This window comes from Cervus canadensis, chromosome 27 (assembly GCF_019320065.1).
Source record: "Cervus canadensis isolate Bull #8, Minnesota chromosome 27, ASM1932006v1, whole genome shotgun sequence".
Taxonomy (NCBI): Eukaryota; Metazoa; Chordata; class Mammalia; order Artiodactyla; family Cervidae; genus Cervus; species Cervus canadensis.
The window spans coordinates 21,798,315-21,870,403 of record NC_057412.1 but is presented as its reverse complement, the minus strand read 5'-3'; the positions used below and the strand labels follow the sequence as shown (position 1 = coordinate 21,870,403).

The 72,089-nt window shown below is 35.8% G+C and overlaps 1 protein-coding gene across 1 annotated transcript; it reads right to left on the bottom strand.

Annotated features, from left to right (window-relative positions):
• Positions 1-18,796: 18,796 nt before the first annotated feature.
• On the bottom strand, positions 18,797-54,463 carry LOC122428657 (lanC-like protein 2). Its single transcript, XM_043448681.1, has 2 exons — positions 54,457-54,463; positions 18,797-19,836 (listed from the first exon to the last, which is right to left on the bottom strand). The coding sequence occupies exons 1-2, from the start codon at positions 54,461-54,463 to the stop codon at positions 18,797-18,799; spliced, it is 1,047 nt and encodes a 348-aa protein (XP_043304616.1).
• Positions 54,464-72,089: the final 17,626 nt, after the last annotated feature.

The following is a 72,089-nucleotide window of genomic DNA, read 5'->3' as shown; positions in this document are numbered from 1 at the left end:
TAGTAACTGGGGTCAATATCTATTGGCAAATATCCAAGTGCATTGTAGTGAGTGCTAAGAAGAAGAATGACTATAAGATAATGTAAATAATTTCTAATTAGGGTATATGAGGATATGATTTTGGCCTGTGGTTTTGAAATATGAGTAGAATAAATAGATGGAAAAAGGAAACAATATGAGGAAAGTCATGAAGGAGAGAAAATTCTTGAACTGCCTGGAAGAATTGGAATATGGCAAAGTTCAGATTGTGGAAAATGCTAAAAATATTTCATTTTCTCATATAAGCAGTATGTAGCAAACAGATGTTTATTGACTCAGGGACAATATTAGATTTTTTTCTAGAGAGGATATCCTGTTGGAGTTGTGAAAGCTGGATTAGAAAAGAAATAAATAACTAGAAAAGGGAGAATCTTCCACAAAGTAATTAAAAGAATATCAGCAAAAAAAAAAGAGTCCAGGGAACATGTGTGATAGATATTTCTGAGGTAAGACTGATAAAACTGATAAAAGCTAGTCAGTTTTCCCTCATCTGGTAAAAATGAATGTTAGTGACCAAGGTTCACAAATATGCAGATATTTCTTTGAGTAATCAAGAAAGTGAATATAGTAGGCCCTCTGTTTATCCCCTGGTTCTGCATCTTTTGATTCAACCAACTGCTGATTGACAATATTTTAAAATTTCAGAAAGCTTCAAAAAGGAAAACTTGAAGTTATCATGTATCAACAACTATTTGCCTAGCATTTATATTGTATTTATATTGACCTGCATAGCATTTACATTGTATTAGGCATTATAAGTTATCTGTGCATGCTCAGTTGCTAAGTCATGCCCAACTCTTTGCAAACCCATGGACTGTAGCCCGCCAAGTTCTTCTGTCCATGGAACTCTCCAGGCAAGAATACTGGAGTGGGTTGCCATCTCTTTCTCCAGGGGATCTTCCTGATCCAGGGATCGAACCCATATCTCCTGCATTGGCAGCAGATTCTTTACCCCTGAGCCATGTGGGAAGCCTCACTATTAACCTAGACATGACTTAAAGTATACAGGAAGATATGTGTAGGTTATATGCAAATACTATTTTATTTTACAAAAGAGACTTGAGCATCTGTGAATTTTGGTATCCATGGGGGTCTCAGAACCAATAGTCCATGGATGCCCAGGGAAGGCTGTACTGAAAAAACACCACTTGTAAGAAAACAGATTGTGTTGTAGAAAACTGGAAACTATGTTCTGGAAACCACTGAAAATTCTAGGCTGAGACATCAGGAAAGAGGGGTCAGGAATGGAGAAATAATATTTATAATGGTCCTCATTATAACAGAAAACAAAAATGACTGAGGATGGTTCCTTAGAAAACACAGTATCTAAGGGCTGGTGAACTGAAACATAACAAATATGAGAGGGAACCAAGATAGGAGGAGATAACCAAGATAAGAGGAGAAAGAGGAAAAAATGTGGTTTAGCCACTAAGTCGTGTCCAACTCTTGCAACCCCATGGACTGTAGCCTGCCAGGCTCCTTTGTCCATGGGATTCTCCAGGCAAGAATACTTGAGTGGGTTGCCATTTCCTTCTCCAGAGGATCTTCCTGACCCAGGAATTGAACCCAGATCTCCTGCATTGCAGATTGATTCTTTACCGACTGAGCTATGAGGGAAAAAGTTTAGGGAGAGTCATGTGAAGGAGAACTTTGAAGACAGAAGGGAGAGGTGCCATCAAACGCTGCAGGAAGAGCAACCAAGATAAAGTCTGAAAAGACACGACTGAGTTTAACAATCAGTAGCATTTTTGAGAGGAAAATTTTGAGCACTGTTCTGAGAGAAAATGAGAACTCATTGCCTATTAAAGGTGAAGAAGAAGAAACTGTGAACATAGACTATATGAGTTTTGTAGGATAGAGGAAGAAAACAAAAAGGTGGGTAATTTTTAGAGATGGTAGAAGTAGGACAGGGTCTTGACTGGAATGGAGAGGAATCAGGTTGTTTTTCAGTCTAAGAGGAAACAGTGAGGCTGCTGAAGTATGAAATGATTTTAGGGAAACAAAAATAAGATTGAATATAGACAAGAGAAAAACAAAAGAAAGTGGCTAAAGGATACTGGATTGTGAAGAGGAAAGATGATTTTTTTTTTTCTCTGTGAGAGGTGGTAAAAAACTTCCTGTTACTTTTGACAGGGATGGCAATGTGAGCTTTACTGGGAAAGCTGTCAGACTACAAAAAGATCACGAGTTACACAAAGAATAAGAGATGATAAGAATATCATGGTGATCAATGTCAGTTATAGGGAAACAGATATCCCTATAATGTGGATTTTTATTGTGAAAGTGAAAATTTTATATTTAAAACAGCCTAGACAATTATTACCTAATAATGGGAGAGTGCTTCTAAGAATCTAATTTATGAATGAATTTTCAAACAAGTCATGCTTTTCACTAATACACATCTTATGTTCTACCCATTTTTGCTGGTTCAGTTCAGTTCAGTCACTCAGTTACGTCTGACTCCTTGTGATCTCATGGACTGTAGCATGCCAGGCTTCCCTGTCTATCACCAACTTCCGGAGCTTGTTCAAACTCATGTGCATCGAGTTGGTGATGCCATCCAATCATCTCACCCTCTGTCATCCCCTTCTCTTCCTGCCCTCAATCTTTCCTAGCATCAGCATCTTTTCCAATGAGTCAGTTCTTCCCATCAGGTGGCCAAATTATTGGAGCTTCAGCTTCAGCAATAGTCCTTCCAATGAATATTCAGGACTGATTTCCTTTACGATTGACTGCTTTGATCTCCTTGCAGTCCAAGGGACTCTCAAGAGTCTTCTCCAGCACCAAAGTTCAAAAGCATCAATTCTTTGGCGCTCAGCTTTCTTTATGGTCCAAATCTTACATCCATACATGACTGCTAGAAAAACCATAGCTTTGACTAGTCAGAACTTTGTCGGCAAAGTAATGTCTCTGCTTTTTAATATGCTGCCTAGGCTGCTCATAGCTTTTCTTCCAAGGAGCAAGCATCTTTTCATTTCATGACTGAAGCTACCATCTGCAGTGATTTTAGAGACCAAGAAAATCAAGTCTCTCGCTGTTTCCCAAGTGTTTTCCCAACTACTTGCCATGAAGTGATGGGACCGGATGCCATGATCTTTGTTTTTTGAATGTTGAGTTTTAAGCCAGCTTTTTCACTTTACTCTTTCACTTGCATCAAGAGGCTTTTTACTTCCTCTTTCCTTTCTGCCATATCTGAGGTTATTGATATTTCTCCCAGTAATCTTGATTCCAGCTTGTGCTTCATCCAGCCCAGCATTTCGGATCAGGTACTCTGCATATAAGTTAAATAAGCAGTGTGACAACATACAGCCTTGATGTACTCCTTTTCCTATTTTGAACCAGTCCATGGTTCCATGTCCGGTTCTAACTGTTGCTTCTTGACCTACGTACAGGTTTTTCAGGAAGCAGGTAGGATGGTCTGCTTTCCCGTCTCTAAGAATTTTCCACAGTTTGTTGTGATCCACACAGCCAAACGCTGTGTATTTTTTCACTAATACATTCCTTATGCTCTACTCACTTTTGCTCATTAATAAGTTTTCTTAAAAGTTTGTTCTCTTCCCATATGAGTATTAAGTTTGGGTTAAGTGCAAATAAAAAAGAATTTTATGTACATATATATTTATAATTATATATATAATTTAATATAGACAGTGTCTAGGTGGGAGAATAATACAAATTAAATATTATTAGATTAGTTAAATGGTACATTAAATTAATACTTATATATTTCATGTTATAATTATATAATATAAACAATACATAAATAAAATAAAAACAGAAATCTTTTTGACTACCTACCAGTGCAAGCCTTGTTCTAGATAGGGACTTTCACATTATTTTATTTCATCTTCACAGCTACACAGTGAAGTGAGAGGCTCACCAGTTTATCAAAGGACACAAAGGAAGGCCAAGACACATGAACTCAGGTCTCTCAATGTTGCCTGCAGTTTGTTTCCTTAACTAGAGTCCTTGACCGTGTCTACCGACGTAATTTTATTTCTAGATCTGTGGTAGGCATAAAGAACTATTGGTTCTTATCTTCTGTTTACAGCTCTTGATGTTAAGACCTTCTACTCACCACTTGCTATTATTTTCTCCAATAAACAAGCCTAATTTCTTAATGGTCCTCAATCTTTTACTTCTTTTCTGCTTGTCTGGTATTGTCACTTTGTTATTTTTCACTAACCTGTGAGGTCCTCAAATCATGGCAGTTTTAATTACAGAATGCTAACCATAGCAACTTTTCCCTTAAAGCTTCCACATCGCGAGGTAAGCAATGAGTTTTTGGGTGAGACAAACAGGAAAATAATCTACAATATTATACAACAGTGCAATAATGAATCTAGAGGATACTCTTCAGAGTATGCACCCTAGCCAGAAAGAACTAATTGTGAAAATGTATTTGTGATAAAACTACTGGACCGTGAGTCTGAACACCAAGACGTTTTTTATGACTGTGCCAGTAAATGTGACCTTGTCAAGTTCCTTAAATGTTTGATGTTGCTGTTTCCTCAAATATGGAAGAAAGAATTCATTAAACAAGCTTTCCGATCCCACATAGTCAATAAAGCTGTTGGACTGAGCTCTGTTTAAGAATATCTTGGACTAGGGCTTTCCTTAAAGGAACAGGTTATGGAAGGAAAACAAACAAATCACTTTCTTTTGGCCTTTTACATATAGACTAACTTCTCAAATGGCAAGCCATCAGAAGCCAGAAGGGAAAAGCAAAGACTCGATGTATCTGTTCACTCCTGACATACTATAAAAATCCCAAATACCCACCTGAACTCAGTTAAGTCAAAAAAGACTTTTGCTTTTCCTAAGAGGAGTTAAAATTAAAATCACACCAAATGTCCCAGGAGTTAATGCTGCTGTTCAGATATCTTAGCTCAAATCTCTTGTGATTTACTGTTGCAAAACTTTCAGAATGATACCAAAGCAACTCCACCTAACAAACAAAAGAGAAGCCATAACCGTATATTGTCGTGTGTGACAAGGTAATGTGGAGCATTTTCTAGCGCTGCCCTCTCCAAAGGTTCCAACACACAAACAACAGGCTGAGTGTATTTAAACAAGCGGTGTTTGAATTCATTCCAGCCTCTCCATTTACAGCAATTTAGGACTATTTGTATTCAGGAAACAAAATAACAAGGGACAGCTGTTTCTCCACTTTGCTCTTACTTCTACGCTATTTGGAAACACTTTGACAAGCTAAAGACGTTAAAGAGCATCATCTTTATAATTTAGGGTATAAGTAAGTCAGGTAAAATTATGGAGACTAGCATAAAATCAATAGTTTCCTTTTTAAACCAATTTTACTAACAGAGAACTAGCTTATATTCGGGACTCCAGGCAATATGCGAGGTGCTTAACGTGTCATATCTTCAATCTTAAGAGACTCAAGAATGAAACTATACAGGAGCAGAACCTTATTCATGGTCTTATGAAGCACGCCCATATTATTTTGGGTCACACCACTCAAGCTGAAGACCACTCAGCTGATATGCATGGGAATTACCTCCACATTCGCCATGAACATTTCGTAGTATAAAAATGTTATGATGTGATAATAAATTACCCCATTCTCTGATTACTGGGTGGAAATCCAGTATGGCTACTGAAATCCTGTCACTGAAGCAGTGGACAGCATTTCACTCACACCTTAAACTGTCTTCATTGTTATTCAACCAAATAACAAAAGGATGATGTTTAAGGGCCTAGAGTATGCCTTACACTATTCTATCTTCGTGGTAGATGTTAGTATCATGCTCAAATAACTCAAATTTCCAGCGTTGGCTGGGCTACACACAGCCTGAAATTTTCGAAGATGATCATAGCCTATTGGAAATCTACCTTTCAGTACTCTGCATAGGAAGAAATTAGTTTGGAATCAAACTCTAAATTGCTACTTCAAAATATGACACTATTACAGCTACTTAAAAGAAAAGACACAAACTCGCTGATTGAATGTGCCTAAGAGAACACTTTTGATTTAAAAAAAAAAAATCTCATCAACAGATTTTTTCCTGCTTCCCAGGATGTGTGAGAACTGCTTCTTTTCCTCAGATACCACATATGAATATTAACAAAAGAACAGGATAAATGGGAGAAATGCTTTTTTTTTTTTTGTAAACCTAACGGAACGAATATTAACAGTTTTAGGAATACATTATGGTAAGGGAGGGGGCAGGCCATATGCATGTGATTATTTTTAGGTAGTAAATTACCTTCCAAAGGAGCCAGATGGCTCTAGAAACACATCTGCAGCTTTGGTTTTCGTTTTCTCACTACTCACACTGATAATGACAGGGTCACTGAGGAGATGGTCACAAGTAATCCTATGAAACAGACACTGCCTTGTGTGAAAAAAGGAAAACATGAACCCTAAGTTTTTTTTTGTTTTTTTTTTAGCTAAGACTATACAAAGTTGGACTTCCATCATTATTCAGCCAATTGAGGAAATTTTCCTTCATGGTTCCTGTACATGATGGTGAGGAATTTGTTACGGGTCATTACCACTCAGGGAGAAATAGGAGGGGAAGTTTGAAGATGGAATATTATCCATGAATTAAAAACAACCTTCATTTTTTGGAGAGTTTTTGTTGTTTATATTGCCTCTGCACAGCAAGGAAAACCATTCTCACAATAAAAAGGCAACTTACTAAATGGTAGAAAAGGTTTGAAAATCATATATCCAGTTTGGTTATTATCCAAAATGCATGAAGAACTCCTATAACTCAACAACAACAAAAACAAGCAATCTGATTTAAAAAATGGGCAAAGATCCGAACAGACACTTTTCCAAAGAGGACATCCAGGTGGCCAATAGTTACATGAAAAGATGCCCAACATCACTAATTGTTAGGAAATGAAAATCACAACCACAATGAGAAATCACCTCACACATGTTAGAATGGCTATTAATAGAAAAGACAAGAAATACCAAATGTTGGAGATGATGTGGAGAAAGGGGAACCCTGGTATGCTGTTGATGGACTATGACATTTTCCATCTCATTCAGTTCTTAAATGGGAACTGTATTGTGATAAAACAGTAAGGAAATAATACAACAATTTTATGTCATGGCCTCTGGGCCAGTCATCAGTTAATTGTTTCCCAGCTTCAAATTCTCCTTTCTTTGCCCTCTTTCATGATAGTGGGGGATGCCCTGGTGGCTCAGATGGTAAAGAATCTGCCTGCAATGCGGGAGACACAGGTTCAAGCCCTGGGTTGGGGAGATCCCCTGGAGAAAGGAATGACTACCCAGACCAGTATTCTTGCCTGGAAAACCCCATGACAGAGGAGCCTGGCAGGCTACAGTCCTGGGGTAGCAAAGAGTCAAAAACCACTGAGCGAATAACACTTTCACATTTTCATAATAGTGGAGCTGGATCCTGCAAACACAGTCCCTTTGCCAGCTGGGAGAATGGTCAGCATTTATGGCAGTAGGTGTTGAGAGGACCTTTACATAGGGAGAGGCAGGAGGGGAGGGGGGGTCTTTTGCTTCAGGTGCAACGCCCACCATTGCGGTGGGGTACATCTAATGGTACTCATGTTCCAGCAAGCTTCACCAGCATTCCCAAAGGAAGCTGCCTGGTGAGTTTTGCAGGTTCTTGATTTGGTATTTCCCCAGACAGTCTTAGTAGGAGCTGAGCAGATGGCTTCATGCTAGCCATCTCTGGTCTGCATCACCTTGACAAACTCTAACATCCAGGGATTATTGTCACACCCGCTCCAGCAATGTCTAAATCTCAGCTTTGAGGGACAGGGTAGGGAGTGGGGACACTTTCTTGTCTGTCTCTATCTTGGATTTTTTTCTGCCCACCCTAGGGATAGTAGCTGACTATATTTTCTAATTCTTTATTCATTGGAGTTATCTTTAGCTCTTAGTGGTTAATATCCTGTGAGTAGTTAATAATAATATTAAAATTTCCATGTTGAAACTACTGGTATATATTCTGTCTCCTGATTGGACCCCAAGTGACACAGTTAAAGTATTTAGGAAAGAAGATGAAGAGACATATTAATTAAAGAAATACAAAAAGCAACTGAAAGTTATTACTTTATTATTTGGAAAATTATGAAAACACAAATTATGGAGGTGTCGTAAAGAAAAGATGAGTATGGCAGAAACTGTTAGCTTTTTGCTAAAATCTGCCGTCCACCTCTTTGATATTTACAGAATTATAGCCAGACAGCATGACTTCCCAGTCTATTGTCGTTTACCTGTCCATCTCACCAAATTCTCACTGGTAGAGTATGAGTGGAAATAACCCATGCCACATTCTTCTTGGGGACTTGAGAGATCGTGAATGTCCCTACTATATTCTGTCCTTTCTTTCTGGTTGAAACCTAGACGACCATGCAGATGGCAACATTGCTCTAAAGGATGGTGCACTGGGGGTGTGTGTCCGACTCATTGAAACCCCATGGACTGGAGCTGTACAGGCTTCTCTGTCCATGGGATTTCTCAGGCAAGAATTCTGGAGTGGATTGCCATTTCCTCCTCCAGGATCTTCCTGGATCTTCCTGACCCAGGGATCGAATCCGTGTCTCCTGTGTCTTCTGCATGGCAGGCAGATTCGTTACCCATTGAGCCATGGGGGCTCCCAAAGGAGGATAGAACAACAGTTTAGAAGGAATCTGGTTCTTGGTTGACTGTGAAAAGCAGAGATGCCCCACAATACTGGACCACTCATTTCAAATCTGTTTCACAAAATGAAATCGTTTGAGCCACTGTAATTTAGGGTCTCTTTGTTATAACAGTTTTAAGCCATTGTAATTTAGGGTCTCTTTGTCATGGAGCCTTAGTTTTACCCTAACAGAACTGCCCATGAGGAAATTCACCATTGTTCCTGTGTCTTACGCCTCTATCCAACATAGATGTTTTCTAATTTTACTTGTTCATAAATATTCAACTATCATTCATGTATTTCCATAGTCAAATGTCTTTTCAATTCAAAAAAATTCTTTCCACTCTCTACAACATCATCTTGTTCTTCTGTCATTCTACAAGCCTGGGATATTTTCACTCTTTCTATTGCTTCAATTTCTAATATGCCCCACCCTCCAAAAAGCATCTTGTCTCACAACACTTTTTCAACCAGATTAATTTGAAGTAAACTCTACTTTTGTAGCAATGAACACAATTATTTTCTGAGAAAGTCACAAGACTCAGCATCAGTTCTGAAATGAAATCCTTGATGTCTAGAATGCTAAAGAGCTTAAGATATGCATTTATTTCTATCATAGGATCTTTTTTGTATTTAATTTTAATCTCATCAGAATATAAATTCCCAAAATTGAGCATCTTTGCAACTTTCAGGTCTAAACCAATGCTCTAAGCAAAAAATAATAAAAAGCTAACTGTTTTAACTTTTATTCTGAACTATCAATAAAAGGGAACAGCATCCTATGATTAATGAATTCATTGTGTAGGTCAAGAAATATACAAGATGAGCCTGGAACTTGCTGACATCCAGAAAGCAACAATGCCATCAACTATTACTAGTGATTTGTCAAAAGAAACTAATTTGAAAAGGCTTCCACTTATCAAAAAAGGGACAATTTAAGCCTCAATATATTAAAAAATTTGCAATGGCTAGATGCATACAAATGTTTATTTTTCTTCCTGGTTTATAGATTAAGATATTTAAGATAGGCACAGAAAAAGCAGGTAACTTGTCCAGGTTCTTGCAGGTTGTAAGTTCTTATTTAACCACTGTTCTCCGATGGCTCAACAGGTAAAAGAATCTGCTACAATGCAATGTAGGAGACACAGGTTTGATCCCTGGATCAGGAAGATCCCCTGGAGGAAGAAATACTCCAGCATTCTTACCTAAAAAATTCCATGGACAGAGGAGTCTGGCAGGATACAGTCCATAGGGTCATAAAGAGACACAATTGAGTGACTGAGCACTTATAACTTAATAGGATCAGTGCAGAGCTAAAAAAGAAATACTTCTCTTTCTGCCTTTATTTAGTCTAAGAAGGAATACAACTGCTGCCCTGAAGGTGGATGAGAAATAAAGAAATGACAAAGAAATACAGAAATGAAAGGAGTAAGGAAGAATTGAAGTTAAGAAGATAGGAAATCTACATTGTATCCTTAATCTTTAGGGGCCCATGAATATTTGGAGAGGTTCCTTCTTTTGACTTTCCAATCCACACTCATTTCTCTTTTCTTTAACCCATATTCTACCACACTTTTTACCTTTGTATAACACATTATTCTATTCTTATACTATTTATTATGCTTTATCAATGAAAATGATTATTTATAAAAAGGATTTATTTTCTGTAAATTGGGGATAATAGGTGTGAAGACAAAGAAAGTTTAGACATATAAAGTGCATGGAATACAGCCTAGACATAGTAAGTGAAGTGAAGTGAGGTCGCTCAGTCATGTCTGACTCTTTGTGACTCCATCGACTAAAGCTTACCAGGCTTCTACGTCCATGGGATTTTCCAGACAAGAGTACCGGAGTGGGTTGCCATTTCCTTCTCCAGAAATAGTAAGTGCTCAATAAATGTTAGTTATTGTTCTTGTTACTAATTCTTATTTTGCATTCCACACGTCAATAACGCATGAACTAAAAAAAATGGAACTCAGAAGTTCTGTCAGTGTCACATTCAGAGAATGAAAGTTTACAACTTACAACTAGAGTTTTATCCCTTAAGAAATAAAAAATATTTGCCCTTTCATTATCAGTTTCTGCAGCTGCATACCAAACAGAATAGGGCTGTGGGAGTGGTTGACCCTGGCAGAGGGGAATATTTTTTCACTGACATTGTTTAGAATTGCCTCCGCAGAGTTACAGTTAAAAGGCTGACCAACTTTTAGTCAGTTTTATTACAGCTTTAAATCTATATCCTATCCCATCTTTAGGCTTCCTCAGTGGCTCAGTGGTAAAGAATCCTCCTGCCAATGCAGGAGACACAGTTTTGATCCATTGGTTAGGAAGATCCCCTGGAGAAGGAAATGGCAACCTACTCCAATATTCTGGCCTAGAGAATCCCATGGACAGAGGATCCTGGTGGTCTGTGGTCCATCAGGTAGCAGAGAGTTTGACATGACTGAGCGGCTAAACAACAACAACATCCCATCTGCAGAGTTCCCAATGTTGAAGGCAGCTGGGACAGAACACTTCTATTGTCCTTATTCCTTGTTATGCCACTGATTTCCTGCAATAATTTTGGAATCGTATAAGCAGTAATACTATAGACCAAGTGTTCCAAACCTCCAGGATCTAATGCCTGATGATCTGAATTGGAGCTGATGTAACAATAATAGAAGTAGGGTGCACAATAAATATAATATAATCATCCTGAAACCATCCCCCTTACCCCATTTCTTCCATGAAACTGATCCCTGGCACCAGAAAGGTTGAGGACCACTACTAGACAATAATGATTCATTTGAATTTGGGTATTTTTTGATCTATTCTTATATTTATAGAGCATTTATTATACATCAGGCATAATCCAAAATACTTCACATATATTAACTCAAAGATCCCTCATAATAACATTTTAAGAAAGACAAAAATGTTTTAAAAATAATTTAAAGATTTCAGTTCAAAAACTACACTTCAAAAGAATCAGAACTGCTTTTCAATGAGCAAGGATACTGGTAAGATTTAAAAATTGTTTTGTACTATAGAATTGAGTTTTACTTTGTAGACTAAAATAGCAGCTAGTGTCTCTGATAGGGAATTAATTTGACCTCTTTGAAATGCTAATTGAATTCTTATCTACAAACCCAATATTTGCATTGTTGAGCCACGTAAAGGAAATATAAAATCCATAAACCTGATGAAATGATAAAAGACATTTATTTAATGAAATCATTAAAAAGAAACAGTCACTTTTATTCTAGCTCTATGTTCTGCCTCACGTGTAAGAGCAAAACAAAATAATACTAAATTACTTAACTATATAGTAGTGTTTGTTGCTTAGGTTGTTTGACAATACACTGAGGAATATTTCCTGAGTTTTAAAAATTAGAACAAAAACTTTCAAATAACTTTCAAATAACTGAGTGATTTCCATGATTTCTGTGACCTTAAGAAAAAATTTTTTATCAACTTCTAGGTGTTCATTTCTGTAAGTTAAACATCATTTACGCTTTCCATATCAATATATTCTGCTATAATTTTAATTATAATTTTTTAAATAAAAACATTGTTAGCAGGAAATTTTATGATATTATTGCCAATGGAGGTAACTGGCGGTAATGATTTTTAATGGAACAGATACACAATAATCCATACTACACCACATTTTGTAACAATAGCTGCCTATTTTCAGACTTCCATACCTCAGTCCCCTTCCCCTCAGGAAACCCTACTTTTAAAGTACATTGCGTGCATGTTTGTGCTCAGTTGTATCTGATTCTTTGTGACCCCATGAACTGTATAGCCCAACCAGGCTCCTCTGTCTATAGGAAATCTCCAGGCAAGAATACTGGAGTGGGTTGCCACGCCCTCCTCCATGGGATCTTCCAGACCCAGGGATCGAACTAGCACCACCTGGGAAGTACATTAACATACATTAGTGGAGGGAATTTTATCTACTTCCCATTGGAGTTTTCTGGTATAAACTAGCTTGGACCAAGCAATTATTATCATTTTGTGTAATCCATTTGACCATAACTAAAGCTTTCTGTATTTAGATTTTTAAAGGAAAACTCAATATGTAACAATATTATCCTTCCTCTTTATTATGGTCCTACCATGATGGCCATAAATTTCATGTGATCATAGAATACAAGATTATGTGTCATATCTTAATTATTTAATTCCAATTGAAAGAGGAAAAGAGTATGTTTTCAATACTGAATCTGTAATGGATTTTTGTGTACATAAGGACATTTTTCATACTGAAACTAGTATCATGCCAGAAAAAGTTTTATAAGTAAATTCCTGTCTTATGATAAGAAATATACATGCTAATGTGTGTGAAAATGAAAGAAAGAGTGAGTGATTGAAAATGCTAGAGGTGGTGATTTAGACAGAATATAATTGTACTTGAAATTCTGATGCTTAAAATCACTGTGAATCAAAATAATGTGTACAAGGAAAAAACTGATCAACAGGGCTTCTCCAATAACTGACAAGTTAGCAGGGTGATATTGAACCAGGACTGAACTCAAGTCAGGCTGTCAGTTTTGATTTACCTGGTGGAGCATTTTGTTTGAGTGAAAGTGAGTTATGTCTTTGACTAGGACATACAGAAAAACAGTCATCAGACAGATAGGATAGAGACTGACTTGCTTAAAAACTTCTACTGAATGAAAGCCAAGTTTTATCCTCATTCTCCTGATGTAGGCTCACATCACACAGGTCCTAGTTGAAGTTGCAGGCCAATAATATCAGCAGAATGTTGATTATTGCTCTGAATATACTTTAAACTACAAAAGCAAAACAATTTGGATCATTTTTTAATATATGAGAGCTTATTCATAAAAATGATCGGATAAGATATATTAATATTGTCTCTACTACAGACCTTGATCTACTAGCCTGGAGGTTTAAACAAACTCCCTTAAATCCCAGCATAAAAGGCTCTCAACAAAAGCCTGCTTTGTTTCTCCATGGTTAGTGTTTTAGAGATCTTGATAATGCTTTCCATTCCCTTCCCGAGGCTGCACATTTTTAGTGATGTTTCAGTGGCTGGGGATGAAGAAATAGGTTTCCAGAGGGTGTGACACCTTGCAGGACATCACTGAAATCAATAAGTACAACTTCAGAGAAAGCCTAGTAGTGTTAAGGAAGATTCAGTACAGCAAGGGATCAGGGAGACAGTATTTGTCTAGAAGAATGCATTAAAAGGAATAGCAGAATTCTTCATGGCCTATTGTACCTAATCTCTGCTTCCTTCTTTGCTCTGCTAACTCTTGGGTTTCAGATCTTAAGTTAAATATTATTTGGACAAAGATGCCCTCCCTGACCCTCTGACTAGGTTAAGTACTGTATTATACACTCGCAATACTCTCCACTTCTCTTCTGTGAATTCACCGTGACTTATTTATCTGTGTGACTGTGTTTAGCTAATTTTGATCTAACTCTCTAGTGCCTTGCCTATAGTAGTGTTACTCAGTCATTTCCAACTCTTTGTGACTCCATGGACTGTACCCTGCCAGGCTTCTCTGTCCATGGAATCCTCCAGGCAAGAATACTGCAGTGGATAGCCATTCCCTTTTCCAGGGGATCTTTCCGATCAGGTAGGTTGAACCCGGGTCTCCTGCATTGCACGCGGATTCTTTACCGCTTGAGCCACTAGGGAAGCTTGCCTTGCCTGTAATGAGCACTTAAACGTATATTCAAATAATGAATACAGATCTAATTCAGTGAAATAAATTATGTATCCATATTATCCTGGGCTTTTAAGGAGAAAATAGAAGACAGACAGTTTGAGGTTGATGAGTCAACACTGGACCATTTTTCTCTATCACTTCTTAAATAATTTTTTTCTCTGGTTTGGAGTCACAGCTCCCAGTTTATTTTTGCATCAAGAATGATGCCTTGAGAAACACAAACATCCTTAATGTTATATAGTACACGCTTTACAATGAAACATAGTTTTTACCAGCTTAATTAATGGATCATATAGCAGCCATTTGAGTCTTTGATTCATCCCTTGTTTATATACTTGAAGACTCCAAGTATTGCCAATAGCTCCGTGTTATTTTTAACAGGCTAATGGTTGACATTAGAACAAACCACATGCACTTGAGCATGATAAACATCATATCAAAAGTGTTGCTAATGTCATAGGTATCTCACATGTTAGACTGACCCTGCATGTAAAAACAATGGCAAAGCAATTATGGTCATTGTTATAATCACAAGCTTTAGCTCACTCTATGATCAGACTTATTCATGGAGCATTTCCTGATGAGGATTCTGTACTCATTCAACTGAACACTGCAAGACATTAAAATCTGTCATGTAAGCTCACTTTCAACATTAGCTAGAATTGGAAAGAATGTGTTTTAATAAACATATTGCATCATATTACATTCTTCTTTAGAGTTTCACTGATAACAAAATTTTCAGTCTACATTTGGTCTTCACACACCAGTGTCCTGTCACTGCATTAGGGACCTTGTTTTCAATTATTCAGCACTTGCACAAATCTTTTCGTTCTCTCTTCTCGCTCCCTATTTGAGTAACCAAGAGGATAACACATATCAGGCAGTTTAAAATCCTCTCTGATGTTATCCAGAGACAATTAGTCAGATAGCTTTCTAAGGAAAAGTCCTCCCCAACAGAAAAGCATGCTTAAGTATTTTGTAAGAGTCTTTGTAGAGATGGAAATAAATGGGAAAGGACAAGCTATTGAATTCACTCCCCTAACATTTCTTTGCTGTCATACAAGCAGAATTTAATTCAAAACTGAACACCACTTTGGAATTTTACTTTCCTCAAGAAAAGTGCAACGTTGGGGAGAAAGTAATTACTAAATACGAGTGACGAAAGGGAACAATGGGCCGAAGCCTAAACAGATCATTATAGTTGTTACCAGAGAGTTTCAGAGTCAGGAAGAGGGAGAAAATGGTAGGTACATGTTTGACATTTTAATATTACACCCTTATTAGCTGCTTTCTAAGCTCTGAAATGTTTGACATGTAATTTAACTTCCAAGAAGACAGGCCGTCTTATCCCTTACAGAACAACTCTGTTTAAAGCAGAAAAAGAACAAGAGAAGAAAAAGAAATGAAAGAAGAAAAAAAATTTGTGTGACTACAGTTTTTAAAATGTACAGAAAATGGTGTAAAACACAATGTTTATCATTTGGGATGGTATTGATTCACTTTTAATATTTTTAATAGAAGTTTGTCATTATTGATTTTATTGACATTTTTAATTTATCTAGACATCATTTATTGCTTTTGACTGGGGAGAGGTCACAAACATTTAAATGTTTGTGCAAATTTAAGTTTAAAATAGTTCTTCTTGATGAGCTTAATGAATATTTACCACAACTATAAATTCCACAGAGATAAATGTTGATGACTTTACAAAGTATCTACTAGAGAAGAGGAGATATTGTTATCTTATTCTTTGTTGACTGTTAACATATTTTAGGTTTAAAAACATCCTGCTGGATCCTTTATAAAAAATTAGATACTAAATATTTTAGACAAAATATCTTCAACATAAATATTTATGTAAGCAATAGGATTAGTAACCTGGCTTCCCTATCAAATGAGAAGAATCCAGCAAGGAGGCTGTTTTTCTGCTCCTTATTTCAATTCATGTTTGAATGGCAAAAACCACCACAATATTGTAAAGTAATTAGCCTCCAATTAGAATAAATTTAAAAAAAAGAAAATCAAAAGTGAAGAGAAAGCATGACTATCAACTCCTCAAGCGTAGGCATCACGTGTTTTCCTCTCTGAATCCTCAACACTAGCAGATTCTCAGCAAATGAAGCTTTTCATCCTTCATTGTTGCTTGGTTGTCTTGTTCAGAAAATAGTAAACTCTTTTATTGCAAAATTTATATATTTTCCAGAATTTTCTTTCACTTCACTTACATGTATTATCCCTTTTGGGCTTCTCTCTTGGCTTTGACAGTAAAGAATTTGCCTGAAATGCAGGAGACCCACATTCAATCCCTGGATCAGGAAGATCCCCTGGAGAATGGAATGGCTACCTACTCCAATACTCTTACCTGGAGAAGCAAATGGATAGAGGAGCCTGGTGAGTTACAGTCCAAGGTCCCCAAAGAGTCTGACATGACTGAGTGACTAACACTTCACTTCAATTATTTCTTTAGGCACATTTTGAAATTGTGAGGACAGTTACCTAGTGAAATATCTAAAGTCCTTCCTTATTTTTTGAATTACATGGTTTTCAAACTTGTCTCTTAGTTGGAAATTCATTCTAAAATATGTAGACATCCTAAGTGTATGTTTGCACAATAAATATTTAATTGGTGATGGGAAAGAATTATTATATTTTTTATATATTCCATTTCTCCAACGAGTTAATTAAAAAAAAGTATTTATTTTGCCCAAACCAAGTTTAGCTGCTTCCTATTATTAAAGCGGTTCATCATAAATCATCATGGAAATGGATGTTTCCAATACAACGGATAGACTGACATGCATTATATTTACCCTTCATGATGACAGCTACAAAGGTTTTTATTCTTTCAGGTGGTACAGATGAAAAGTGGAGAGGTGGGAAGGGCTGTTGTTTTTGTTTAGTCACTTAGTCATGTCCGACTCTCTGCAACCGCATGGACTGCAGCACACCAGGCTTCCCTGTCCTTCACTATCTCCCAGAGCTTGCTCAGACTCATGTCCATTGAGCTGGTGATGCCATCTTCTGTCATCCCGTTCTTCTCCTGCCTTCAGTCTTTCCCAGCATCAGGGTCTTTTCAAATGAGTCAGCTGTTCGCATGAGGTGGCCAAAGTATTAGAGCTTCAACTTCAGTATAAGTCCTTATGATGAATATTCAGGACTGATTTCCTTTAGGATGGACTGGTTGGATCTCCTTGCAGTCCAAGGGACTCTCAAGAATCTTCTCTAACGCCGCAGTTCAAAAGCATCAGTTCTTCGGCCCTCAGCCTTCTTTATGGTCTAACTCTCACATCCATACATGACTACTGGAAAAACCATAGCTTTGACTACTGTTACATCCTTCAAACTCCTAGTTTCCTTCAGGCCTTCTCTCCTAATCATGTCTATCGCATGTTCTCTGCATCATCTCTGAATACAAACAGAATTCATAACCTACTCCATTTCCATAGTCATATTGCCTTTGTATTAATGTGTGCCTTGCTCAGAGTTGGAGCAGAGAGAAACTTTACTTAAACGAAATTATATTTTTATTAGTATTGCTTGAGAATGCTTGTTTTCTCATATGCTAATTAGAACAAGTTTGTTTTTTTTTTTTTTTTGACAGTGTAATTTTCTTGGTTAGAACTGTTCCCCATATACATAGATGCAGACTAGTACTTTATGCTTAATACATTTCATCAAATGTGAGATTTCTATCACCTGAATAACAGACAAAAAGAAGGACTATATTCATCCCAAATTTGTACTTTGATAACTCACCAAGTTGTGAAAAAAGTTTAAGTGGAGGAACATGGGAATAATGTATCTGGAATTGTATCCACTGAACTTACAGCACTACGTCATAATGCTGATAAAACTGCGGTGCAGCCTGCTTTAATAACATACACTGAACCGAGGCTTGCAGCCCTCAGTCGCTGCTACTTGATTTACAGCGTGGCCATGAAAAGGCTCCCCCGAATGGCCCTGGTGTCACGGGTCTGCTCCTCAGCGCACAGGCTGCCGTGGGCTGTGAGGAGGGGCTAGAACTTCACACAGCAAGCCTGAGAAAGGGAACCCCAGCAGGGGACAGTGCTGGAACGTGCCCCCTCTGGCTTCTTATAAACACTGAGGGCACCGCACACAAACAGGGGACATTCGACTCTGGTGGACAGGGTCCACCCCGTACTTCAGCAAATGTGTTTCACTGTTTTCATTTTGGAGTGGTCTTTCTCTCACGCTCATCCACAAGGCACACACAGAAAATGCTGAAAGTTTGACCACCGGGACATCACTGTGGAGAATTTTGTTACGTAAGAGACACCACCTGCCTATTTCCTTGTTTGTCAAGACAGAAAACGCCTCACTTTAAACAGTATGTACAGAGAGGTGGGTGCCGTGCGCCCTCATGCACAGCCAGCTCGGGCTCATGGACAGGGAAGGGCTTCTGTTTACAACAACCTACACCTACAGACAGCAAACACCAAGAGACATGCACACACGACGGAGAACTGGACGTGGAGGGTTCACACTGTGCGCCAGCGAGGGGCGCGGTCGCACAATGCTGCTGGGGCGGCCGCCGGGGGCCCCGTGGCACCAGTGCACCAGGCGGTCCGTCTCGTTGCTCAGTGAGGATGGGTAATTCCCAGACCGGAACCTCTTGTGGCGCATATAGTCAATACTAGGCTTCACCATTTCTGTCAAGGTTTCCTGGTCCACTTTTGCTGCTGGCTGCATTAACATGTAGTAGATCCCGGCCATTCCATGGGCTGCTCCAACATACTGCTTCTTGTGCCACTGATACAACAGGGGACAGCGCTCCATCTTCTTCTCTTCCCTGGACAAAGCTTTGCTAGATTCAATGATGGCACTGACTACCTCTTTGATAGCTGACTCACACACAGCGCCTGGACCTATCTCCGTGTTCACGTAGAGTAAGGCATACAGATAACCTGCCCGTCCATAAAGCAGCTCATCAGGAAGGTCTGAATCTCGACAGACGATGGTTCTCTGGAGTTGCAAAAGTTTTGTGATGCATTCCTGGGACTCACAGTCACTTTTGAGTTTATGATACACAACAGCTCCGACGGCCAGGGGCCCAGCATCTCCACAGAGGAAAGTGACCCTTCGGCCACTCAGATTCCGAAGTGTTCTCTTTACATAATCCAGGGATCGAAGCAAATAGGACTGGTCACATGTAACCCGGTATAACTGCAGGTACAGAAGGGCTATGCCTGTCCAACCAGTATAAGCAGAGCAATCATGTGGATCAGCTGTCTTCAGCCCTTCTTCCATTTGCTGTAGAAGATCTTTAATTTTGGTCTGGATCCGTCTTGTGAAGTTATTAATAATCTTCCCATCGCTGTGGAAAGGGAGGCCAAGCTCCTCGGGGGAGAGCGGGGTGCGAGAACATGGCGGTTCTTCGGCCTGCCTCTCAGCGGCGGCCTCGTAATCCGGGAAAGGGTTGGGGAACGCCCCACAAGTTTGTTTTTGATTTGACAATTTAGCTTGGATATATTTTTATGTTTATTTTTCTTATTACTAATGAGTGTGGACATTATTTTATTTACCAGGCATTTGTGATTCTTTTGGGAATGACTTTCTTATATTTAGCCCATGTTGCCATTATGTGATCATTTAAAAATGATTCATTGGGAAGATTAATATAACTTTCTTGTTCTTATTTATCTTTGAAATGTGCATGTTATTCTTCACTATTCTTAGTAGAAGCAGACGTTTCATCAAGAAGACAATATACTCCTTAATTTTCATCTTTCATTATCTCTTATACTGATAATACCAAAAATTGAGACTCTGAGAAATATATTTATATGTATAAAGTTGAATTTCTCTTGAGAGTTAACCAGATCAGCCAAAATGAACATAGATACTGGGCTATTTTAACACGGAGTAAGGAGTTATTTAAATACTTACATTCTTTTTAAAACAACATTAACTTCACAAGTTTGGAAATAGTTATGTACAAGAACAGTAAATAACTACAAACTAATTTTAAGTTAAAGCATTATTTGTCCCTCTCCAGTCATTTTAAGTTTTCTTAAAGGAACAAGTCTTTTAACAAAGGAGGAAGTTGTTGTTCATAAAGAAAATTATTTTTAAATAAAGTTTTTAAAATGTTTCAACAAAAAAATGATGGACAAAACAATTGCATAAAAATTATCTGATGATTACATTTAATGGAACCAATACAAAAAGTGAAACATGTTCTGAGGCCTATATTATCTTACAGATTAATACATTTTTGTGGTACTTTAATTTTGGTGGGTTTTTTTTTGGCTAAAGATCAATCAAGGTTAATGTTTCAAAAAAGTAATGCTATTTAAACATCGGAAATATCTTAAAACAAAATAATTTTGGTCTTGCATATGTATATGTACTTGGGGAGAGGAGCTGCAGGCACAATTTTCTCAATGAGCTGTAACTATGCTTAAAAGAGCCTGTGTGCTATGCTAATTCAAATTTCCTGATAAATACTGGTTTAATATTTTTCCATGTTTTAAAGTTAGTCCAGCAAGAGTGCCAGTACAAACCATGAGATATATTTATTTATTCATTCTTCTCTTTGAGAAGTCTCCTAAACAAGTGTTTTTTTTTGTGTGTGTGTGTGTGTTTGTGTAGTATATGTAATAGTATTTGCAAAAAGAAGTCCTAATATGCTAGGATACTTTTATTGTGGGAAAAATTATATTTTATTGGATTTCTTATCATTATTATGCCACTAGCAATATTTGTGAAAAGCTTTCTCTTTTACTAATTTTGTTCTACATGTTTTGCAGATGCATTTCTTATGTTTTAAAAAGTATATATTAAATATCAATCCTTATTGATATTTTATGAATATATTTTAGAAAGCTCTACTGTCTTATTTTAATTACAAATATCTTCATTAGAGAACTTATAGTGTCTATGGGCAATAGAATATTTTTGGAGAGAGAGAAGATAAACAGCTTAAAAATAAACAATGCCAATGCAGGGATTGAACCATAGTCTCCTGCATTGCAGGCAGATGCTTTACCGTCTGAGACACCAGGGAAGCCCAATAAACAGGTCAATAATAAACAGTTGATTCTCTCATATATAAGGTAGAAAAAAATCATAGGTAATTAATTCTTCTCTGCTAAAATTTATCTATTTATTTATTTATTTTTGATTTCAAGATTTTCTTTTTGGAATTCAGGATAATCCTTCATTCCAATCCCCCACAAGATCCATCTTCTTCAGATCTGGAAATCTTGATAACATAGATTTGAAATGCTCAAACACTCAAGATATTTGGGCATGAAATGACATGCTGCAAAAGTAATTTCCCTAAGAGATCTTTTAACAATGTAATTCATATAATTTTAAAATTTTAGTTTGTAATGTAACTATTTGTTTCAGTATAATAAGAATGTTATAAACTTGAGACCCTAAGACCCTTAGAAGAAGACAGACCCTTAAAAGCTCCTTGACATCAGCCTTGGTAATGATTTTTTGGATCTGACACCAAAAACAAAGGTAACAAAAGCAAAAAACAAATAAGTGTGACTATTTGAAACTAAAGAACTCTGTACAGTAAATAAAACTATTAACAAAATGAAAAGGCAATCTACTGAATGGGAGAAAATATTGAAAATCATTTATATGATAGGGAGTTAATATCCCAAATATATGAAAAATTCATAAAGCTCAATAGCAAAAATAAAAAAATCAGATTAACATAGGGACAGAAGGTCTAAATAGACATTTTTCCAAAGAAGAAGTATAGATGGCCAACAGGTACATGACAAGATCCTCAGCAACAGTAATCATCAGAGAAATGCAAATCAAACCTTCAATGAGACATCACCTCATACCTGTTAGAAAGGTTATTATCAAGAGATAAGACATAACAAACGGTGAAAATGTGGAGAAAATGAACCTTCATACACTGTTAGTGTGAGTGAAACTGTTGTAGCTACTGCGGAAAACATTATGGAGGTTCCCTCCAAATTAAAAGCAGAGCTATAATATAATTCATCAAATTCACTTCTGGGTATTGATCTGAAATAAATAAAGACACTGGCTCAAGAGGATGTATTGTTAATAATGCTGCTATGTTCACTGCAGCATTATTTATAATAGCCATGATGTGGAAACAGCTTAAGTGTACACTGGTGAATGAATGTTTAAAGAAGATGTGGTGTGTGTGTGTATGCGTGTGTATATGTACACACATGGAATGTTATTCAGACATAAAAAGGATAGAAATCTTGCCATTTGTGACAACAGGAATGGAGAGAGGACATCATGCTAAGTGAAATAAGTTGACAAGGACAAAATCCATGTTCTCTCCCTTATATGTTATATCTCAGAAGAAAAAAAAAAAAAAACTCAGCAACTCAAGCTCATAGATAGAGAACAGATTGGTGGTTGCCATAAGCCTAGTATGATGGGGAGTGGGGAAAACGAGCAAAGAGATTGAAAGGTACAAACTTCCAGTGACTACACTTAAAAATACTGCATTGCATATTTGAAAGTTGCTGAGAGAAGAGATCTTACATGTTCTCATCACAAGAAAACAAAAATTTTCTTTGTATGGTGATGAAAGTTAGCTACTTATTGTGATGATTATTTCACAATATACACAAGCATCAAATTATTATGTGTATACCTGTGACCAATATAATGTTATATGTCAATTTTTCCTCAATTATAAAAGGTAGAGGTTAAAATCTACAACAAAAATGTTGCAAAATATTTAACATAAGATAAATTGGACAGCTTAGAAAAAAAAAATCCTTTGAATAATATCTTGATCTCCCAACCAAAAAGCAATGAAGCACAAGAAACTGGACAAAAAGCCAGGCAAACAATCTGGAGAACAGATATCGTGACAAAGTTTTGATATTGCAGCACAATCTTCCTCTCGCTCCTTTCTTGATGTGACAAACATTGGCATTTGATAGGAAAAATCTGGATCTTGGAGCTGAAAGTGTCTATAAGGTAACAATTCCCCAAAACTTGCAATGAGGGCAAGTCACAAGGAATCTAGATGAGATGTAAACTAAGCACTATTTGTAATAGGATGCTCACATCCAAATTCAATTTTCCAGACCTGTTCTGACAAGCAAAGAAAATGGCTGAAGGATTACTTTCCTAGAGCTCTTTGATTTTATCTCAACATTCCAGAATCTCATCAGTTTTAAAATCTTACACAAAGCAGTATCACTTCATTGGTAAGAAAATGGAGCAAGAACAAAGACAAAAGAAAAATTTCTCTGTGACTATTCTTTTTACTTAAGCAATAACATTATTTTCCCCAGGCTCTTATACTTGGAGAAGCTGCACCCTTTCCAATGACTAGGTACATCTCAGAAACATCTGCTCACAAATGCTGGGCTCTTGAAACCACTGGACTATGTTAACCTAAGGGTGGTCTTTCCCCCAAACTTTGAATATTATAGAATTCATGTTAATGAAAAGCATTTTGAAAAAAAAAAAAATGATGTCTACTTATTAGTCATGCAACACTATGGGTTTGTCCACCTGATCACGAAGTCCTTATTTAGTAATGAAGTGCTGATTAACACTGATTAACTGATAGATCACTGATTAAAATGGTTCATTAGGGAAGTAACTTGCATCTTATTAATAAACAACCAAATTATCTTCATCTCACAAACTGTCATTAAATAGTTTAGTCTTAGAAGGAATTGCTCTGTCTTCTTCAAACAGTAATGCTTTATTTCTTAGTATCTCCTTTAACTTCAGAATGCTAGTCTTTTAACAAACTTATGAAATAAAATTCTAAAAAAGCTAAATTAGGTTATTTTTGTCCTCAGGCAAAGTTTTCACCCTTCTGGGGTAAAATTCCATTAAACACTGTACTTAAAAACTCCATGTTAAATGTCCAGGTGATATGCAATAGTCTTTTGTTGTAATGTTAGTGGCTCAGGCATGTCCGACTTTTTTTTTTTTTAATTTATTTTTTATTAGTTGGAGGCTAATAGCTTTACAATATTGTGGTGGTTTTTGTCATACATTGACATGAATCAGCCATGGAGTTACATGTATTCCCCATCCCGATCCCCCTCCCACCTCCCTCTCTACCCGATCCCTCTGGGTCTTCCCAGTGCACCAGGCCCGAGCACTCGTCTCATGCATCCCACCTGGGCTGGTGACCTGTTTCACCCTAGATAATATACATGTTTCGATGCTGTTCTCTCAAAACATCCCACCCTCGCCTTCTCCCACAGAGTCCAAAAGTCTGTTCTGTATTTCTGTGTCTCTTTTTCTGTTTTGCATATAGGGTTATCATTACCATCTTTCTAAATTCCATATATTTGTGTTAGTATACTGTAATGGTCAAGGAAGCTGTGGTACATATACACCATGGAATATTACTCAGCCATTAAAAAGAATTCATTTGAATCAGTTCTAATGAGATGGATGAAACTGGAGCCCATCATACAGAGTGAAGTAAGCCAGAAAGATAAAGACCATGTCCGACTTTTTGTGACTCCATGGACTGTAGACCACCAGGCTCTTCTTTCTGTCCATGGGATTCTCCAAGCAAGAATACTGGAGTGGGTTGCCATTTCCTTCTCCAGAGAATCTTCCTGACCCAGGGACCAAACCCCATCTCCTGCCTTGCAGGCTGGGTCTCCTGCATTGAAGGCAGATTCTTTACCATCTGAGCTACAGGGAAGTCCCTATAGGCAACAGTCTTTAGCCTCTTTAAATTGTGGTTGTGATTGTTATTCTTCCTCCTTCTACCTCTGAAATATGAATATTTCCTCTGGTTCATCTTAAGCTCCTTATTGTTTTCCCTTGGAGATCCCATTTGATACATGCTTAATCTCTACCTAACAACACCCAAATCTTTTCATAGTGCAGTTTCCTTCCCAAATGTCTTCTGTTATCTCTATATATTCATTATTTATTACATTTATTAGATATTCTTCTTTTTCCTATGTATTTTTTTTTCTTCTTTCACCCCAAATTCAATATTGGATAGTAACTGTGGCCTGATAAAAGTTCATTATAGAAAATATATAATTTAAAATATTGGACTGGGGTCTTGAATGTGCCCTGACTGTTTGTGTGACCTTCCTTAGGGTCACTGAATACCTCCCTTATCTCTTGTTGTTCTGTTGTTCAGTCGTGTCTGATCTTTATGGCCCCATGGACTGCTGGACACCAGGCTTCCCTGTTCTTCACTATCCCCTGGAGTTTGCTCAAACTCAGATCCATTGAGTCAATGATGCCATCCAAGCAATTAATCCTCTGTTGCCCCCTTCTCCTCCTGCCCTCAATCTTTCCCAATCTTTCTCTTAACTTTAAAGGAATGCTATTTGGATAAAATTTTGTACATTCCTTTACTCTCCAATGTAATGTCACATGATGATTAAAGCTAGCCATCTATCCCCCGTCCCTTTTGTTTAGATAAATCCTTAATGTAGACCGTAAAGAATCTGCCTGCAATGCAGGAGACCAAGGTTCAATCCTTGCTTCAGGAAGGTCCTCTACAAAAGGAAATAGCAACCCACTACAGTATTCTTGCCTGGAGAATTCCATGGACAGATCAGCCTGATGGGCTACAGTCCATGGGGTCACAAAGAATTGGACATGACTTAACAACTGAACAACAATATCCTCATTCTTCCATTCACCCAGGTTTTTGGAGTCACCTTAAAAATGTCCTAATATTTCAAACTCTAAATCCTGCCAGTCAAAATGCATTGGCAATTTGCACTTTATTTTGATTCTTGCACAATAATATTCCTCAAATACATATCTCCTTATTTTCATTCTATTCTCCATGATCTAGATGTTACTTCCCCAATGACATAATATCAAGAACCAGCCCAACTACTACTGATGTCTATTTTCTATCCTCCCATTCCTTTCCTCTTCTTTATTTAATTGAATATTTTTTCTCCTATTTTCTTTATTTTTTCCCTTTATCCTTACTCTGTTCCAAAAAGGAGATAAGGTGATATAAAAAGAATTTTTTTCCCTCCACAAATGTTAAGAAACCAGCAAGAATAACAATCAAAAGTAGAGTCCAAAAACGTGGTCACAAATGAGGTTCAAGATAATAAACAGATACTGCTTTAAGCTACTAAATATATGGTCCTTTAATAAGCACATGGCAAACAAACAATGCATTCCATTCATTCATTAACACATTGGAACAAATGTTTTACTCTCTGTAAACAAATAATTCTTTAAAGGGGTTAGTGTGTCTACACTTACAAGGTGATAATTGGGAAAACCAGAATTCCACTTGGGTAATATGACTGAGATGAGTGCTCTTTCTCCAAAACACAGCTGCCTCCCTGTACCAGCACTTTCATATTAACGTCTTCCCAACACACTCTTCACTATTTTGTTCATTCCCTGATCACTCACAACACAAAGACCATACAAGGCCCCTTTGGCTCTACTGTCTGTAGCCAGCCTCATTACTCATTCCTTTCTAACACAAATGTCTCCCATCACTGTCACCTATTTACTGTCCGCTGTATCTGCTAGTCTAATACCCACATGCAAGTCATTTTTCACGGCCCCCCTTAGGCATTCTTAATCATTCATATTAGAATTATTCTCTTCATTCTTAAAAATTCTGATTAAATTTTTGTGTTAGTTTAAAGCTTAGCAATTTTTTTCTCCCATGAAATCAGGAATTTGCCACCATCAAACAAATGCATAGTTTACATGTTTACCTTTTTCATTGTTTTTCTTCTCCTCATAAGGCTCATAAAGAGAGGGATGTTTACGTTTGATTCACTAGGGCATCCTTATCACTTAGAATAGTTCCTGGCACAGAGGAGGAGCTCAGAAAGTATTTGCTGAATAAATACTTACTATCAGTGTCACTTATTTAGTATTGAATTTATGAAGATATAATTAATCTCATGCTAACTTACAGTTATTTAAATTATGAACATGCATATTATGATCTCATCTGGAGTGAAGACCAAGAACCAGAGCTCATTGCAGTGCATTCTCGGATTGAGGCCAGTGTTGACCAAGTAATACAACAAAAATCCTTGGACTGAATAGAAAGAAAAAATTGGATATTGCTTTTTTGTATGATAACTGTAGGTAGTGTTATATATCCAGCATGTCATATCCTTAAAAGTTGTATTCAAATAAATTATATTTCTAATGATTTAGATTATCATTTTGAATGTAATTCTTTGCATTTTATTCATTTTCTATGTGCAGTAGCTTTTAACATTTTGACTTTGGTGGCTTAACCACCTAGTTCTCATTTTTGGTTAGGTAATTAAACAGTCTGCAAAATAAAAATTAAACTCTTTCAATATTAATTGTGGTAAATTTTTGCAAGAGAATAATTTTGTAAAAGCATGTTTTTAGTGATCAGAAACTCATCATAACTTATCTGCTCAGATATTTAGATATTTTTCGTGTATTCATGTGCTTTAAAACAAGCAACACCTCTTTGGAATACATATAATTAGTGCTCTTTCATTATGTCACTTCAAAACATGTCAGATTTAAAAAAAATAATGCATACATCTTTACAAGACTGAAAATACACTACTTGTTTGTTATTAACATTCTTCATTGTGATGTTATTTAAAAGAGGGTAAATACACATAGAACTCACTCTAACTTCTCTATAAAAATTATTACCAGGAGCTAAATAAATGGTTAGAGCCAAAGATGATGAAGGAATTTTTGATTTCTAATTAGTTAATAGATTTCAAAGTAGGTGGCAAATAAAATCCATTAGTAGGTGTTCTTATCAGTGAACATATCTGTAGGGTATCTTCCACATCATAGTCTGTCAATAAATGAAGAGAGCTGAAAATTTTCGTTAAATAGAAAATAAGCACTTTAAAAAGGATGCTTATATAAGTTATTTTCAAGGATGAACACAGTAGGAAAGAAAAATACCAAAGCTGAGACTAATTTGTTGCAAGAACCTCAACTATATCTTCTATTACAAGCAAAAATCTGCAAGTTCAATTTGATATAAAGGATTCCATTCTTGGCATCCCAAGGGGAAAAAATAGTTTACTAAATAATCTCTTGCAAAGAACTCAGATATGTTGTTCTATAATAAATATGAATGACAATATAAATGTAACATATATACAATGAACACCATATACAACACTAATATTTTAAAATTCAGTAATTAAATTAGTGCAATTCCTTCGTACCAGAAGTTTAAAAGCCTTCTCCCACAATTTTAATGTAGAGAGATGTAGCTTCATTGTATTGATTCAGATTTCTCATAAATTCATCATAAAAGTTCATCCACAAATCATGTCAATAATTATTCAATTTTAAGTGTGATTACAGAGCTCACAATTTGAATCCAAAGTGTGATACTGAGACAAGAGAGCTAATAATATGTTTTCTCATCATCTGCACAAATCACGACTTTATTACCTGAAATAGGTAGTTCAGTTCAGTCATTTGGTTGTGTCTGATTCTTTGCAACCCCATGGTTTGCAGCATGCCAGGCTTCCCTGTCCATCACCAACTCCCAGAGCTTGCTCAAACTCATGTCAGTCAAGTCAGTGATGCAATCCAAACACATATGTGTTTATTATGTAAATGTTATGTTAATATACAGCTATACAAAATATATAATAATATAGGAGGTATGGCAAATATATAAAATTCACGTACGTAACTTTTACATATGTGTGTATATATACACATGCTGTTGCTCAGTTGCTCAGTTATATCTGACTCTTTGTGACCCTTTGGGCTGTAGTCCACCAGGCTCCTCTGTCCATGGGAGTTTTCAGCAATAAATGCTGGAGTGGGTGGCCTTTTACTCCTCCAGGGGACCTTCCCAACTCAGGAATCAAGCTTCACATCTCCTGTGCCACCTGCCTTGCAGGTGGATTCTTTACCCAGAGAGCTATACATACACATAAAACAAAAGTCTATTATTTAGTATCAGAAGTTTATCTTTCAGGTACCAAATGGGATATCTTAACCATAACTTTCTTTATGGTAGTCTGAAACTCTTCTTTTATGATGTGCATTTAAAAATTTTTTTAATTTTATATTGGAGTATATTTAATTTACAATGCTGTGTTAGTTTCAGCATAACATACTAAATCACAGCAAAGTTATTTATACATGTTCATGCTATCTATTCTTTTTCAGATTCTTTTCCCATATAGGATATTAGAGTATTGAGTATAGCTCCCTATGCTATAAAACTCTTCTAATGAGCACTAAATGGTACCAGGAAATCTAGCATATGATTTTGTTCATTTACATTTTCCTATTGTGTACCTTTAAAGGGTGAATATGGCAACCCATTTTAGCTGGCATCTCTGAGAGGTTGAGGTGCATTCTTTTGGAGGATGTAGCTGCTTTTTAATTAGTTTCTAAAATATTTCATTTTTAATCCATGTTTTCTGACAAAGTCCTATTCTGTTTTAAAGCAAAATCCAAGAAATCTGATTTTCAAAAACTTGAAAGGGAAGAGTCGGCTAAAATATACTTCTCTTATGGATCTCCATGACACAGAATTTACCTGACTGTTTAGAGAATATTTTTTTGCTCATCTAGACATCTTGAATCCTAGTGCAAGAATAGGGACTCATTTCTGTTCCGCCTGGTGTTCAAGAGGAAGAGGAGAATTTTCATAGGGGAAAATATATTTGTGTGTGTTTGTGTGTACCTACACACACATGCACACATACACAAGTACCCACATGTGTGGGCACACAGAAAATAAGCAGACCAGTACCCTGATAATTGGAATTAAAATTCCAGAAGAAATAATAATATAGAGGAACTTAACAGAGAATTGAGATAAGGGAAATTATAGACAGTAAATAATCAAAAGGAAAAGAGAAGGATTTCAAAAGAAACTTCAAAGACTAATTAAAATCACCCAGATACAGATAAACCAGACCTTCAAGCAGAACCATGTAATGCATTAAGGATACAGACAGTTAGAGGAAGAAGACTAGATGTAATCTTAGCACAAAAGAAACAAGCCTCAATATACAGAAGGAAATTGATTTCACATCAAGGGAGGGACTAGGGTTCTTTCTTTGGCCTGTAAATGGAAAAGATGCACAGAGAGGAGCTTCAATTTAGAACAACAGTGGCTATGTTTGGAGATGTGCAAGACGCAAGTTTGAAGATGTTTGACCAAGAAATGAATTGAGAAAATATTAGACTTTAGGAAGTAAAACATCCCGCCGTCTCTAAAGACATATGAAAGAGAAAAACCATTTAACCTGCTTACACATTCCAGCATACCAAAAGATGTGTCTGTTAGGGCAGATTTTCCACTATGTCTTAGAAAACAAAGACAGAATTGCAGAGAACAGAAAATGACCCCACAGGCCAAATATTTAGATTCAGTCCGGAAGGCCTGAAGGATGCTTATTTAGATATAACTGCCAACAGCTTGGAACACACTTCCACACACACACAGACACACACATGAAAGTAGGCCAGTAGAATTAAGTTTCATGAGCAAGAAATAATAGAGGTTTATATTGTTTTGATCATGTTATAATAGTAACTAAAATTACTATCTCCAAAGCTATGAAACATATATATATATCAAGAAGAAATCAAAGTAAAGCAATGGTTGGGAAAAAAGATGCTTAGCTCTCCTTTCAAGATGTCCTGGTGGCAGGATATACTTAAAATCATATGAAGAAGGCAGTCAAGGGAAGAAGTAAAACCAGAGGCTTTAAAAAGAAAGGTAGATATTCCCAGCTGTAGAAGTGTTCAGTGAAACATGTAGTTGGAAAAAATAATCAAAGGTGAAGTGAAGCAGAAACAACAGAAATGAAAGTACAAAGTAAAGACGTTTATATTGACAGAGATAAGAAAAGAAGAAAGAAGTCAGTTAAACTCAAGCTTCTAAATTCTAAAGTTTATTTTCTCATTCAACGATCACTTATTACAAGCCTACTGTGTGTTGCATACTATAATATGAAGTTTTGAACATGAATAGACTACTGTTCCAGTTCTCAAAATGTTCACAATATTTTGGGATTATCTTCCCAAAGACTATAACCAGAATGCAGTATTTATCATCATTGATCCTCATTGGAGGGAATCAGGTCTTATAATATTTTAATGTTCTTCCCCTGTAGTACTATGCTAGTGAGCACATATTAAGAATTCATATAGGCTTTATAGTCTGTTTATTAAAAAGAGCATATGCTCTGACAATAGACAAATGATTATTCCTGGCAGAGTTAAATGAATTCTTATTAAAGTGTGAGCTCATAATAAGTTTTCAGAAAATGCTAGCTATTTTTATGTTTCTTTAATTCTCAGACAACCATAGGAGGTGGGCAGTATTATTATCCCCATCCTAAAGAAAGGATAGAAAATATGAAGAGAGATTAAGAAATCTAATCATCATTACAAAGCAAAGCCAATAATTGGCAGAACCAGTACTCCAATCCAAGGGCTGTCTGCCCTCAAAACCTGAACTTTAACATCATACTGTAATTGTTTTTCAAAGTAGTTTACACAAAAAGTTTGACCTCAAGGCACAAAGTCCTCAACAGATATTAGCTGCTACTACTGTTAATATGAAATTCGGTCAAGTCATTGATGACATCATTTCTCAGTTTGAGTACCTCTAATTGTTAAACAGTGTGGGAGATCTGGGTTCCATCCCTGTGTCAGTAAGATCCCCTGGAGAAGGAAATGTCAACCCACTCCAGTATTCTTGCCTGGAGAATCCCATGGACGGAGGAGCCTAGCAGGCTACAGTCCATGGGGTCACAAAGAGTCGGACACGACTGAGCGACTTCCCTTCACTTCACTTCACTTCATTGTTAGACACAGCCTGCTGTCAGGACTGGCCTTCTTTTGATACCATAAACACACCATGTCCAGTTCTATCTGAAGCCCTTTGTGCTTACAGTTCCCACTGATGCTTCTTTTAAATACTGATCTTCCATGGGTGAATCTCTCCTGAGATTTAGGTCTAAACTCCCTTCTGAAATGCTTCTCCTGAGCACCCACCCTGGTTCCACACAAGCCCGCCTCATGTGCAGTCCCTTGACATTAGCCACATAGCTCTGAGTGCTCATCACTCTCTCATTTGTTTGTTTTTAATGTCTTCCCAAGAATATGTCACCACCACTCGTGTTTACCTCTGCATCCATACAAGATAGGACCTTAGTAAATATTTCCTGAATGAATAAAGTGACTAGGACATTTCCTTAGCCCCAGAATGTGTCCCCCATATGTTAGTTCATCACTCTGCTTGACCACCCATATAAATTTAATGTAAAATCCACAGTTCAAGTGAATACATAATTTTTCTAGAGCTTCCTATCTAGCTCCCTTAAATCTGTCCTTTGTCAATATTAAGGATGATTCTGTTATATAACTTAGCTGAAATGACTGTATCCTCTCTACTTAACATAGTCCTTCTAGTCATTAACTTCTGAAAGTTCTTAAAAGCACTTATAAATTTGTTTTAGGTGTTCGGGTTAAAGAAAAATCTATAAAGGTAAATATGTATTTACCTTTAGGTAAATAGGTAAAATCTATAAATATTGTACTGGGCAAAAATAATTAAGCAAACCTAGAATACAAAGCAAAACCACAATAATTTATGAAAAGTATAAAAGGATAAGGCTTATTGTTTGTTTTGTATGTGATTTCTCCTCCCTCCTCTCTTCTCTACCTCCAACCACCCTTCCTTTTCTCCTTCTCTTTCTTTGTCTTGGTTAGGTAGAAAGAAAAAGAAGAGATATTTTCCTATCTGGTGGAATCTCCTTACTCCAGAAAATGTGCTCAACTTAATCAGATGAAAGCTAACAGCCTCCTATTAGCTTTCCTATTAATAGCTCCTATTAGCTCCTAATATCTCCTATTCACCATTGAGAATTCTTCCAAAATAAACAGAACTCAACTGTTACTACTCAACTGTTATCAAGTAGGTAAAAATTTATACAAATATTACTAATGTTTATTATTGTTTAGCTATATCTTTCAAGATATTTTCCCATGCCTGATGGCTCAGTTGGTAAAGAATCTGCCTGCAATAAAGAAGACCCAAGTTTGATCCCTGGGTTGGGAAGATCCCCTGGAGGAGGAAATGGCAATCCACTCCAGTATTCTTGCCTGGAGAATTCCATGGATGGGCTACAGTCTGCGGGGTTGCAAAGAGTCGGACACCAATGAGTGACAGACACTTTCGCTTCTTTCACTTTCAAGATATTATAAAATTATCTTTAGTAGGATACTCTATGCCCTTATTTGTGAAATGAGATTAAAAAAAAAGACCTCTACATTTGAATATTTTTCCATGGTCTTGAAGATATTCTCTGTAAAGAGCGCAGAAAACCGTTGCCCAGATACATGTCCATAAATCGTAGACATCTGTGTTCTGCTTCTCAACTCTCCTCAGATATAATTTGTCCTTGTCCTTCATGCATGTGGCACATGCCTAAATATTTACTAAGCTGAGATAAATAGCGTCCAAATCACTATTAAGGGCATTTGCTTTACCATCAGCACTCGTCATCCCCAAGAAAAAATACTATTAAAGTCAAAAGAAACAATTCTGAAGGTAGTATCTGTTGTGGTTTTAACCACACCTTTATGAGCCCCAATATTCTGGAAGGTCAGGTATTTTAAGAATGGTAGATTTTAACACAGAGATTGGCAAAACAAAGTAGTATATATTCAGAATAATTTTTCCTATCATATATTTGTATTAGACTATTGGAAAAATGCTTGCAAATAATCCTGAGAGCTAGTTTTTTTTTTTTTTTTTATTTTACAAATAAGGAAATTGTGTCTTGGAAAAATGATTAGCTTTGCCAGAGCTGATTAGTTAGCCAGAATAGAAATCCTAGTGAAAATAAATTCACTAGAAAGTCTGGTAAGTTAGCATAAGGACATTAGTTTTATTTTAAGTAGATTGGCATTGGACTGCCATGAGTGATTTAGTCTGGATATATTTTATATTGCTACTCATATTTAATAAAGCTGTAATAAATTTTAATGAAACTCATTTGCTGTAGGGTCAAAAAATGGCTTAAAACACAATCAGAACATGATATATAGAAATGAATAATATAGATCGTTCAGATATAGAAAACCATTTTAATGATAATAACCCATCTATAGTTTTATCCTAAATTTCAAAGTACTGAATATATAATCTTATGACAGTATATTTATAGGAATTTACCTTATACTTAGAAATCCTAGAAAAGTTCAATAGCCTTTATTGTTGTCATTTACAAAACTAACTGAAGAGTGATTATTACCAAAATGCAAGTGTTTTAAATTTAACATAAACTTTAAGTTGAAAAATATGACTTTAAAGTCTACTCTGACTAGTTTGTTTAGAATAAAATCTATTACTGTTAAATTATAAGGTGAAAGTTACTAGAATTTATATAAATAAAATATGACCTACAAAATTCTACAGTTATTTAATATTTTTCTATTTGCCTCAATTGTAAGGGAAGACAGATTGGCAAAAGATAAAAGTTTAATGCTAAAGGGCTGTTTAAAAATTGTATGTACAATTTTAATTAATAAATATGTTACAGTAGCATAATTTACAATAGTGAAAAACAAGAAGCAATACAGATATCCACCAACAGAAAAAAACTAGATAAGTAAAATATAGTATATTCATACAATGGAAAAAAGACAATCTTTTCAACAATGGTTCTTGGGAAACTGAATAGCCACTTGTAAAACAATAAGATTGAAAAGTTCCTCACATCATATACAAATATACATAATACAAATGCAAAATGGGATAAATACCTAAATGTAAGAACTGAAAATATAAAACTTGTGAAAGATAACATAGGCAGAACACCCTTTGACCTAAATTGTAGCAATATTTTCCTGGATCAGTCTCCTATGGCAAAAGAAATAAAAGCAAAAACAAACAAATGGAACCTAATTAAACTTAAAAGCTTTTGTACAGTAAAGGAAACCATTGATGAAATGAAAATACAACTTGTGGAATGGGAGAAAATATTTGCAAATTTGGACTTCCTCGGCGGAATAATGAAAAAGAATTTTCCTGTTAATTCAGGAGACACAGAAGACGCATGTTCATTCCCTGGGTTGGGAAGATCCCCTGGAGTAGGAAATGGCAACTCATTCCAGTATCTTTGCCTGGAAAATTCCATAACTGAGGAGCCTTGAGGGCTACAGCCCATGGGGTCACAAAGAGTCAGATATGATTGAGCACACGTGCATGTATCCAAAATACATAAAGAATTCTAACAACTCAGTTTAGAAAAATTCCAATCAAATAGTGGGAAGAAGACTTGAATAGATATTTTTTCCAAAGAAGACATACAGATTCCTAACAGGCACATGAGATGAGCTCAGCATCACTATTAGAGAAATGCAAATCAACCACTATGAGGTTTCATTTCGCACCTGCCATAATTGATATCATCATATATCTACAAATAACAAATGTTGAGCAGGATGTGGGGAAAAAGGAACCCTGGTACACTGTTGATGGGAATGTAAATTGGTGTAGCCACTTTGAAAAACAGTATGGAGATTCATTAAAAAATTATAAAGAGTTATTGTATGACCCAGAAATACCACTCCTGTGCATATGTATATGGAAGAAACAAAAACAAAAATATTAATTTGAAAAGATACATGCACTTTAATACCAGCATTATGTATAATAGCAAAGACATGGAAGCAACCCAAGTGCCCATCAACAGAGGAATAAAGTAGACGAGATATACGTGTATATACACATATATACAGTGGAATACTACTCAGCCATAAGATAGAATGAAATAATGACATTTGTAACAACATGGATTGACCTAGAAGATATTATGCTTAGTGAAATATGTCAGAGAAAGACAAAGATTATATATCACTTATATGTGGAATGTAAAAAGTAATACCAATAAATGTATACACAAAATAGAAACAGCTTCACTGATAGAGAAAGCAAACATGTTACCAAAGGAAAGAGGAGAAGCAGGAGAGACAAGTGTGTGGTATGGAATTAACAGATACAAGCTATTATATGTAAAATAGATAAGCAACAAAGACATACTATATATCACAGGGAATTACACCCTTGTAATGGCCTATAATAGAACATAATCTGCAAAAATACTGAATCACTAAGGTGTACGCCAAAACTGACACAATATTGTAAATCAACTATACTTCAATAAAACTATAATACATTCATACATACAATGGAAATTCATATAGCAAGGAGAATAAATGAACTACAATATGCAACAACATGAATGAATCTCACACATACTATTAATCAAGCAAAAGAAGCTAAATATTGAAAACTATATACAGCATGATTTTTCAAATATGAAATACAAAAGAATGTAGAACTAATCTACGGATTAGATGTCATGATAGTGTGAACTTTTAGGGGTTTGCAATGACCGGAAGGGTCGATGATTAGTGCTTCAGGGATACACATAATACTTCATCTCTATGCTAATGATACAGACATGTTTTATAAAAAATTATCAAATTGCACAGATATGACTTGTGCACATTTGTCTATAATGTATTTTAATTAAAAATGTTTTCTTTTTAAACTCTCATCCTGTTTAAACCTCAGTACAAGATTTCAAGGTCATTTAAGTTATTAGAGCTAAAAAGGAGACCTAACCCAGGGGGAGACAGAACCAGAAGAAAGAAGTATCTCTGAAGCAAATAAAGAGAATAAGTTAAAGAACAAAGATAATAATAGGTGTAATGATATAAAACTTTTGCAAAGAGATCAGGTAGAATACAAATTAGAAAAGCAAAATATGGGCTTCAGGTGGTGCTAGTGGTCAAGAATCTGCCTGCCAATGCAAAAGTCTCAAGAGATGTGGGTTCAATCCTTAGATCAGGAAGATGCCCTGAGGTACGAAATGTCAAGCTGCTCTAGTATTCTTGCCTGGAAAATTCCATGGCAAGAGGAGCCGGGCAGGCTACAGTCCATGGTGTGGCAAGAGTCAGCCACAACTTAGCAACTAAAACAAGAACAATAACAACATCGTTGGACAGAGTTTGGACATTGTGTATTCCTTGGACCGTTTCTGTGGCTCCTCAAGAGATAAAGGTAGATTAGAAAGAGATGAAAAAATGGAGGCAAGATTTGGTGGTAAACATGAAGAAGAGTGATCTTGTGGAAGCTGGGGAAGTAGTAGAATGGAGGCATTGTCGAGAATGTACTACCATGATATCACTCACACAGAGTACTCACTATATTAGGCAGCAGCTATGTTTTCAACTTCCTAGAACACTTTCCTTTGGAAGCAGTTCCTTCCACACTCCCTTAGTCATTTTAAACATTTTTCTGGAATGTTCTCATCTATTTTCTATCTCTTCCCCTCCAAACCCCGTACCTAAATGATAGCATGTGACCCAAGCTAATACCATTGATGTTCTTCCTATTGGAAATGTGGATCTTGAGATTGGGTATTCCTTATTGCCATCATCCTATTTATGGGATGCAATGATAAAGAAACTGGAAAGATAAATAACAAAATATTAATAGTGGTTACTGTTGAGTTAGTATTTCTAGAAATTTTATATCTAGTTACATTTTATGTGTTACTTATAATTTAAAAATTAAAAGAAATTAGAATATATATAAATTTATACTTATTGGAATGTACATTTTTACATATGGGCATATTTTGGACATAATTTGATAAACATCAGAAATTTGAGAGATAGGAAAATGAGATTATGTTTTTGTCTCTAGTTTTATATTTATTTAGTGTTATGTTGCCTTTATATATTTAAATTTTTGATGGGAAAATGAAAATATTCAAAAGAATGGAATTTAAGAAAATTTAATTATATAAGTAAACAATCTCAAGTACCTCTTAACATTTTAAAAGATTTTATGACACGTGGTGACTGCAGCCATGAAATTGAAAGATGCTTACTCCTTGGAAGAAAAGTTATGACCAACCTAGATAGCATATTAAAAAGCAGAGACATTACTTTGCCAACAAAGGTCCATCTAGTCAAGGCTATGGTTTCTCCAGTAGTCATGTATGGATGTGAGAGTTGGACTATAGAGAAAGCTGAGTGCTGAAGAATTGATGCTTTTGAACTGTGGTGTTGGAGAAGACTCTTGAGAGTCCCTTGGACTGTGAGGAGATCCAACCAGTCCATCCTAGAGGAGATCAGTCCTGGGTGCTCATTGGAAGGACTGATGTTGAAGCTGAAGCTCCAACACTTTTGGCCACCTGATGAGAAGAAATGACTCATTTGAAAATATCCTGATGCTGGGAAAGATTGAAGGCAGGAGGAGAAGGGGACGACAGAGGATGAGATGGTTGGATGGCATCACCAACCTAATGGACATGGGTTTGGGTGGACTCTGGGAGTTGGTGATGGACAGGGAGGCCTGGTGTGCTATAGTCCATGGGGTCGCAAAGACTGGGACGTGACTGAGCGCCTGAATTGAACTGAACTGATGACACATCAGAGTTCTGAACACTTATGTTACTTTCATTATTGAGTCTTATTTTAAAAACTAGTTCTAATTCAGTTACTCACCTTTTACAATTTTTTTTTGAACATTTTGTTTGAAAAACTAATTTTTACCAGGTAGTTTTGGTTTTTTTTTTCCTTTAAGGAGAACAATACAATCCCTGATTTCAAACACTTTAATTATATTTTAAACATAAACAGTTACAGTACTAGTTCTTTGGTGTAATCCACATCTCTCATCATTTAAACTACTCTGCAAAGTACATTTCTGGAAAATTTTTTTAATCACACTATGGAAAGGTGGGCTGTTGCCCTTTACTCCTCAAATAATAATAATGGTAATGAGAGATTATGATGCTAGTAAGAGACCTACCATTTGATGAGCATTTTTTGTACATTTACATGGTTTATCTCAAGTAATACTATAACAATTCTTTTAGGTAGGCAATATTGCTATTATTCCCATTTAACTAAAAAAGGAACTAAATAAATATGACTTGTCCGATGTTACTCAAGTAGTAACTGTTAGGACTAGAAAGAACCTGGTACTATTTTCCATGAGATTACATACTTTTTTTTCCATATGTTATGTATTTTAATATATTACTTAAAGCTACCATTAAGAAATAGCTTGAATTCAGTAATGAATATTTTGGCTTTGATTTTAATATCTACATATCTATTTACAATGTTATTATTTTTAAATAGTGATATATTTAATTTGGGAATAATATATATAATATTATACACATTATGTTTTTAGCTTAGTATATAATATATAATAGTTTTAGCGTGAAAGGCTTAATTGCACTAATAGCCTTATAAACAAAGGATATTTTAAAGAAAGGTTAAAAACAGGATGTTTGCAAATTTGATTTGACTTAAATTTGACATATATTTTAAACAAGTGTATTTATTTATCTATTCTTACGTATTTAATTACCAATTTATTCCTTATTTTATCTTCTTTTAACAAAATAATACTGAAAAATAATATTTTCAGGGTATGGCCATGATCGACAGCTTGATTACAATATCTTTTAGCCAGAATCACCCAACTAAGCTACTCCCATATTCATCGCCCTCAAAAAGTATGTAAAATTATGTTCCTACATTTTTAATATTTATCTCTAGTATTTTTCTTGTGTGTATGTCACAGCATAGAAAATTCATAATAAACCACAACTCACCATGCAAGTACAGATTTGTTTTAGAACCGTAAATGAAAATCACCTTTCATTTCTGCTAGTTAACTAATCAGTCTTTGACTACATCTGCTGCTGCTGCTAAGTCACTTTAGTCATGTCCGACTCCGTCCGACCCCATAGACGGCAGCCCACCAGTCTCTGCCGTCCCTGGGATTCTCCAGGCAAGAACACTGGAGTGGGTTGCCATTTCCTTCTCCAACGCATGAAAGTGAAAAGTGAAAGTGAAGTCGCTCAGTCGTGTCCGACTCTTAGCGACCCCATGGACCGCGGCCTACCAGGCTCCTCCATCCGTGGGATTTTCCAGGCAAGAGTACTGGAGTGGGGTGCCATTGCCTTCTCCGTGACTACATCTACATATATTCAAATATCACCATGACTTCTACTTAGAAAGTCCTCATCGATGATGAAATTTTACTTTACATATAGAGATAACCAGATTGACTAGAAAAAAGATTGAATAAGGAGCTCTTTCTAAATATACAACATATACAAGTCAGCTTATCAAGATCCAGCTCTCTTAACTATGTTCTATTCAAAAATGATGCCATCAAGATTTGTAACCCAAGTGTATTGAGGACCAACAGATTCAGAGTAGGAACAGGAAAGTGAGGAGGAATTTGTTGAGAATTGATGTTTTTACTACTTTTGGAAACACTTCACTCAAACATTAGAAATAAATGTTGCTAAATTAGCACTGCTGTTTCCTCATAGCTCAGTTGGCAAAGAATCTGCCTGTAATGCAGGAAACCTGCGTTCGAATCCTGGGTGGGGAAGATCCCCTGGAGAAGGAAACGGCAACCCACTCCAGTATTCTTGCCTGGAGAATCCCATGGACAGAGGAACCTGGCAGGCTGTAGTCCATGGGGTTGCGAGAGTTAGACATGACTTAGCGACTAAACCACACCACCAAAAAGTCAACGTCATAGCAGTAGTGTCTGGGACAGCACTGCACATTATTAGGACCTACAAATGTACATTGCAACCCCCTCATTAATATTTTGGCTTTGTAGCAAATTCCTGTGCTAGTCTTAAAACTTAATATTGGCCATTTCCCATCTTATTGGAAATCTTAGTTACCAAGAACAGCTGCAGGATACAGAAGAGATTTAGGGAAAACTATCTCTTAAGGAGCCATCATCATCTTTATACACCAAGCTATATTAATCTTCAGAATGGGTGGATATTTTGATTCTGCAGTATGAGGTCAATTCCTAATTCTAGTTGAATTTGTACATCAATATATTTTTTTTAAACCATGAGTTATATAACTCATGGAGTTAATAAAGTAAAGATTCCATCTTAGTTTTAACTTTTTTATAGTCATAGAAAATACAGAAATATCAATAGTTTATATGCAGCTAGATGAGTTATTTACTATTTAGGCTGTGTTCTGAATTACCTTTTCAATGTATATAGCTAGGAGAGTTGTGTTACATGGGAGCTACGGTGGAATCAAAAGATTCTCCACGGACTTGCTATTTTTTGTGTGTGGGCCCGCCCTTGACTTAATACATGGCATTCCTTTTTCTTGACATTCTATTTCTTAAATCACATTTGCTGTCCTCTAAATTGGATGGAAAAATCAAGTTTCATTCTGTGTTATGCTCTTTGTCCTTTTTCACTTATACACTCTACATTGATTTTAGTAAGGTACTCGCCACAGCTTATGAACTCGGGCAGCTTCTTTGTAAAAAAGAAAATGAGTTCACTTGTAAGTCTGTTTTTTCCCCAAGCCCTTTGCAAACTAATTACTGCATGTGCAGTACAATAGCAAGGGGAACAGAGCTGAGCAGAAGGTTAGGGAAGGCAATCAGACAGCATGCCACTGTCTGCACAACATCCTGTGAGCCAGAGATGCTGCCTTATCTTGTGTTGATTACCCCTGTAGACAGCATGTAGCCACCAGCCATTAGCTCCTTGAGGGACTCCAAGTGTAATTTGGAGTTGCCAGTGCAGTCTGCTCCTTCATATAATGGCATCCTAGATCATTAAACGGTAATTTATATTGTCCTGCTTGCAAAAAAAAAAAATGAAGCCATGGCCATGTTCTTTCTAAAGAGAAAAGAGTAATTTATAGACATATAGACAATAGAGGACCTGGGCTATTCAAAACTCCCGGCAAGCTGAGTGCATAGAGAAATGAATGTCTTGCATTTAAGGGTCCATGACTCTTTGTGCCTTTTGATGCCAAGCGAACTCTAACCATGCTCTAATGAGGAGCTTTCCTCCTAACCTATGTGAAGCCACTGACATTTGGCATGTTGGGCAGATAGATCAAAAGTGGCCTACAAGCATGTATAAATGTTTAACACCCAGGTGTTCGACTTGACATTTTCTTGCTATCTAGCAGCTGCCTGATTATTTAAGGATTACCAACAGTCATTGAACATGGAGAAAGGTCCACCTGTACTAATCATGTGCCATAAAAGGATCAGTGTTCACCTCAGTTTCTTTTGATTATCGTCGTTAAACTTTCTTTTAGGTCCCCCAGCTTGCTAGAGGAAAAAGACTCACTGAACTGTGCTGTATAAAGCTCCTGCTATGGAGATATTAATGGATGCTTTTGTGTCCCCAATAATAGATGTTTTTCTCCCTAAGAAGCTCAGATAAAGAATACTAAAGCATATTTCACTTTAGATTTCACTCTATGATTTCTATTGTTATAAAATTATACCTGAAGTGGATTTCATATAAAGAAATAACTGGGAAGTCAAGTTGCTGCAACTTCATATTTTAATTTTTTGTCATCAAAGTAATACTAAATTGGTATTAGAAGACAAGGGCTCCATTCTAGCCCAAGCCCTATCTCTGACGCTATTAAATATATGGTATTGGACAAATTAACTTCCCTGAGTCTCAGTTTCCCCCATTGGTGGATGCATGCTGTGCTGCGCTTTGCCGATCAGTCGTGTCCGACTCTTTGCGACCCCATGGACTGTAGCCCACCAGGCTCCTCTGTCCATGAGATTCTCCAGTCAAGAATACTGGAGTGGGTTGCTGTGTCCTCCTCCAGGGGATCTTCCCAACTCAGAGATTGAACCTGAATCTCTTATGTCTCCTGCATTGGCAGGTGGGTTCTTGACCACTAGCGCCATCTGGGAAGCCCCACTGGTGAACAGTTATGATAGATTTGTTAAGAGCAATAAAAATAACTTTAACTAATACTCTTGTTATAATAAGGGTAAAGGAGGGCACGCTCAGCTCACACTCTATACCATTTCCAGTGGAATTAGGAGGGGTGGTATTTATGAGTATACTTTGTGTCAAATGGAGTCGAGGTGCTGAAAACATCCTTTCCTTTACTCTCAAGTATTCTGTCCTAAGTCTATTTTTATTGTTAGTATTATTACTTGCTTGGCATCCTCTAGGCACTCAATAGATATGAGTTCCTTTATTGTTTTTCACCAACACTTCGCTTTTTTATTCTTTCCCTTTTGTTTTAATGACAATAGAATGGGAATCTTCTGTAAATAAGGAGGGAAGGTTGGTGAGATGAAAGGAAATCCTCTTCCTTTAATTCTGGCCTCCATTTGGACCAGTTTAACACAGAAGCCTGATAATCACTTTGTCAAGTTTGTTCTAAGTTGTTGTCAACATTAGGTTTATTTTTATTGCAACTGAGACTTGCTATCTGGGTGCTTACTTACGTTCCTGCTATATATATGCAATACTAATATCAAGATGGCTTGCTGTGGAAAGCAAATGGCATATGGTTTGTGAAAATACTTTGCTGACAACATAAACAACCAAATATATGCCAGTTGTTCTTGTTATCTGACACGTGCTGTGGACCTAAATACTTTGGGATTTGGGGACATTTTTGGACTTTTAAAATATATTTGTTTCATACATTAACTAAACCTCTGGCTTAATCCCTGTTGGCTGGTATGTGAGTCACTAGATTTATCATTTCTGAGAGTGGAAATGTGTATCCCATTTACCATTTTTGAACATACAGTTGAGCTTGAACAATGTGGGAGTTGGAAGTACCAAGAAAAATCAGAGTATAAGTTACTGTCAGAGCTCCATATATACAGCTCCTCCGTATCTGTGGTTCTGCATCTGAGGATTCAACCAACAGCAGATCAGGTAGTATTAAAGAATTTACTATTGAAAAATATCCATGTATTATGAGTGGACACACACAGTTCAAACCCCTGTTGTTCAAGGGCCAACTCTATATTGAATGAAATATATTTAAAATATTTGTGGATATCAAAAGATAAAATTGCAATCAGACTGCAGGAAATGACATTCACTTTATCATTTCAGGTTGTGCAGTGTCTCTTTCTGATGAGGTTTTGGTGGCTGATGAAACAAACTTAAACCTTACACTCTGGAAAAAATAACCAATGATGCTACAGTAGCTTTTGGCCAACTACAGCCCATAGGCTGAACCCAGACAGCTGTCTGTTTTTGTGTTGTCTACAGGCTAAAAAGCTTATTTTAAATTTAAAATGGCTGCAAAAATTCAAACCAGAATGCTGTTTTGTGATGTGTGAAAATTACAGAAAATTCAAATTTTAGCATCCATAAGTAAAATTTCACTAGGACACTGTTACATCCATTTATTTATCTGTTGTCTGTGACTGCTGTCATGCCACAATAGTAGAGTCTAGTAATTGTGACAGAGACCATATGGCCCACAAAACCTAAATAATTACAATCTGGCCCTTTACAGAAAAAGTTTGTCTACTCTTGGTCTAAGGCATCATTAAAACTTTAGGACAATTTAGTATTTTCCTATTCAAATAGGGTAGACTAGATCTCAGTCCTTATGTATACATTGATCAGAGACAAAGTGGAAAAATGTACATTAGATGGGAGACTAAAATCTTGAAAGCTTTGTTTCCTGGAAAACTATGAAAAATAAATGGACAGAGTTAAGTTGTAAAAGAACATAATTAAGATAAAACATATGGGGTTTCCCGCTCTGATATAGATTTAGTTACACATATATACATTTTATCTATCTATCTATCTATCTGTCTATATGTATACAAGGTTAAAAAGGTAAATGTTAGAGCAGAAACTTGAACAAGACTCATTGATTGTAATTCAACTGGGTGGCTTCCTCATTCTTCATACATTTTCTAAACCTGACTCTCATGAAAGTAAAATCTTAGCGCAAAAATTATTTATGAAGCTTCTTGTAAGAGATCCATATTTATTTAGACATAAAGACCAACAACCTTATCAGATTAGGCATAATGCTTCCACATATAGCTTTTATCAATATGTAGCACCAGTCTATTTGTGGTCACTTAAAATGCATAATTACACTTCATCAAAAGATTCTGCCCAATTAACATTATGTTCTGACACTCATCAAATGCCCAGGTCTTATCATCTTGAAATATCCACTTTGTAGCAGCCATTTTGGCCATCTATTTCCATTAAAGCCAATTGTTCAGACTAACAGGAAACATCTAGAAACAATGGGATAGTAGTGTCCTATAGATGAGAAGACATACATAGGAGAAGAGTGATAGCAACATCTCAGTAAATATCAAATATTTATGTTTCCTGAGCACTTCTTTAGTCGTAGACTCTGGGCTAAGCGCTTTATTTCTACCATGTCCAATAACCCTTGCAACAGTCTTATGACAGAGGTACAAATATCATTATTGCTATAGAAAGAGGAATTAAGAAACAGTTACAGATTTTGTTGATCTCACAACAGGATCTGAAGTCCAGAAATTTGTGTGTGTGTGTGTGTGTGTGTGTGTTTAAGTCTTTGTGAGAGGGATTCTACCCTACTGTTAATCAGTAGGCAAGTAGGATTGGTTTACTTGTCACCAGGGGACATTTTTGGTGGTGAGAGGGTATGGTATTTTTGAGAGAAGATACAATGCTTTGTGCAGATAGACTGCTAAAATACAATTTTTCTTTCTCTCCCAAATAGTTGGCTCTGAGTTTAGGTTATTTCAACTACTAGAAAAATATGCAATATGAATTGAGTATTGATTTATGCCAATTTAATTGTATTCATATTTCTTTTTAAAAACAATCACCATCAAGCTGTTTATTGCCATGTCAGGAACACCAGACATGTGTGATTTAATAGATAAATAAAATATATTTACCTTTCGTATGTGTACTATTCAATGAGTTATTAGCATAATACTGTGCTTTGGGAGAACATGCCCATGGATATACTTGACCCAAGTTTTCTAATAGTTTAACAAGACAGTCCTAGTTGAGTGAAGCCTCTAGCTGACAGGTTTTCAGATTCTGAGATTTCCCAGCACGTAAACAGTGAAAATACAGGCCACTTAGTATACAACGCCATGCCAAATTTGAAGCTGGGTTTTAATTTCCTGTTGAGATTAAAATAGTAATAAAAGACAGGAGCTTTAAAAGGAATTGAAACTAAAATTAACCAAAAATAAAGAGGATAAAGAAGAGAATATGTGCCGGTGATGAAAACTTCTCTATGGTGCCACAGACTAACACTGTGGGGCCTTTCCTTTAGGACTCAGCGTGGAATGATAGAAAGGGCAGGGATTATGGAGCCAGTCAGACCTGGGTTCAAATCTTTCACGAAGGAATTAAGAGCCTTATGCTATGCTTTCCTGCATGCTAAGTCACTTCAGTCATGTCTGTCTCTTTGTGACCATGTGGATTGTACACCACCAGGCTCCTCTGTCCATGGGGTTCTGCCATGCCCTCCTCCAGGGGATCTCTCTAAATCCTATTTGCTAAATTGGGGAAATTACCTATGCAACAGGATAAATGTTAAAAAGATATTTTGTGAAGTTTCAAATGCAGTTCTTGAGAATTAGGAAAAATGACAAATGCTAATCTATTGCATTTTCTAGTGCAGTCTTGTGTGTGTGTGTTCTCTGCATTTTTCAGTCCCCTTTCTTCCCTTGCTAATATTTTCATTTTCACACCCTCAAATGTCCCTATGTCTAATTACCAAAACCTAGCCACTATAAGAGCTAAGAAGAAAAGTCATGCATAGTCAAGCACTCATTAACACTGACCTAATAATAACCATTAGTTGGGTATAAGTAATTCCTAAATGACATGAACATTTGGGCAATGTAACTCATAAGGTTCCTTTCCCAGCTAAAAATACTTGACTCTTCGAATTCCTAGTTAGCCAAGATAAGAGGGGTGGAGTGGGATGTGAGGTGGGAGGGAGGGTCAAGAGGGAAGGGGGCGTGTGTATATTTATTACTGATGCATTTGGTGTATGGTAGAAACCAACACAATATTGCAAAGTAATTATGCTCTAACTGAAAATAAATTTTTAAAAGTATTTTGGAGAGAAGGTAATATTGCCTCCGTGTACATTAACTTTTGAAAATCAACACAATTTACTGAGCATCTACTTTGCATATTAGATATGAAACTTGCCACAAATAAACCTAAGCAGAGTGGCTAAGACAGGCATTCATGAAATGATTATTTTATTAAATGTTAAATTGTAACTGCATTATAAAATAACAATTGCAAACGAAAGGGTAAGTAAAAATTCTAAGTGAAACTATAAAAGAGAAGGGGTTGACATAGACACATCCAGAAATCTTCATTGAGGAAGAGACCCCAGCTGCTATCTGAAAGCGAACAGGGGTAAGCAGGTAGACAGAGAGAGATACAAAAGCATAGGCAGGAGCATGTAGGGAAAAGAGGTATGCATTGTGAGGAGATGAAAAGAGGACATGATGTCTAGAGCAGAGAAATATTACAAGATGGAAGAGGTAAATGGGAGCTATGTTTATCATTTATAGAATGCTAGCCTGAAGTTGGAGTAGATGGTTGACTTCAGGATGATTTAAGACATACTTAAAAATGGTACCAGTGACATTCTCTTCCAGATATTTTGCCATTCATTTACCTATTTAAGGTAATAAACTATCATTAATCAGATACAGGCAATCTTCACTTTGCATGTTAGTGCAGGACTGTGCATGCTAAAACCATGTAAAGCAATTGTGATATTAATGAGAAAAATTATGACATTTCTGTAGCTACCAAATTTCAGTGAACTGTTAAAACTTCTTACTCTCAGTTACAAATACATAGGTAAATAAAAATAAAAGTAAATTTTATTTAAAACTGATTTGAAATTTTGGAAACATCAAGAATGGAAATACATTATTGTTTGTTAAAAAATATGTATCACAGGAGCAGTTTGAGCAGTAGGTGCCTTTTTCTCATCATATAGTATATATATGGAGTATCTTTGCTGTGTCTTAGTGAATTGTCATCCTCCTTACTAAGCTAATATAGGCTTCCAACATTTTATCTTTCACAAATTCAGTGTCGTGAAATATCTCTGAGAATTCCTTTAATGTCAAGTCTTTTGTCAGAGCACTCCCTCTGGGACATTGTCATCCTTTTCATCACAACCTTTTTCCTAATTTATGTTGATAAGTTCACCTTCTAAGTTCCTCCAGTCGTATATCTTGTATCTCTTGAATGGTGACAGTGTAACCAGTCCCAGGGTGAACTATTTCTTCTATAACTTCATTTCCATTTAATTTGTTTCACTTCCAGTGTGATCACCTTTCATTCTTCTGCGGTGGTTTCATCTCTGTCAGTCAATTCCCTCTTTCAATTATCCATTTTTGCAAGTGCCATAGGATATCACTGGGAGATAAGATGTCAGTGCAAATACAGGCTGCTGTTGGCTCTCTGCGCACACCGAATCCCAGGTATGCGGTAAACAATCACTAACAGGCTTTCAAAGAAGTAATTGGTTGGTCACTGATCATGATGTGCATCTGTATTCTGTAAGAAGTTTTTCAAGTATTTATAATGATCATGCATGATTGAGGCACACTGTTACAGAAAATCACATTAATGGGAAAGAAGTACTAGGGGGCAAATACACAAAAACCTTTTAGAATCTTTACTTATATTTACATGATCTTTTCCTCTGGATAGCTAAACTACCACCAATTATCACTAAGTAAGATTGACTGTTTATATAAGAATAAGGGGCATGGACATTCTCTACACTCTATTAGTATAAAATAAATCTAGGATAACACATATACATGTACTTTCAGGAAGAAATAAAATCAAGAAACATCACTAACACTCTGGGATATATAACCATTGAACAGGCAAAGGTTTTATTTTATACTTCACTTTCAGTGTCCACTACGTTTTAAACCCAGTTTTGATAATTCTGCTCAATTCAGCAGAAATCTCTTATGCACTAACTAGTATTTTAAAATTAAACTCATTTATTCAGCAGATGAGATATTAGAGTTGTTACTTATCTCATACATAATTCTACCAGTCATCCTAGTAGCAATCATTTCTCTCCATAATATCTCCTTAAAAAAGTCAATAATCTTTTCACAGTGGATAATAACTTACACAGTGAATGTGAAAAGAGTGTTCAAGTCCTTTGTGAAATCAACCCAATGTCTTTTGTTAAGTATGTATGGCTTCAAATCAGTGTAAAATGGCAGGCTAAAAGTTAAATAGTGCGCATTGCTGGATCTAATTAATTCTACTATTTTATGCCAAAAATTCCATTAGTTTCCATTAAAGGTCTGATGTAGTGCAGGCTCCTTTATGTTTTGGAGTTAAAACAATCAAACTTCATTTCGAATTAAGGACTATATTGCAGAGCTAAAGGAATGCTAGTGCGGTTTTCTAGCATTGAGGAAGCTACTCACTTTTAACAGGATATTCAAAACAAGAGTTGCTATGTAATGTATTAACAGAGAACTTAAATCCATAGGGAAAGGTAGCTAGTAAAAGGCAGTTAAGGAGTTTGCCCTATGGGTTATAATTTTATGATAATATTATAATCTGCCATTGAAAATGAAAGTTTCACTAGGGTCACTGGAAATGTTAGAAGTAGCAGTATAGACAAATTTAATATTATTGTGCTTGAGATTTATGCCTCTGCTGTACCTGCTCCTTCACAGATCCCATATACTAATAATTCATTGTTTACTTTCATAGCCCCTTGTATCATCAGTAAGTAATACTTATTATATACCCACTAGATGTAAAGCATCACCATCACTATTTGATGACAAATAGACCATTTACTCACATGGAGAATGAACCATGAAAATGGGAAATGGCATATTTTTATCTGCTCCCAAAGGGCATGAGTATTCTGGACTCTTTCTAGTGGGTATCACTGGATTTGCTTAGTTAATTTATTTATTTTTGATGGTTAGAACCAATTTTAGCTTCGCTTGTCAATTAAAAAATAATGCTTTGCTTGATAATGAAAAACAATACATATATATTTAAGATAATCACAATTATAATCTATTACAAGTAAATTTTAGTTTGTGAGAGGTTTTTAAGTAAAAACATGGATAAAGTGATTGCTTCACATGTATATTTTACTGCCACAGGCTTACTTTTTATTAATCAATCCGTCATCAAGCATCGTCTGAAAAAACACTGTTATGTTAGGCTTTATATTAGTAGTTGAGACTAACATTAGTGTACAACTATTATGGCTTCAATCAAGAGAAGTTTCTTCAAGATAATTTATAATTGTAGAGAGTTCAAAATTGTGAATATTTGTGTTAGTGTCCATCCATGCTTTTCTTTGGAGGCGAAGATCCATAGCTTTAGTCATTCTTGAAATGTATGTTTTGTTAAGGCTGAGAGATATCCTTCTGGATAAAGGGATATAAAAATGAGCTTACACTAAATATTAAATTGAATTTCGTAAATTATACAACAATGGAGGGTAAACGCTCATGAAAGGCAGAGATAATATGGATTGGGATAGTAGAGAAGAGCTACGTTATAAGACAATCTTAAATGCATAAGTAGATAATATATACTATATCCTTGTTTTCTAGGTGTTTAGGAGATAAATACATTTATCTGTTTGATACATCATAGTGATAACTAGAAATTCTATTTCATTCTTATATTTCATTTAGCTTACATTCTTAAGCTACATAAAATAATTCAAAGATCTAGTTAATATGACTGAACAATTAAATAGCATCAATGAACTCCATGAAATGGATTTTGTCAAAAGATCAATATTTTCATCAATATGTCTTTCTGAAAAGATGTTAATTTTATGGATGGAATTAAGTTCAATTGATTCTAAAAATAGATCTAGGATATGAATGTTTCATATTTATTATTTTCTGTGCAGGTCTTTTAAAACCAACTTATCTACCACTAAGTACAGTAAGTCACTCACAATAAACAACAAAAGACTGACATATATAAAAAATTAATTTTAAATTTCGCTTCACATTTTCTTCTGTATACCAAAGTTTTGTCAGTTACTTAAATTTCTTATAAGTTTAATATCTAATAGTTACTTCAAAAATTGAAGCTACAAGCTTACCTATAATTTATATACCATATTCTGCAAATTTAGGGGGAAATATTTTGAAGGGCTTAAAAATAAATGTTTCTCGAAGATTTTATGAACAGATAATTATATGTAAGTTTCACAAGAAGCAGAACATTAATAAACCTGGATAAGACAATAAAGACTATTCTGTTTTCATATATGCAAGTTTAGGTAGTAGATAGCAAGCAGAATTACATAGTTACCTATGGAAAGCTGAAAATTTGTTTCCTAATTTAATAACCATAAGAAGATTTAGATTATTTTTTCATTTTAGAGAAAGATGTTTTAAAAAAACTTTGGATCTTTTTATATTTTATTTTAGATATTTAATATCAATTCCATTTTTCCATAAATTTAACCTTGATTATGAAGCAAGACCAAAGTGAATCCAATTTGTCTCAGAACTCCTTTGGATGAATTACATCCTATCTTGCATTTTGAATCTACATGCCAGCTTTGTATCAACATCTCTTTCACTTGTTTCATAAAGTTTTTGATTCATGTGAAAAGAGATATTCATTTTTACAATTACTGCTTCTCAGAAAAAAATGATATTCTAACTTCCAAATTCCTTAATTTTGCATTGAAAGCAAAAAAAAAAAAAAAAAGAAGAAGAAGAAGCTTAAGCAGCCACTGAAAATACTGTTTTTTGAGGCTATTCCTTTCCAATCAAAACCAAAAATAAAACCTACTTTCTATTCATCATTGAGCTTGACTGTCCATCTCCTCTTCCTTACTCCTACTCACTGAAGGTATATGGCACTCTTATGGCCTGCTTGTTAAAGTGGTTACAATCACAAATTAAAGGAATTAATAAGAATCATGATCTATACCATATCTTCTCTCTTAATAATGTTATTTATTCCAAAATAGAAAGATTTAAACTAAGATATACTGTGAATTAAAGCAGGATATAAAATTATTTATGTGTAGAACAATTTGTCTTTCAAACAAATAAGGAGGTTACTAGATGTAATCTTTCTCCCACCTCTTATAATCTATAATTATAAAGTCATTTTTATAGTTAAAAGTGGAAGAAACCATCATTTAGTTGTTATGCCAGGACCCAGGAATCAGATCTTGCGAATTAGAGCATTAGTGTTAGATTAATATTTTAATTGGTTATTAACAAATGCCTTGAAGATACAACATTGACTCATGAATTCCAGAATTACAAAATAAGTTATTCTGTATATCCGTTGGATGAAGGTTCATTCATTTCAAAGAAAATATAAAAATCTGAATCGTGTTTCTCTTTTAGCATCTGAAAATATTTACAGCTCTCTCAATTATTCCATGCTGCAAAGTCCCACGGAAAGAACAGCTACATCAGTCGCATATTTCTAAAAATGAGCACATTTGTATGAGCCAAGAAAAAGCAATCAATATTTGTTCATACTTTTCATTTAAAATATCCAATGGAGAAAACCTCACACATTCAATGTCTCAATTGATAATTCATTACTCATGTTATTACTATCCCCATCTTTGACTTGTTTTAAGACAAAATAAATCCAGCATCTTTGTATTCTGCCCAAGATTATTTTGTGAGCTTTTTTCACCTATTCTTTATTAAGTGCTCTTAATATATCTTTGTTTACTTAGACAGGTAAAATCTAATCTCAGTAAGCTAAAAATACCCTACTAAGACTTCATATACAATACATATAAGAACATCATGCTAGACCAATATGGATATATAGGTATGTGTATTTACCTAGCAATGCTTGTTTCAAAGATAAGTTTGATGTGTTACAGGATTAAAGAAAAACATTAATCTTAAAAAAGACCTTAAATTTTAAGCCCTTCGCATATAATAAGATCAAAATAATGACTCAAGAATGGCTTATGTTGATGAAAAAGCATTGAAGACTAAAGCAGAAATCTAAGGCATATACATATGGAAATCTCATCATTAAGTTCAGATAAAAGCTAATGCATGTGAAGAAAGAATAAAATACATCTGTCTATCTGTCTAATATGGCTGATTGACCTGGTCTTGGAAGTTTCTAAAAACAAAGTAGTTTCTGAAGTCACAATTTCATTTCTAAAAAAAAAAAAAAAAAAAAGTAACATTTCAATAATCTAATCAGAGGTACAATTTTAAAAGAAAGAATAAAAGCTTGCTTTACAGTAAAATAAATTTTAAAGACAGATATAATCATGGTATGAATAATGTTGCACTGTACTATTGATTAAAAGAGTTTGACCATGACATTTCATTCATCAGATTCCATTTCTCATTACATGAAAACAATGCGGTTATCAAGAATATGTGCGATTTCTCATATGTGTGTTGCCTCTGAAAATTTTTTGCCTCAATTTTCAATGATTAAAGAATTTATTATGATTTTTATCAGAATTGAAGGCTTTCATCATCACAGTCCTTCCGAATTTCAGCCTATTCTAAAGACTTTAGAACTGTTATGGAACAGACTGTACACACAGAAATTTTAGCTTCATCCCATAACTGCATGAATTCAGATTTCTTTAGGTCAGTTGCTTTTTTTAAATAATATAACTCATTTAAATTATTCATTGATTAGTACATGGATATTTGGATTGTTTCCATTTTTAGCTATGATAAATAAAGCTGCTGTGAATATTTGTGTAAACGTTTTTGTGTAGATACAAGTTTTCATTTCCCTCTGGTGATACCTAGGTGTAGAATTGCTGAATAGTGTGGCAACTCTACCTCTTTTTTTGGCACCCCACAACATGTGAGAACTTAATCAGTTGTTGATGTAAGTACATATGACTGACTCTTAAGGGCAGTCTCACTGATGAAAATGGAAACCAATTGAATCTTCTGGAACTGGTACTGATCATTGAGATGATTCAATAATAGTCCACTCTGGCAAATCACCATGATATGATGATTATAGTACCCCTTAAAAGCACCACTTCACTTCTCTGCTAGATCAGTAGTTCACTAACAAAATGAACCTAAGACAAAACTTAACAAAAACTGGAAAAATGCAGATCTACATCCTTAATGTGAATCCTGCAAGAGAACGTAAAAGTGATGGGGTGTGGTATTGGTGGTGGGTGTGCTATACTAATGATGGAAAAATTTACCGAGAGGTTTTTAAAATGTGTGTGTGCCTGTGTGTGTATATATATATTTATGTTTGTCTTACTCGTCATGATTGTTTCAGTTCAGTTCAGTTCAGTTGCTCAGTCGTGTCTGACTCTTTCTGACCCCATGGACTGCAGTATGCAAAGCCTCCCTGTCCATCACCAACTCCCAGAGTTTACTCAAACTCAGCCCACTGAGTCAGTGATGCCATCCAACCATCTCATCCTCTGTCATCCCCTTCACCTCTCACCTTCAGTCTTTCCCAGCATCAGGGAAGCATTTTCAAATGAGTCAATTCTTCGCATCAGGTGGCCAGAGTATTGGAGTTTCAGCACTAGCCCTTCCAATGAATATTCAGGACTGATTTCCTCTTGGATGAACTGGTTGGATCTCCTTGCAGTCCAAAGGACTCTCAAGAGTCTTCTCCAACACCACAGTTCAAAGGCATCAATTCTTTGGCGCTCAGCTTCCTTTGTGGTCCAACTCTCATATTCATACATGACTACTGGAAAACCATAGGTTTGACTAGATGGACCTTTGTTGGCAAAGTAATGTCTGCTTTTAATAAGCTATCTAGGTTGGTCATAGCTTTTTTTCCCATGGAGCAAGGGTCTTTTAATTTCATGGCTGTAGTCACCATCTGCAGTGATTTTGTGTTGGTCACTCAGTCCTGTCCAACTCTTTGCAACCCCATGGACTGTAGCCCACCAGGCTCCTCTGTCCATGGGATTCTCCAGGCAAGAAAACTGGAGTGGGTTGCCATTTCCTTCTCCACAGTGATTTTGGAGCCCCCCAAATAATGTGTCTCACTGTTTCCTCTGTTTCCTGATCTATTTGCCATGAAGTGATGGGACCAGATGCTATGATCTTAGTTTTCTGAATGTTGAGTTTTAAGCCAACTTTTTCACTCTCTTCTCTCACATTCATCAAGAGGCTCTTTAGTTCTTCGTTTTCTGCCATAAGTGTAGTGTCATCTACATATCCGAGGTTATTGCTATCTCTCCCAGAAATCTATATTCTACCTTGTGCTTCCTCCAGCCCAGCGTTTCTCATGATGTACTCTGCATATAAGTTAAATAAGCAGGGTTGCAATATATAGCCTTGATGTACTCCTTTCCCAATTTGGAACCAGTCTGTTGTTCCATGTCCAGTTCTAATTGTTGCTTCTTGACCTGCATACAGATTTCTCAGGAGGCAGGTCAGGTGGTTTGGTCTTTCTATTTCTTGAAGAATTTTCCACAACTTGTTTTGATCCATACAGTCAAAGGCATCAGTGTAGTCAATAAAGCAGAAATACATGTTTTTCCTGAACTCTCTTGCTTTTTTGTTGATCCAGTGGATGTTGACAATTTGATCTTTGGTTCCTCTGCCTTTTCTAAATCCAGCTTGAACGTTTGGAAGTTCACGGCTCATGTACTGTTGAAGCCTGTCCTGGAGAATTTTGAGCATTACTTTGCTAGTCTGTGAGATCAGTGGAAATGTGCAGTAAATTGTTTAGTGACTAATAAAAAAAAAATAATCTTGAGAAAGCGCCCTGCCCTTGTCAAAGTACCTCCTTAAATATGACTCTTATGGATCCTGGAAAGAAACACTTTACTTTCAATACAAAGATGTATTAAAATTATGGAATAAGACTACTTTATAAAGAAAGCACACGTTATATGAAGCAATTTTGCTGTCTCACTGTATACCCTTGGAGAGGGCCCAGAGCAGATTTGCCTTATGCTGATTTCTGTTGTTTACTAAATCATGTTGGAATAGCTCTTCACTCTGCTATGATTAGGGCATGTATTACTATGCTGTATTTTCAACATTTCTACTGTAATGTAAAAATCAGGGTTTAAATAGTTTTTCAAAGTAAAAGAGTAAGAACTAGTGTTATACTAAGCATTTTAAAGGTAATGATAAAATACTTAGCTATAAAATAAATTAGAAAATGCCTTGCTTAAAAATAGCAAATTTAGTATTTTTTTCCATAATACATTTTCCTCTCACTTGTAAACTTATTTTCAAAATGTATAGTCATTTTACACAATGTTCTTGATTACTGTTTAGGCCTAGAATGAAAATTCACTTTTCTAAATTTGAATACTTTGTGATAGTTAAATGCTACCAAAAAAAAAAAAAAAAGTTAACTTTGAGTTTGACCTAAATATATAGTTTGGAGGAAATGATCTTTATTGTGAGTTTTTTATCATGTTGAAGAGATTTTTTAGGATTCAGATTGATTGGGGATGACATTACCAAAACGAGATAATAATATTGTGCAGTGCAGAATAAAAGAATAAAACCTTATATCAGTACTCTCCAAAAGAAATACCACATGAGACACAAATGTAGTTTTAGTTTCTAGTATCATACTAAAAACAGTAAAAAGAAACAGGTGAAACTAATGTTAACAGTATATCTTACTTAACCCAATATACCCAAAATATCATTTCAACATGCAATCAGTCTGAAAAATTGTTAACATATTTCTCTTTCTTCCATGTGTTCTAAATCCTTAAAATCTGGTTGCGTTTTATAAAAACAGCACATCTCAATTTGGACATGTGATTAGTAGCTATTCTGCTGAACACAAAGACTTGTAGGACTGGGTAGCAATGCTCTTGGACTTTACCCTTTAAAAAAGTTTGCATTTAAGGCAAAAGATTTAAAGATATATAGAATGTATTCAAACGAAGAAAACATCACAGTATCATAAATTTAACATTTTCCCCCTTGGATGTGAAAACTACCAGTCGAATTTTCTAGAGAAGTATAGTTAAGGGCAAGAAAGAAGGTTTCAAAGAGCAGGTGAAGGAGATATTGCAGTATACTTATTTCATTGATGCCCTGTATCCAACACAGGTTGCCATAATTTGTAAGACAAAATCAGCTGAGGTGGAGGCATTAAGCTGTCTCGTTTCTTACTTGTATCATATCTTTTTCTATTTTCTCTGGCTCATACTTATGGTTATTTGAAAAAAAAAATACAGTTTTAGAAAGATGACTTTGTCAAAACTGTTAAAAAATTTTTTTTTATCTTATATTGGAATATAACTGATTAACAATGATAGTTTCAGATGGACAGCAGAGGGGCTCCTCCATACATATCCATGTATCTATTCACCCCCAAACGCCCCTCCCATCCAGGCTGCCAGATAACCCTGAGCAGAGTTCCCTGCGCTGTATAGTAGGCCCTTGTTGGTTATCCATTTTAAATGTAGCAGTGTGTACCCTTGTGTTTTAATCCTTCCCCTCTCTCCTTTACTTTCTTTGTTCCTCCGCAGTGCTTCCCACATGTGCCTGCTAAATAAATAAATACTTGTGCGTTGCATGTAAGGGTGCATATTTATGAGAATCAGGCTTGTGGGGAAGTCAAACTGTGAAGACAGCGTTACTCAGAGAGGCTCCTGACCCTTAGAAATACCCTCAGCTGCTCTGAAAACCACAGGAAATCTATTTGTTTATGGAAGTGTGCCAGGTGTTTCTTTTTTCATAAACTCGTAATTGATTAATCATCATCATCATCTAGGAAAAAAAAAGGGCAACATTATGATGAGAGGTTGTATTTTCCATCTGTATAATAAATAGAATATTTCAAGTGACAAGAGAAAAAGAGGGAGCAAGATAGAGGGGAAATATGAGCACAAAGTTAGGCAAGTAGATATATAATGTAATCATTGTTTATACTCCCAAGCTATTTGAATTTTACATCTACTTAATCAAAAACTATGAATTGGCAATATCAGTTAATATTTTATTCTAGAATTATAACTGTTTTAGTTTCTGGAATAACATTCAGTCAAAAGTAATGAAGTAAAGCACAGTATGATCATCATTTTAAAAATCTGCTACACTTAGATAATATCTTATTAAAATTAGTTGTGAATAAAATAGAAAGCTGACAGTAAGTGAAAAATATATTTTTAAAAAAGACAATCATCTTGCTTGGAAGCTTCCAGTATTTATTAAAAAAATGGAAAGTGGTCACTTAATAGAGACGGTAGAAGTGGAGAGAAGAACGTTAGGTATCTGCTGCTGTTGCTGCTGCTAAGTCACTTCAGTCGTGTCTGACTCTGTGAGACCCCATAGACGGCAGCCCACCAGGCTCCCCCATCCCTGGGGATTCTCCAGGCAAGAACACTGGAGTGCGTTGCCATTTCCTTCTCCAATGCATGAAAGTGAAAAGTGAAAGTGAAGTCGCCCAGTTGTGTCCGACTCTCAGCGACCCCATGGACTGCAGCCTACCAGGCCCCTCCGTCCATGGGATTTTCCAGGCAAGAGTACTGGAGTGGGGTGCCATTACCTTCTACATGTTAGGTATCTAGACACTAAATTAAGCCATGCAAACATGACAAGTAATCAAGCAGATCTTTTCTAAAGCCAGATTACTTTAAATAAAAGAATATGTCCCTGTGTGGGAGAATAATTTACCTACCTGGGTGTACAGTGAAGCATCAGGGGTGAACTTTAGCAGGGCCTGGACTACATAGTAAAAGAATGTACACAAGATTTACAGATTAAGAGCTCACCGTGAGCACTACAATTGGAAAAATGCAACGTTGAATATTAAAAATAGATTTCAAGCATAAGAATAAATGATTGCTAATTAATAAGAGATAGCCATTGTCTTTTTGCCTCTCATTGTAGTTTTATTGAGTCTTTGTTCTGAACTATGATTTACAGGTAAACAATAAATGTTCACATACAATAAATGAGAACATGCACTAGTTCCCTGATCTGGGATTGAACCCGGGACCCCAGCAATGGGAACACAGAGTCTTAGCCACTAGGGAACTAGACCCCACATGCCATAACTGAGTTTAGATGTTGCAACTTAAAAAGATCTGGCATGTTGCAATGAAGATAAAAGATACTACATGCCACAACTAAGATCCAGTGTCGCCAGATAAATAAATAAATATTTAAAACAAACAAAAGAAACAAAACAGAAAATAATAAATGATAAACCACATTTACAGAATAAGTCAATGTAGGTCATTGATAGAGCCTTGAGTTGTACAGTTGACCAACCAGATTGTCATCATCATCATCGGCATCATTTGGACTTAAGTTAGAAATCTAGCCTCCCAGGTCCTACTCCAGATCTACTGAATCAGATTTGACCAAATTCCCAAGTGATTCGTACGTGTATGAAATGGGAAAAAAAAATGCTACATATATTGGCTTTTCACTTACATTTCACCAAATATAACTAGATCTAGCTAGACTTTGACCATCACATGTACCAAACCAAGGTGAACAACTGGGCCAGTCAACGTAAGTTTAATTTTTACTTGTAGTGTTGCTATGAGTTTTGCTGAGTTTCTATGGCAATGGTGGAAAGTCAGTTAGGGGGAAAAATGCTATGATGTGCTCTTCAATTAAATATGTTTCTGCTGATACTTTTCCACTGAATCTAAAAAATTTTGAACAACTGATGAATTTGATATAAATGAACATACTGTATTATTTTATAATCTTCAAATACATGAAGAGTTACTATGTAGGAAACTTCTTTAATCTGATCTATATGTATAGATTTGTTTAGTCATCAAAAACAAATGACTATCTATGGGTGTGTGTGTGTGTGTGTATGTGTGTGTGTGTTGCTAAATATTGAAATAAAAATCATTTCATAGATGCTTTTAAAAAAGGAAGATAAATTATTATATTTAAAACAATTACTTAGATTTATGAGAGACAATTGTATTAACTGTCTGTTGTTGTCCAGTTGCTAAGTAGCATCCAGCTCTTTGCAATTACAAGGACTGTAGCATGTCAGGCTCCTCTGTCCTGCACTACTTCCCAGAGTTTGTGCCAATTCATGTCCATTGAGTAGGTGATGCTATCCAACCATCTCAATATCTGGCACCCCCTTATCCTTTTGTCTTCAATCTCTTCCAGCATCAGGGTCTTTTCCAATGAGTTGGCTCTTCACATTAGGTGGTCAAAGTATTGGAGTTGCAGCTTCAGCATCAGTCCTTCCAATGAATATTCAGGACTGATTTCCTTTAGGATGGACTGGTTTGATCTCCTTGCAGCCCAAGGGACTCTCAAGGGCCTTGTACAGCACCACAGTTCAAAAGCATCAGGTATTTGGTACTCAGCCATCTTTATGGTCCCACTCCCACATCCATACATTTGGAAAAACCCATAATTTTGACTATACGGGCTCTGTTGGCAAGTGCCATCTCAGCTTTTTAATACACTGTCTATGTTTGTCATGGCTTTCCTTCCAAGGAGAAAGTGTCTTTGAATTTCATGGTTGCAGTCACATTCCAGAGTGATTTTGGAAGCCAAGAAAAGAAAATCTGTCACCACTTCCACTTTTCCCCCTTCCATTTGTCATGAAGTGATGGGACCAGATGCCATGGTCTTAGCTTTTTAAATGTTGAATTTTAAGCCAGTTTTTTCACTCTCCTCTTTTACCTTCATCAAAAGGTTCTTTAGTCCTTTTCACTTTCTGCCATAAGGGTGTTTTCATCTGTATATCTGTGATTGTTGATGCTTCTCCCAGCAATCTTGATTCCAGTTTGTGAGTCATCCAGCCTGGCATTTTGCATGATGTACTCTGCATGGAAGTTAAGTAAGCAGGGTAACAATATTCAGCCTTGACATACTCCTTTCCCAGTTTTGAACCTGTTAGTTTTTCTATGTCCAGTTCTAACTGTTGCTTCTCGACCTGCATACAGGTTTCTTAGGAGACAGGTAAGGTGATCTAGTACTATTATCTCTTTAAGAATTTTCCACAGTTCGTTGTGATCCCCATGGTCAAAGCCTTCTATATAGTCAATGAAGCAGAAGTTGATATTTTTCTGGAATTCCCTTGCTCTCTTCATGAGGCAATGAATGTTACTAATTTGATCTTTGGTTCCTCTGCCTTTTCTAAACCCAGCATATACATCTGGAAGTTCTCAGTTGACCTACTTCAGCTACTGCTGAAGCCTAGCTTGAAGAATTTTGAGCATAACCTTGCTGGCATGTGAAATAAACAAACTAGCCTATACTTTAACAAGATTATTAATTTCAATTAAAAATTCATTTTATTAAATTTTGACAGGTCACTTATTTAGATAACTTTTCACCTCAAATATAAAGTGATTTTTTTTTTACTACATACTGCATAGTCTATAGTTTCCTAATATATTTCTCTGTGATTTACCAATGAAACATACTAAAGTTTCAGGTAACTTTATCTAATAAATACTTGTAGAACAAAGAAAAGATTAAAAGTCAACTTCAACTTGATTTAAATCAAGAAAGGAAAACAAGACAGTGAAACTCGAGACACTGAAAAAAAGTGATATCCATTTGTTAGTGACAGAATGAGAGAATAAGATCGTTTGAGTTAGAAAATGCTTCATAAAGCAGATTTTTCCAAATTGTGCTTTGCAGAACTCTGAGTTCACAAAGGTGAGAGAAAAAGAGTTCACTGAACAAAATAAGTTTGGGGCAGTCTGAAAAACTCACAGTGCAGATTAATATATCACATTTCAGAGGTCTGCAATTTAAAAGAAATATAGACATTACTTTATCTGCATTTTTCAAGCTTACTCCATCTATGTGTTCCTTTCTAACTTACTATAGAATACTGATAGACTGATAAATGTACTGATACTTATAGAACACTTTTTGGGTTGCTATAAGAAGTTATCATTATCTACTGTATCAATTCTGATGGGATAAAAGCAAATTTAATATTCTATTAGTATACCAGTTTAAATATTTCTTTATTTGCTACCATAAATACTGTCCCTTTTGCCTTTCTGCAGTTAAAAAGATCCAAAAATAGATTCCCCATTCATCTATAACTAATGTGCACAAAGTAATAATTGAGGATTAATATTTGATAACTAATATCTGATAATGTGAACACTTCAGTAGCATTCTGTATATATCAGTGGACATATGTATATATAGAAGTGGAGGCTAAAATACCTATGAGATGTACTTTTCTTATGCTCATCATACATAGATGCCAATATGATACATTCGTCAATACTAGATCAATAACAATTTAAATTCAGAAAGAACCACCAACAGAGAAAAATCAGAAATGTCAAACAAAACCCAACAATATAGCCTGAAAAATGTTTTCTAAAAGTCAACTTTACATGCAGTTTTTTTTGGAGGTTTTTCAAGACTAAACTGGTCTAAAGTAGTACATGGAAAAATAAAATACAGGACAAGTTTATTCTTTGTGTCTTTAAAACAAACTTTCATTTCCATTCTATTTACTTATAATGTTTAATGTTATTAATCTATTCACCCATATGTTATAAATTACAAAGTTCATGATGACTACTTTAAATCATTCTTGGAAGAAGATATATGATTAGATAAATTAATTGCTTACTAATTATTTTATGGATCTTCAGTGGCTAATCCCACTAATCTATAAATTATAATAAATATTATATAGGATTTACATATTTCAGGTTTTTTTTAAATAACAAAGGCAATAAAGTATAAAAGTCATCCATTCTTAGAAGATAACTGAAAACATCATTCTTAATGCATGAATATTCTGAACTTCAATCATTTAACTATAAGGTTTTTGTCATACTTGTGGATTGATAAGAGTTAACATAAAATAAGCTGAAAGTAGACTTCTAATGATGCCAACTATTTTAGGTGCCTTTAGGTCACTTTTCTTTTGAGTTTCAGTTAATTAGATTAATTGTTCTATATCTATCATATAGGTAAATCATCTCTTTTCTGTGTATTGATTCATCAATCTCTTAATAAATTTTATAGACAATGTGAATGGTATGTTCCCCTTGTAGGCATTCTTCATTTCTCAAGTTATGTAAGCTCATTCACTCTCCTATTGTCATTCAGCAAGTCGATATTAGAGCTGAGATACATTGTCTACAGTTCTGTTGTCCTATCTCTGTCCTCACGGTGTTCAATTACCCACCAGAGAGCGATGGCAAATATGAACAATGATTTATGGTAAATCATTAGCTATTGTTCCATTATCCATTTATCCCAATGAGAGCTTAGCCTATTTAGAAATTACTGCACCTCCACGCCCGCTTTATTTTTAAGGAAGCTATCTATTGAGGATACCGGTAAAATCATGATTGTTCAGGATTTTTGGCAAGCACATTGTCCAAAGTAGGAGACTATGGGTCATGTTTCTCATTATAAAAATAACAACTGGGCAAAATGCCACCCCTTTGCCTTGCTCACTTATCTGCAATGATGTTTTTAAATCATTGCTTGTATTTTTATTCCTTAAGAGAGTCATTGCTTCCATTTTCCTCTGGTGGTTTTTCTTCCCCATCTTTACAACAATACTCCATTTTTTAAAGAAGCTATACTCCATGCTCACAATGCTACTTCTTACTTGAAATTCATAGATTAAAATGGAAAGATATTATTATTAGAAGATTGTAGAATCTCAGAATCATAGAGCTAGATCAGACTTTGGAGATCATCTATTGAACTAGTAATTCTCACATATCGGTGAAATGAATTAGAGACATGGGTATATGAGACTTCCCTGATGGTTCAGTGGTTAAAACGCCATACTTTCAATGCAGGGAATGTGGGTTCCATCCCTGGTCATGGAACTAAGATCCCACCTGCTGTGCAGCGCAGCCAATAAATAAAATAAAACAAAATAAAATTATTAAAAAAAACAAAAGCAGTGACTGAGTCATTAAAAAAAAAAAAGATGTAGGGTGTATGCAAATAGGTAGGTCAGAATTTCCTTTGGCTAAACAGAAGCTGAAGTAGGGTTTGTTTCTGTTCAAATTCTTCTATGGCAAAACCCTACCCCGGATACTCTTGGCCACAGTTGAAAAGATAATAATGATAGCCATTTTATCTGTGAAGTTAGAAACATGATAATGTAGGAAAAGGTTTTTGAAAATATGTTATCAGTTGATAACTACCATCTGTTGATAATTAACACCTGAAGAGGAAGAGTGACTTTTCTGGAGGCATACAGGTAAAGAAGGGTCCCGGGCCCTGGGTGTGACTGTCGTTGGTTCAATTTACAGTTGTCATGCAATAAATTACTGAAAATTGAGTGACTTAAAACAATTTTGTTTTGCTCCGTATTTTGTGGGTCAGGAATTGGAGAAGAACTTGGCTGGGTCATTTGCTCTTGGAATCTCTTGGGCTGTTGCAATCTGATGTCAGTGGTGGATGGCTGCAGTCATCTGAATTTTACGAAGACCACTCTGAGGAGGCCCATTCACGTGGAGGGCAGGTGATGCTGGCTCTTGCCTAGAACTTGAAGCCCGGGAAAATCCCATGGACGGAGGAGCCTGGTGGGCTGCAGTCCATGGAGTCGCTACGAGTTGGACACGACTGAGCGACTTCACGTTCACTTCTCACTTTCATGCATTGGAGAAGGAAATGGCAATCCACTCCAGTGTTCTTGCCTGGAGAATCCCAGGGACGGGGGAGCCTGGTGGGCTGCCGTCTATGGGGTCGCACAGAGTCGGACACGACTGAAGCGACTTAGTAGCAGCAGCAGCAGCAGCAGCAGGGGCTTTTGACTGGAGACCTATACCATGAAGGTGTAGGGTAACTGGATTTCTTAATTTCAAAGGTAGGAATGTCAAAGAAGTTACAATCATTCAAAAAACAAAACAACCATTTACACGCACACACACACACACACACACACACTATAGTCTGCATTCAGTCTGGCTCTGGCATACCCAGAATTACATCCTGTCATTCCTTCTGAGAAACTTTAAACATTTCCCTATGCTTTCAGAGACAGCCAGATATATAATTTTCATGCTGGAACTACACTGGACTTGGAAATAAGAAAACTATCATATATTAAATATTTAAAATTTAGCTACATATCATTCATATAAAAATCAGCAAAATATAACTGAGTACTGCTATGTGAGAGTCCCAAACCTAGGTACTGGAAGTACAACTATTAAAGAAAATTACTGCCTTCAAGTCTATTAGGAAAGGCAAATAGTAATAACAGAGTTGAAGAAAATGTTGCTAGGTTGCTAAAACAGAATTCTGTACAGGGTTGGCTATGGGAGGACTTTCTCGAACAGAAGGTTAAAGAAATGGTTGCAGAAAACTGAGGTTAGAGGAGTATCTGGAGCAGTCCTTGACCCACAAGGTGGCCAGGCCTCTCCCTGACGAAAGACATGGTGCTCCAGCACATATATTAGAGAAAAGTTAAATTTAAAAAGTCTAGTTACATTTATAAGGCTATCATATAAGATATATATGTGGTTAAAGAAGATAAGTCTGGAAAATTAAGTAAGAGCCAGATGTTGAAGCCTTTTCTATCAGGATCAGGAGTCTGTCTATAAACATTTATATGATTAATATATACTAATCATTCAGCATTAAGGATGTAACTGAAACAACTGAAAAGCAGAAGTTATTGTTATAAAATTTTTGTGGTGATACTTTCAAGCAGTGGAAACAGTGCAATTAAAATATTTCAAAGCAGTCAAAATTGCATAAAGTTACACATAGAATTTGGAGCAGAGAGGAAGCACATTGAAATAAACCATGGATGCTTAAGATAAAGGCCAGCAGAAATGGAACTAGATGGAAATCAGGTATTGACTTTAACTTTGCATGGCATGTGTTGGGTTAGGTTGGGATTGTCCAGTATTTGCATTACATATAGTAATCAAGACAGAGCAAGCCACAGGGAGAACGGGGTTGCACATTTTAATTCCCCAGAGACAAAACACATGGAACTCAAGTCACCTGGCTCCTGAGATTTTACTGCATGTGAACTAGCTAATTAAAGTGAGTGTGCATTTCCCAGATCAGGTATAAAACAAAGATCCTTTGTGGTTAACATTTTCTGCACATGGCAAGTGTTAAAGTGGGATAAATATGCAGGATGTTGTTTACAGCTCACAGATTTAATTATTTATAAGAAGAGTGTCGAAAATAAATGGGATGCAGGAAAATAATTTCACAGGCCAAGAGGGGAACCAATCTTCAGTCTCAACCCGATGGAAGTTTGTTCCCCAAAGTGTGATCTTTAGAGCAAAGCGTGAGCATCAGATGAGAACTTTTTAGTAATGCAGAATCTCACGTCCCACTGAAGCAGAATCCACCATTTAGTCAGATTCTTAGGTGATTCCTATGGACATTAAAATCTGGGAAGCACAGATTGTGGAGACGGGGCACTGCAAGCTAAGGATAACTGAAAACTGTGGCAGAGGACTTTGCATTTATTTCTTTGTTTTTAAAGAGTTTATTGATGTGGACCACTTTTACAATGTTTATTGAATTTGTTACAATATTGTTTCTGTTTGTTTTTTTTTCTCATGTTTTGATTTATTGACTGTGAGGCATGTGAGATCTTAGTTCCCTGACCAGGGATCAAACTCACACCCTCTGTGTTGGAAGGCAAAGTCTTAACCACTGGACCAGTGGGGAAGTCCCTGCATTTGTGTTCATTAGTTGTTTCAAAGAGCATGAATCAAACCTTGAGCAGGAGGAAAACACATCAAGGAATAAAGGTGAGAAATATTTCAAATGGAGGGGATTGAATAAGTAGTCAAGAAGGAGTGGCAATTCTTGTATATAAAAGCTACCTATATCCATATCTTTACAGTTGAATTTGAATTAAATACTGGATAGTTAGAAGTTGTTGCAGACTTCTGTTAAGTGCCTAAGACAGTGGCTGGCACATGGTAGGCATTCAATATTAATATTAATTGAGTGGATAAGCTTTACATATATCACTTTATCATACAAAGTAATTTTCCACACATTATTTCACTTTGAGTCTCACAACATCTCTGTAAAGCAGACAGAATGAATAGTTGGCATCATTAGACAAATGCTTTCAACTTGTCAACTTTGTAATAACTTAAAATCAACAGGTATGACAAAACCTTTTAGTGTATAATTGATGTTAAGAATATTCATGCATTAAAGATAGCATTTTCGATTGTCTTTGAAGGAGAATAATTTTTACCTGTTACTGCCTTTGTTTAAGAAAGACTAGGATAGTTAACTGCTATGTGAATGTTAACTCACTTTGAATAGTTGAATTTACTCATTTTAATGAATTTACCAAATTATCTTACTTTCTTACATCTAGAACTTAAAGCAGGCATCACAGACAATGCAATTTAAAAATACATGAGGGAGTGAGGTTGAGAGAACACCACACTTTGTCATTATTGGAATAGAAATCAAAATAGCATGATTCTGTGGGTGACTGTGGGAACACATTTTGCATCATTTTTTCCTTGATGCCGAACATTGCAATTAAGTCCAGTACAACCTCCAGAAAGAAGTGTGTGCTTTAATGTAAGAGGCAATAAAAAACAGGATACTGAGGATGCTGAAATGCAGAGAAGTATCAAATTTTCAAAATCACAGGGGAGGCAAGGATTTGAAGTCACACTTTCTGATTAAAAATTGAAAAAAATGTTCCTCCATGGTGACCCCCGTTTTCAATTCAAACTTGGGACACATTGTGTAATGTGTGATTTGACCAAAAGATGGCTCTTTGCAGTTCATACTGAGCATCCATGTAAATCTGGAACATATTTTCAACATAAGTTGCTGCTCAAAACAGCTTGGTTATGTTAAAGGCACAAATAAAAGTCGGAATTGTTGTAGAGAAAGAAGTAATTAAAGAACATATGATTGCTTTATTTTATGAGATAAATGTTTAATTTATAAAAGATATTTTGAATTATATATTTATTAAATAAACAATTCTTTCTCAAAATATTGGGATTTTTTCCTATCATTGAGGACAAAAATTCGTTATTCGACAGATCAAAGATATATTTTTCAATTATTTTACAAGCTGATTCTTCCAGTGTACTATTCATTTTAAATTTGCTCAAATTCATCATAAGGAAAGTAATTATGTAAAGGATAATCGCTTTAAAAGATAATTGAGGTTTTTTGTTCCATCATTAGTTCTAATTGCTTAAGTGCTTAAAATCCATATTTTTAAACATTTGAACTGAATACTAATCTCTGGAATCAAACAGAGTCAACCATATTACAAAGTTCAACTTGTATTGAACTCCACCAAACTACAAGGTTTGGAGTATTTTTTCTTGAAGATGAAAAAGAAACTCTTTTACTCCATTAATACCCATAAGTGTCCAGTGATCTTATCCAATAAAAAAATGATAATTATAGTTGCCATCATGTTTTCTGGGGGCTTCCTAGGTGGCTCAGGGGTATAGAACCTGCCTGTCAATGCAAGAGACAAAGGAGACGTGGGTTCGATACCTGAGTTGGGAAGATCCTCTGGAGGAGAAATGGCAACTTACTCCACTTGCTTGAAAAATCGCAGGGACATAGGAGCCAGGAGAGCTACAGAGCTACAGTCCATGAGGTCACAAAGAGTTGCACACAGCTGAGATCACACACACACACACACAAGCATGTACCATTTTCTACATTGGTTATGAACAAGGCATGGTTCTGAACACTTAATGCATAATGCTTCAACTCTTAACAATCATCATTCAAGAAAACATCACCCTAAAATTATAAGAAGAAAGATGGAGGCTTAAAGAAGTTAAGTTTGCCCAAGATTAGAACTCAATCAGACTATATTCTAGCTATGTTCTATCTTGCTCTGCTTATTGCATTATAAAAAGTCCAACTTTAATAAGAATGTGCTTGCATTTTCAGAAAGTCACCAGGCTTTGCATTTCTGTAAATCTCTTAAGAATTCCCCTTTCAATAAGGAGATGTGATAATACAATATTACACCTTATTACTCAATGGTTACACAATCACATCATAAGATCTAGTTCAGAGGGTAAAAGCAACATATTCTGAAATATTCACATTTGAAGAGAATGGTAGAGAATTTCCCCATTTTAAAGTTAGCTAAGGATAACTTTGCAGAAGGTCTATAGAGTATATGCCTGGTGATAAAAGGACCACATAATTTACTTTCCAAACCAGGACACTTTTGAGAGTGAAAGGGAATAATTGTCAGGCAGACAGTAGAGCAGCAGGCTGAAACAGGGACTGTCCTGGGAAAATCTGAATGTATGGTCATCCTGTACTCAGAGGAGTGATGGATGCAGATAAAATTGAATTGGTGAAGCAGAGGAACAGAACTGAGACTAACCTGAATGCACTTAGGAGTGCTTTTGTTAAAGTTTAATTTGAGGTCTTCCCAGGCAGTGCTAGTGGTAAAGAACCTGCCTGCAATGCAGGAGGCATAAGAAATGCAGATTCGATCCCCTGGAGGAGGGCATGACAGCCCACTCCAGTATCCTTGCTTGGAGAATCCCATGGACAGAGGAGCCTGGCGGGCTATAGACTGTGATGTTGAAGAGAGTCAGAGACGACTAAAGCGACTTAGCATGCACACAGACACGCATGTGTGCACCTTAGAGTTTTTTTTTTTTTTCTTTTTTTTCTGGAAGAAGCATGCCAAATAAAGATTAGGAAGTTTTGTCCAATGCTATTTGTGTTTAACAAATTGTTCTCTAGTTAGAGTGACCCATTATAATGAGTTAACTTGGAAAAGAATACTCTTAAAAGGGTCATAGACTGTCCCAGGTTAGGGAAAAGGGGAAAGGAAAAATATAGGAATCCTTCATCATTTTACGTCTTTCTGATTCACTAGCTATATCATTTCCTTCTTAATCAAACTGCACCATTTTTCAATCAGATATTTAGAACATTCCATAAAGAGAAAAACAAAATACAAACAGCTGTAAAACAATAAACAAACCACATGAAAAATAAATCTACAAATGCTAAATATTTCTGCATTGTGTTAAAATGATTTATATAATTCTAAAACTAATAAAATTGAGTTGACTATCCAATAAATGGAATTTTATATCATGTTTGTTATCAGCTAAATAATTCATTATTTCATTTTATATACACACTCTTTAATTAACTTACTGACTCAGAGGTAAGACGCTGCTAATCCATTCATTTCCCCAAGCCCATAAAGAAAAAAAAAAGTACAAAACATATGAGAATATAAGAGCAAAAGGTTAAGAGTTTAATATGAAGGAATTTTTAATCAGAGGAGAAAGCAGCTGGTTGAGGTTCTTTCCACCTCAGACTGGAGACCCCAGATTGCATGGTGATTAGTGACACCTGTTTTTTACTAGTCTTTTCCTGAAGCAGGCAAAGCATGAAGTTGGCTATAGAAGTGTTCTTGGCATTTTGTTGTTCTTTCTTTTAAAACCACATTTCTTTTAAAGCCAGATATTTATTTTTAGCCACGGTGTGCCTATTAAAAAAATTTTAGAGGCTAAATTTGCCTGCAGGGACTAAAAAAATATTTTTACAAGGGGAAAGAGCAGATAATATTTTCAGTAATTTGGAAACAGTCTATTTCAGTATACTCATAAGTGTTTAAAATTTTTTAAGAGTCATTTAAAACCTACAGCTTCAATAATGGTTTATTGTTAGAATCATGTTCTCCAGCTCAAATTATTAAAGGAATTGATATCTTGGTTTGAATACCACAAGTTAGCTTTATTTTATTCTACTATGGGCTTTTTACCATTTTGCTTTATCTATCACTTCCTTGGAACCTGTATTCATTTATTTTCTTTCTTCCACATGTCAGAGTTGGATTGGATTTGAAAGGTAATCTGGTTCCATTTGACCATGCTATGGATTAGAATTCAGAGGCCTAAAGAGAGGAACTGACATATTCAAGATCACACAGCTTGAAGGTAGAAAAGCTGAAACTTAAGATGCAGTACTTCATTATGCACACCTATAGAAAACCAACACAAGGGGCTAGGAAAGGAGAATTATGCAACCGTTGTTGAAAAAAGAATTTCTTTTCACAACATTAATCACATTGATTCCAAATTCTTTATTTATATTTTACAAAGTTATGGCCCAAGAAAGAGAGGCAACCTCTCCAGGTAGTTATAACAAAAACAGACTGAAATCCAAGTATCTAACTCCAAGCAGGCTAATCACTTTTCAGTACTTCATGCTGTGTGTCATACACAAAAATCCCAAATATAAAAATATTCTGTAGAAATCCTTGGTCTCAGGAGACAGGCATTTCAGAAACTCCACTTCCTGCTCATGGTTTGGGTTTGAATACATGATTGTTTTTCATGTTTCTGCACCCACTTAATGAATACATTCATTTAACAGTGTTACAGAGCTTCAACTATGTGCTAGATACTGTATCATATGTAGATGTTTTTATAGACAAACTCACAACTGCATCTATCATTTTATTGTATATTAAATTGCCAACCTCAAATATGTATTAAAGTGTTCTTAAGTCTAGCCTGGGCTTCCCTGCTGGCTCAGTCACTATAGAATCCGCCTGCAATGTGGGAGACCTGGGTTTGATCCCTGGGTTGGGAAAATCCCCCTGAGGAGGGCATGGCAACCCACTCCAGTATTCTTGCCTGGAGAATCACCATAGACAGAAGAGCCTGGTGTGACGCAATCCACAGGGTCACAAAGAATTGGACATGATTGAGTGACTAAGCACAGCAGAAGCTTCGCACTCTTAAATTTTACAGGCACACTTCAAAAATAATCCACATCATAGTAGTAATTCATAAGTAAAGAGAAACAAAGGGACAAAGGATTAAAATTGTAAAAAAGCTTGAGTTCTTTATTCTTTAAATTTTGATATTTAATCAAATTAGGTCGCTGAATAAAGAGCTATATACTTGATTAGATTTTAGAGACTGGGTAATGTTTAGTATAGACTGGAGGGGGAAAAAGGCATCAATAGAAAAAACA